The sequence below is a fragment of the Oncorhynchus clarkii genome, chromosome 5, assembly GCF_045791955.1.
Source record: "Oncorhynchus clarkii lewisi isolate Uvic-CL-2024 chromosome 5, UVic_Ocla_1.0, whole genome shotgun sequence".
Lineage (NCBI taxonomy): Eukaryota > Metazoa > Chordata > Actinopteri > Salmoniformes > Salmonidae > Oncorhynchus > Oncorhynchus clarkii.
In genome coordinates, this window is record NC_092151.1 from 80117778 (window position 1) to 80182394 (window position 64617).

General features: G+C 40.5%; 1 protein-coding gene across 1 annotated transcript; it reads left to right on the forward strand.

Moving 5' to 3' along the window:
* The first annotated feature begins 33400 nt into the window (after window positions 1-33400).
* LOC139409428 (insulin-like growth factor binding protein 1a) lies at window positions 33401-37653 on the forward strand. Its single transcript, XM_071154572.1, has 4 exons — window positions 33401-34852; window positions 35095-35267; window positions 35761-35889; window positions 36384-37653. Exons 1-4 carry the CDS (start codon window positions 34474-34476, stop codon window positions 36507-36509), a joined length of 807 nt encoding a protein of 268 aa, XP_071010673.1. The 5' UTR covers window positions 33401-34473; the 3' UTR covers window positions 36510-37653.
* Window positions 37654-64617: the final 26964 nt, after the last annotated feature.

The following is a 64617-nucleotide window of genomic DNA, read 5'->3' on the forward strand; positions in this document are numbered from 1 at the left end:
ACCTATGCACTAACAAGGATTTTCAGCATAAGCAGCTTGACTACTGCTAGAGACCTGTAGCTTTATTGATCTACTGTAACTCAGCAACAGATGTAACCACATTGGATGGGTTGATTTAGGATTCTAACCTTCTCTCAAACAACCTAATACATACTCTTAGAGTAGGTTCACCCCATTAATGTACTTGGTAATGTAAATGTGTTTTTTTCAAGAAAGACACCATCCCATTCCACACATTGAAACATTATGGGGAGGTTTTCCCAGACACAGATTAAGTCTAGTCCTGGACTAAAAAGCAAGATGAATGGAAAATCTCCAGCTAAAGTTGTTTCTAGTCCAGGACTACTGCTCCTTAACCCTACATTTGAGCTAGCCTAATACATAAGCCTACTCAGATGGGGAATGGACAAGGTAGTTGACAGCTTTTGAACATATTTTGAAGCTTTTCATGTTTTATGTTCCTCTTCTAAACAATGGAGTAACATAACCTTATATTTTGAGTTATGATAGGGTAAGACAGTTGTGCTATGCTCTTGAGATATATTATAGTATTTAAAGGGTCATTATTTTATTGCTTCAGCATTAGTGACGTTGGGCACTAATGTTGGGCGATTAGGCCTGGCTCTCAGTCAGCATTCCAATTCATCCCAAAGGTGTTCGATGGGGTTAGGGTCAGGGCTCTCTGCAGGCCAGTCAAGTTCTTCCACACCGATCTCAACAAACCACTTCTGTATAGACCTCGCTTTATGCACGGAGGCATTGTCATGCTGAAACAGGAAAGGGCATTGCCCAAACACTTGCCACAAAGTTGGAAGCACAGAATCGTAGAATGTCATTGTATACTGTAACAGTAAGATTTTCCTTCACTGAAACTAAGGGGCCTATCCCGAACCATGTAAAACAGTCACAGACCATTATTCCTAATCCACCAAACTTTACAGTTAGCACTATGCATTGGGGCAGGTATTGTTTTTCTGGCATCCACCAAACCTAGATATGTCTGTCGGACTGCCAGATGGTGAAGCGTGATTCATCACTCCAGAGAGCGCGTTTCCACTGCTCCAGAGTCAAATGGCGGCGAGCTTTACACCCCTCTAGCAGACACTTGGCATTGTGCATGGTGATCTTAGGCTTCTGTGCGGCTGCTCGGCCATGGAAATCCATTTCATGAAGCTCCTGACGAACAGTTATTGTGCTGACGTTGCTTCCAGAGGCAGTTTGGAACTTGGCAGTCAGTGTTGGAACTGAGGACAGACGATTTTTACGTGCTATACACTTCAGCACTCAGTGGTCCTGTTCTGTGAGCTTGTGTGGCCTACCACTTCGCTTCTGAGCCGTTGTAGCTCTTAGCCGTTTCCACTTCACAATAACAGCACTTAAAGTTAGCTTGCTATCTAATGTTAATTAAAACCGACGAAAGAGGTTAGTTAGCTAATAGAGCTTGGTTAAAAGTTTCCTTGTGCGCCTTTTTCAGCAGATCATTCTATGCATTGTTATGTTTGTGTCTAGCTAACAACATTAGACATTGGACATACAGTGCCTTCAAGAAGTATTCATACCACTTGACTTATTCCACATTTTGTTGTGTTATATTGTATCCTGAATTCAAAATCATCATGACAAAGTGAAAACATGTTTTAAGAAATGTTTGCAAATGTATTAAAAATGAAATCAGAAATATCTCCATTTCAAGAAGTAACCTTTGGCAGCGATTAGCTGTGAGTCTTTTTGGGTAAGTCTCTAAGAGCTTTGCACACCTGGATTCTTGTAACGTGTACGCTGGGAGCCGGGAAGCAAGTTCAGGGAGTGAATCATTTAATAAATGAATGAAACATAATACAAAACAAGAAACACGAACAACGCACAGACATGAAACAGAAACAATAACGCCTGGGGAAGGAACCAATGGGAGTGACATAAATATGGCAGGTAATCAAGGAGGTGATGGAGTCCAGGTGAGTGTCTTGAGGTGCTGCTGCGCGTGACGATGGTGACAGGTGTGTGCAATAATCAGCAGCCTAGTGACCAAGAGGCCAGTGAGGGAGCACAGGTGACAATTCTAGTATTTTCACATTATTATTTTTAACATTCTTCAAACTCTGTCAAGTTGGTTGTTGATCATTGCTAGACAGCCATTTTCAAGTCTTGCCATATATTTTCAAGCAGATTTAAGTTAAAAGCTCTATTCTGTTTGGTTTAATCCTAAAAAAAACTCCCTAGTCCGTGCAGATGACAAGCATACCCATATCATGATACAGCCACCACCTTGGTTGAAAATCTGAAGAGCGGTTGTGTTGGATTTGCCCCAAACATAACACTTTGCATTCAGGACATAACATTTTCCACATTTTTTGCAGTTTTATTTTAGTGCCTTACTGCAAACAGGATGCACGTTTTGACCTATTTGTATTCTGTACAGGCTTCCTTCTTTTCACTCTGTCATTTAAGTTAGTATTGTGGAGTAACTAGAATTCTGTTGATCCATCCTGGGTTTTCTTCTATTGCATGTCTCCTAGCCGTTAAACTGTGACTGTTCTAAAGTCACCACTGGCCTCATGGTGAAATCAATGAGCGGTTTCCTTCCTCTCCGGCAACTGAGTTAGGAAGGTCTATCCAAATTGTCATTAATAACTTCACCATGCTCAAAGGGATATTCAATAGGTGCCCGTCTTTGTGAGGCATTGGAAAACCTCCCTGGTCTTTGTGGTTGAAGCTTTGTTTTAAATTCATGGCTCAAATGGGGGACCTTACAGATAATTGTATGCGTGGGGGACATAGATTAGGTAGTTATTCAAAAATAATGTTAAACACTATTATTGCACACAGACTGAGTCCATGCAACTCATTATGTGACTTGGTAGCCTTTATCCAGCAGTAAAACGACCTAGTGGCCTCATGGGTGGAATGTCATTAATATTTGTAATAATTTCATAATTAATAAAGATACAAATAAAAATAAACTGACAATCCAGTGTTTCTATGTCAAACAGTTTTGCTATATTTGAGTCTTCTGTGATGTATATGAAGTATAATATTGGTATGCAAACTCAAAATGTAATACATTTCAACTGTTACATATATATCATATATGTAACAGTAATATATATATATTATAATATATATTACATAATATATATTACATATACATTGCATATCTGACATGGTACAAGTGTCTTCCTTTTTGTAACCCAGTAACCATATGTGTGAGGTGTAAACTTTTACTTCAAAGTAGATTTGTTTAAGACTACCAAGAAACACTGCAGTAGAAGGTTAAGCACATTTCTGTACTTATTTTGCCATAACGAAGTGGTTGAATGCTTACTGACGCAAGACATTTCAGCTTTTCATTTTGTATTCACTTTTAAGCATTTCTAAAAGCAGAATTCCACTTTGACATTATGGAGTGTTGTGTGTAAATTCAAGGTGTAACACAACAAAATGTGGAAAAAGTCAAGAGGTGTGAATACTTTCTGAAGACACTGATCAGGCATCTTGCAATTGGTTCACAAACTATCTAACGGACAGGACACAATCAATCAAATGTATTTATGAAGCCCTTTTTACATTTGCCGATGTAACAAAATGTTATACAGAAACACAGCCTGAAACCACAAACAGCAAGCAATGCAGATGTAGAAGCATGGTGGCTAGGAAAAACTCCCTAGAAAGGCAGGAACCTAGGAAGAAACCTAGAGAGGAACCAGGCTCTGAGGGGTGGCCAGTTCTCTTTTGGATGAGATTATATCAGTACATGGCCAAGATGTTCAAACGTTCATAGAATACCAGCAGGGTCAAATAATAATAATCACGGTGGTTGTAGAGGGTGCAACAGGTCAGCACCTCAGGAGTAAATGTCAGTTGACTTTTCATAGCCGATCATTCAGAGTTAGAGACAGCAGGTGCGGTAGCGAGAGAGTCGAAAACAGCAGGCCCGGGACTAGGTAGCACGTCCGGTGAACAGGTCAGGGTTCCATAACCGCAGGCAGAACAGTTGAAACTGGAGCAGCAGCACAACTAGGTGGACTGGGGACAGCAAGGAGTCTTCAGGCCAGGTTTTCCTGAGGCATGGCCCTAGGGCTCAGGTTCTCAGAGAGAAGAGAGAAAGAGAGAGAGAGAAAGAGATAGAGGGAGCACACTTAAATTCACACAGGACACCGGATAAGACAGGAGTAACACTCCAAATATAATAGACTGACCCTAGCCCCCCGACACATAAACTATTGCAGCATAATCACTGGAGGCTGAGACAGGAGGGGTCGGGAGACACTGTGGCCCTGTCCAATGATACCCCCGGACAGGGCCAAACAGGCAGGATATAACCCTACCCACTTTTCCAAAGCACAGCCCCCACACCACTATAGGGATATCTTCAAACCACCAACTTACTACCCTGAGACAAGGCCGAATATGGCCCACAAAGATTTCCCCCACGGCATGAACCCGAGCTGGGGCGCAAACCCGGACAGGAAGATCACATCGGTGACTCAACCCACTCAAGTGACGCACTCCTCCTAGGGATGGCATGCAAGAGCACCAGTATGCCAGTGACTCAGCCTCCGAAATAGGGTTAGAGGGAGAGAAACTCAGTGGAGAGAGGGGAACCGGCCAGGCAGAGACAGCAAGGGCGGTTTGTCTGGCCAGTGCCTTTCCGTTCACCTTCACACCCCTGGGCTAGACTACACTCAATCATACTACCTACTGAAGAGATGAGTTTTCAATGAAGACTTAAAGGTCGAGACTGAGTCTGCGTCTCTCACATGGATAGGCAGACCATTCCATAAAAATTTAGTTCTATAGGAGAAAGCCCTGCCTCCAGCATTTTGCTTAGAAATTTTATGGAAAATAAGGAGGCCTGCATCTTGTGAACGTAGCGTATGTGTATGTATGGCAGGACCAAATCGCAAAGATACGCAAGGCCATGTCATGCTTTGTAGGTTAGCAGTCAAACCTTGAAATCAGCCCTAGCCTTAGTTGGAAGCCAGTGTAGAGAGGCTAGCACTGGAGTAATATGATCACAATGTTTGGTTCTAGTTAAGTAGCTGTGTTTAGCACTAACTGAAGTTTATTTAGTTCTTTATCCGGGTAGCCGGAAAGTAGAGCATTGCAGTGGTCTAGAAGTAACATAGAAGTGACAAAAGCATGGATACATTTTTCTGCATCATTTTTGGACAGAAAGCATCTGATTTTTGCAATGTTACGTAGATGGAAAAAAGCTGTCCTTGAAACAGTCTTGATATGTTCGTCAAAAGAGAGATCAGGGCCCAGAGTAACGCCGTGGTCCTTCACAGTTTTATTTGAGACAACTGTACAACCATCAAGATTAATTGTCAGATTCAACAGAAGATCTCTTTGTTTCATGGGACCTAGAACTAGCATCTCTCTTTTGTCCGAGTTTAAAAGTAAAACATTTGCCGGCATCCACTTCCTTATGTCTGAAACACAGGCTTCCAGGGAGGGCAATTTTGGGTCTTCACCATGTTTCATCGAAATGTATGGTTGTGTATCGTCCGCATAGCAGTGGAAGTTAATGTTATGTTTCCCGAATGACATCACCAAGAGGTAAAATATATAGTGAAAACAATAGTGGTCCTAAAACGGAACCTTGAGGAACACCAACATTTCCAGGTGATTTGTCAGGACAAACTGATATCTTTCCAACAGATAAGATCCAAAACAGGCCAGAAGTTTTTCGTGTAGACCATTTTCGATTTCCAATCTCTCCAAAAGAATGTGGTTATTGATGGTATCAAAAGTAGTACTAAGGTCTAGGAGCATGAGGACAGATGCAGACTCTTGGTGTGACACCATTAAAAGGTTATTTACCACCTTCACGAGTGCAGTCTCAATGCAATGTTTGCTTACTGACCGTATCAAATCTAGTTTCCTCAATATTAAAAACTGTGCTCCACAGGGGTCTATTTTGGGCTCTTTTCTTTTCACTATTTTTGATAAATAATATTGGTCTATCAGTTAAAACCTGAAGCATTTATCTCTACGTGGATGATACAGTTATTTACTCCTGTGCCCCCTCAGTACAGCAGGCCATTCTTGACCTTCAGCATGATTTTGACTTAATTCCCCAAAATGCTTACTGCGTATTTTCACATTGAAGACAGCCCAAATTGAGCAAGTTCCCCGTTATAAGTCCTTGGGTATTTGGATTGATGATAAACTCTCTTTTAAAACATACACTGAAAAACTGACATAAAAGCTGAGAATTAAGATTGGTTTTTAATATTGAAATAAATCCTGCCTCACGTTGGAAAGTAGAAGGAAGATTGTTCAAGCAATGCTTCTCTCTGTACATGATTATGGTCATTTAATCTACATGCGTGTGACAGCCTCTGTTTTAAAACCTTTAGATCACTCAGCACTGCGCTATATCACTGGGGACAATTTTCATGCACATTACTGCATTTTGGTATAGTTCTGTTGGTTGGGAGTCTCTGGCTACCAGAAGGGCCCAGCATTGGCTACTTTGTGTATATGAAGTGGTTCTTCAGAGACTCCCCCACTACCTCAGCTCACGTATTAATTGGAGATCCATTTTCAGCCCGCTCTCTGGACTGGCTGGTTCTGGAATTTGTGCAGGTCTCCACTGAGCTGTAGGGGAAACTATTTTCGTTTTTATGCCCCCAGCTCAGGGAATCGACTTCAGGCCACCTCGAAATTAGACTCGCCGGTCTCCATTGGACAGTTTAGATCGAGTTTAAGGGAGGTGATATGTGAGAGTTGTGTTTGTTTTGATTAATCTTGTTGTTTTTATTGTATTGTATTTATATTATTTTCTGACATTATGTGTATTCAAATGTGTATGCTCATGCCCCCTTGTAAATGAGACCCTGGTTTTCCCTGTATAAAAAAAAAGGAAGACAACTGATTTAAATATTTTATTAATCAAATGTTTTCTTTTGGTCGGTAAAGATATTGTAACGGTTTTCTTGACTTGAAGGAGAGGCGGACCAAAATGCAGCGTGGTTTCTTTTCATGGTTCTTTAATAAAGATAACTATACATGAACAGACTAACAAAACAAGAAACGTGAAAACCTAAAACAGCCCTATCTGGTGCAAACACAGAGACAGGAACAATCACCCACAAACACACAGTGAAACCCAGGCTACCTAAGTATGATTCTCAATCAGAGACAACTAATGACACCTGCCTCTGATTGAGAACCATACTAGGCCGAAACATAGAAATACCCAAATCATAGAAAAACAAACATAGACTGCCCACCACAACTCACGCCCTGACCATACAAAATAATGACAAAACAAAGGAAATAAAGGTCAGAACGTGACAGATATTAAGTAATACCTCTCACATTACACATTTTAATAAGGACAGAATTTGCTTTCCAAACTGAACGTTTTTTGCACAATTGTATTTTGAAATTTGCGAAAGGAAAACTGATAGCCGCTACAAACCACAGACATATAATCCATAAATGGCAACTCTCATTCGAGGACAGACTGGCAGCCATTGCTAGTGTACCTATGAGTTTAACAGTCAAATTACCAGGGTTAGAGGTTCCAAAACCGCTAACCCTGGTTATATGTCCCCAATTATATGTCTATGGCCACAAGGCAGCAAGCTGTACCTCAGATAGAAGGAGAGACAGGAGTGATGAGCACACCAAAGACTGCATTAACTATAAATAATAAGATAAAGATTGCATTTTTAAAAGCCTATTTCAACTTTTCTTTCATTTAGATTTCGTCACAAATGAGCATGTGGCACTGGCACGCCCATGGTTGGATGTGTTAGCATTGTCTCAATGAAGAGTTTTCAGTTTTACTAGCCATGTGCGACATACAAACTCAGTTACAAGCCTGCTGCAGTTAGCGGTAGGCGTGCAAGCAATATCCACCGTCATAGTACGGATAAAGCCTTCATTAAAGCTTCAGTTGGTCTAGCTTGTTTCATAGTATACCACTCTGGCGACAGACTCAGTGAGACACACACTATGACACACACACTAACCACCATTCCCTTGTATATCTGTCTGTTAGCCAAATGGCTTGGATGCTAGTGAGATGTTCAACTAGGAGACGTACGGAATCAACTCCTACTTTGGCTTCCACTCCATGAACATGTGAGTATCCTCCCCTTTGCTCCTCAAATAAATTCCCATTCTGGCCCTCAAACCGTCATGGCCACCTAATCATCCCCAGTTTACAATTGGCTCATTCATACCCCTCCTCTCCCCTGTAACTATTCCCCAGGTCATTGCTGAAAAGGAGAATGTGTTCTCAGTCAACTTACCTGGTAAAATAACGGTAAAATAAATAAATAAAATAAATGTCTCAGTGGATCCTCACTGTCTTTTTAGAAGGTTTAGTAATGCATTATTTGCCTCGACAATCACCCAATTTCCAACCAGAATACCGGTATTTATACTGGCATACCTTACTGATAAGACCATGTACATTTTCTCTCCTTCCCATTTATCCCTCTCTCCCCCTTCAGTGTTCCTCTGGAGAGGTTTGCTTAGGATGACCGAGACCAAGGGCAACACCCCTTTACCCCCACCTCGTCTCACTAAAGAACGATGAAGGCAAAAGCACCCATTTGTCATACTTGAGTAAAAGTAAAGATACCTAAATAGAAAATGACTCAGTAAAAGTGAATGTCACCCAGTAAAATACTACTTGAGTAAAAGTCTAAATGCTTTTGGTTTTAAATATACTTAAATATCAAAAGAAAGTGTAATTGCTCAAATATACTTAAGTATCGAAAGTAAAAGTATAAATCATTTCACCTTATTTTAAGCAAACCAGAAGGCACTATTTTCTTGTTTATTTGTGTTTAGTGATTCCGCCAGATCAGAGGCAATAGGGATGAATTGGATCATTTTCTGTCCTGCTAAGCATTTGAAAAATACTTTTGGGTGTCAAGGAAAATGTATGGGACTAAAAAGTACATATTTTCTTCAGGAATGTAGAGGAGTAAAAGTGAAAGTTGTCCAAAATATAAATAGTAAAGTAAAGTACAGATACTCCAAAAATCTACTTAAGTAATACTTTAAAGTATTTTTACTTAAGTACTTCATACCACTGCAAGTACAGTACCATGGTCTAAGAGAGAGAAGAGACATGAATGAGTAGTGCAGAGGGCAGGTGGATCTTGAGGAGAGGAATCACATACATACAATAATACATGATCACATACAAGTGTGTAGAAGAGTTAAGAACGTACTGTCAGCTCACTCCACAGCCAGCTTGAAATGTTGTGGATGGAGGCATCCAATTGACACCTTTTGGGTGGCTCAAACCGTTGGCACATTGTCAAGGAGGACAGTCACGTGTGCTTTGTGAGCAGTTGATCACTGTTTTTTTAGCCCAGTGTGGTACAGGGACAGTGGAGGAAGATTATGACTACAGTCCAAGCATGTTATTTGTATCCCCTCAGCCCTTGCGCTAGCCACTTTCCCTCTGGGGAATCCCCGTCGATAATTACATCAAGAACACCATTCTTGGATATTCATACAGAAGGCAATTCTGATATGTAATCTCTCTCTGTTATTTGAGTGCCACTGTTGACAATTTAGCGGGAATTTATTAAATGCCTTCCAAAAAAAATCCCTATGGGAGAATGCAACATGTCTATCCATCCTTCCAGCAAGAAAACTAGCAAGGGCATCAAGTCACCATCTGCTGACAATTTAGGGAATTTTGTTGTGAACCGGTGTGCCAAACCTGGTTCTGTAATATGGAGTATTGAAGGAGAAATGATGAGGAGAATAATTCACTTTAACATGCATTGCTGGCTCAAAATCCAATATAGACGTGACTATCGTCCCATCTATTGATAGACCGACCCTACCTCGATTATTACTGTGCGTGTGTGTGTGTGTGTGTGTGTGTGTGTGTGTGTGTGTGTGTGTGTGTGTGTGTGTGTGTGTGTGTGTGTGTGTGTGTGTGTGTGTGTGTGCGTATGTGTGTGTGTGTGTGTGTGTGTGTGTTTACCACCTGCCGAGCTGATAAGATCAAAAGGCCCTGCTCGGAATCCCGAGATAAACACTCCCAGCTTGGAAAGCTAAAACAAACATTAGGAACGTTGAGATTAAAAACAAGAAGCTTGCCCTTCAGAATCACAGCCCATGAATACATCCCAAATGGACCCTATTTCCTATATAGTGCACTACTTTTAGCCAGGTCCTATATGCACTATATAGGGAATAGAGTGCCGTTTGGGACATAGACCATGTTTATTACAGTATATAGACCATAGGAGCAATCTGTTATTAACAGACACAGTGGGAGTCAGACTATAGCCGTTGGGTATAATAAAGCACAAAACCGGCAGCGGATCAGATCAGGAGATAGAGTAGGTACGTAGTCAGGGTTAATGATCCTTTACTGCTGCTTACCCAATGACCCTGTGTGTGTGACGTGACATCCCCTACTGTAAACGCTGCAGGAATCTGGACATTGGGAGCGTAGGAGGGATAGAGGGAGGGAGGGAGGGGAGAAAACAACAAGTCTATTGCCCAAGAGTGTGTGTACGTGTTCGTGTTGATGACCTTGTTCCCATGTTCGTGTGTGTGTCCAACGTGGCTGTGGGTGTGTGTTATAGAGAGAGAGATAGAGAGACAGAGAGGATTAAACTTTACTGTGGTGTAACGAGAGAGAGAGATGCAGCTTAAGAAACCACCCTCTTCAAAATATACAGTCGGAAGTTTACAAACACCTTAACTTTTTTCACAATTCCTGACATTTAATCCTAGTAAAAAATCCCTATTTTAGGTCACTTAGGATCACCACTTTATTTTAAGAATGGGAAATGTCAGAGAAATAGTACAGAGAATTATTTCTTTCGGCTTTTATTTCTTTCATCACATTCCCAGTGGGTCAGAAGTTTACATACACTCAATTAGTATTCGGTAGCATTGCCTTTAAACTGTTTAACTTAGGACGAACGTTTTGGGTAGCCTTCCACAAGCTTCACACAATAAGTTGGGTGAATTTTGGCCAATTCCTCCTGACAGAGCTGGTGTAACTGAGTCAGGTTTGTAGGCCTCCTTGCTCGCACATGCTTTTTCAGTTCTGCCCACAAATTTTCTATAGAATTGAGGTCAGGGCTTTGTGATGGCCACTCCAATACCTTGACTGTGTAGTCCTTAAGCCATTTTGCCACAACTTTGGAAGTCCATTTGGAAGTATGCTTGCGGTCATTTGCAAACAAGCTTTAATTTCCTGACTGATGTCTTGAGATGTTGCTTCAATATATCCACTTCATTTTCCATCCTCATGTTGCCATCTATTTTGTGAAGTGCACCAGACCCTCCTGCAGAAAAGCACACCCACAAAATGATGCTGCCACCCCCGTTCTTCATGGTCAGGATGGTGTTCTTCGGCTTGGAAGCCTCCCCCCTTTTCCTCCTAACATAACGATGATCATTATGGCCAAACAGTTCTATTTTTGTTTCATCAGACCAGAGGACATTTCTCCAAAAAGTACGATCTTTGTCCCAATGTGCAGTTTCAAACCGAAGTCGGGCTATTTTATGGCGGTTTTGGAGCAGTGGCTTCTTCCTTGCTGAGCGGCCTTTCAGGATACGTCAATATAGGACTCGTTTTACTGTGGATATAGATACTTTTGTACCTGTTTCCTCCAGCATCTTCACACGGTCCTTTGCTGTTGTTCTGGGATGGATTTGCACTTTTCGCACCAAAATACGCTCATCTCTAGGGGACAGAACGCGTCTCCTTCCTGAGTGGTATGACGGCTGTTTGGTCCCATGGTGTTTATACTTGCATACTATTTTTTGTACAGATGAATGTGGTACCTTCAGGTGTCTGGAAATTGCTCCCAAGGATGAACCAGACTTGTGGAGGTCTACATTTTATTTCTGAGGTCTTGGCTGATTTCTTTTGATTTTCCTATGATGTCAAGCAAAGATTCACTAAGTTTGAAGGTAGGCCTTGAAATACATCCACAGGTACACCTCCAATTGACTCAAATTATGTCAAATAGCCTATAAGAAGCTTCTAAAGCCATGACATAATTTTGGGAATTTCCCAAGCTGTTTAAAGGTACAGTCAATTTAGTGTATGTAAACTTCTGTGGAACTGTGATACAGTGAATTATAAGTGAAATAATCTGTCTGTAAACAATTGTTGGAAAAATGACTTGTATCGTGCACAAAGTAGATGTCCTAACTGACTTGCCAAAACTATAGTTTGATAACAAGAGATTTGTGGAGTGGTTGAAAAATTAGTTTTAATGACTCCAACCTAAGCCTATGTAAACTTCCGACTTCAACTGTGTATCAACAAATTAGCGAGGGCACTATAATAGTCTGCAGCACCCGGTATCACCCTTCTAGAATCTGAAGTCGAATGCCTACTGTTTGCTGATGATCTGGTGCTTTTTTAAATTTGTATTGTTTATTTCACTTTTGTTTATTATTTACTTGCACTTGCTTTGGCGATGTAAACATATGTTTCACATGTCAATTCAGCCCTTCAATTTAATTTAATTAAATTCTCAGTGAGAGACAGAAACAGAGAGAGAGAGAGCGACAGAGAGAGAGAGTGACAGTGACAGAGAGAGAGAGAGCGACAGAGAGAGAGAGCGACAGAGACAGAGAGAGAGAGAGACACACAGAGAGAGAGAGCGACAGAGAGCGACAGAGACAGAGAGAGAGAGAGACACACACAGAGAGAGCGACAGAGACAGAGAGAGCGACAGAGACAGAGAGCGAGAGCGAAAGACAGAGAGAGAGACACACACACAGAGAGAGAGAGAGCGACAGAGAGAGAGAGAGAGAGAGAGAGAGAGAGAGACACACACAGAGAGAGAGAGAGAGCGACAGAGAGAGAGAGAGAGACACAGAGAGAGAGAGAGAGCGACAGAGACAGAGAGAGAGCGACATAGACAGAGAGCGAGAGCGACAGAGACAGAGAGAGAGAGAGAGACACACACAGAGAGAGAGTGACAGAGAGAGAGAGAGAGAGACACAGAGAGAGAGAGAGAGAGCGACAGAGGGAGAGAGCGACAGAGACAGAGAGCGACAGAGACAGAGAGAGAGAGCGACAGAGACAGAGAGCGAGAGCGACAGAGACAGAGAGAGAGCGAGACATACACAGAGAGAGAGAGAGCGACAGAGAGAGAGAGAGCGACAGAGAGAGAGAGAGAGAGAGACACACACACAGAGAGAGAGAGCGACAGAGAGAGAGAGAGACACAGAGAGACACAGAGAGAGAGAGAGGGAGACACACACAGAGAGAGAGAGAGAGCGACAGAGAGAGAGACACACAGAGAGAGAAAGAGAGAGAGCGACAGAGACAGAGAGAGTGCGGCAGAGAGAGCGAGAAAAAGAAAGATACAGAAAAAGAGAGAGAGAGAGAGAGACTAACACACTCACACCGACAAGGTCCAGCTAAACAAATTGGTTTGTGTTGTACCTGAATATTTATTGCACCCATCTGGTGTCTCAGGTCTAAATCAGTCCCTGATTATAGGGTCAGAATGAAAATAAAGCTGTGGAGCTGGCTTTCAGGTCCAGATTTGAATTTGAGGGGCAATCTTTCTTGTCGCCAACCCAACCTTGAGAATTGCATGTGCAATTTGTGCAACTTGACAACCAATAAGTATTTTTTGAGAAACGTTTGGCCCTACTTGCCATATCCAACTGTGTCAATTTCTCCAAGTGTATTTTTGAACAGGAAGAAACAAGTCTGAATCATCGAGACCGAGGCCATTGACCTGTAGAGCAGATTGATTGAATGAGAGGACAATGACGTCCCATGCTAACTCTTTAACCATAGCCTTGGTTGTTTCCCAAATGGCACAATATTATATTCCTTTAATAGTGGACTACTTTTGACAGGATCCCTAAAGGCCCTGCACTATATAGGGAATAGGGTACCATTTGGGACAGAACCTCTCCTATTGATCCTCTTTATTGCATTGTTTATACCTGAATCATTGGTCCTGATCTTGTCCACATTCTGATTGTGCCCACATTTTCAGACGTGACTTATGATACTATATGTGTCTCTATTCCGTCCACTTTGTCTTCATTGTGACAGGATTTCTTGTTCAATACCTGTATGTAAATTATTTTATGGATATTCTTTCAATATAGCATACATTTCTTTATTTTAACCAATGAGAGTCTTAGCCCTGTCTAAGCAGGGTTCTACTAAGCTATATGGAATTGTTTTAAGAAGGTCATACCAAGGATAATTTCGCTCTTTGATTTTGAAATCTCAGACCCTTTGAAGTATCCCAAAAAATATATATTTTTAATTGTTTGATGATAAATCATTTTTGACCTTACTGCCCATACAAATGCATTGAATAACATATTCACGACATGGAACAACAGACAGTCCCACCTAAAAAATCAAAATTAAGTTTGTTCTGATATTTCTGTTCTATATCTGAGGGATAAGAATGATTGGGAAACTTTTTTTAAAAGCCCCCTTTTTTTCCCCAATTTTCACCTAAAATGACATACCCAAATCTAACTGCCTGTAGCTCAGGCCCTGAAGCTAGGATATGCATATTCTTGGTACCATTTGAAAGGAAACACTTTGAAATTTATGAAAATGTGAAAGGAATGTAGTAGAATATAACACAATAGATCTGGCAAAAGATAATACAAAGAAAAAAACAACCGTTCTTTTGTATTTTTTTAACCATCTTTGAAATGCAAGAGAAAGGCCATAATGTATTATTCCAGCCCAGGTGCAATTTAGATTTTTGGCCACTAGATGGCATCAGTGTACGTGCAAAGTTTTAGACTGATCCAATGAACCATTGCATTTCTGTTAAAAATGTTTGTATCAAGACTGCCCAAATGTGCCTAATTTGTTTATTAATAACTTTTCATGTTCAAAATTGTGCACTCTCCTCAAACAATAGCATGGTATTATTTCACTGTAATAGCTACTGTAAATTGGACAGTGCAGTTAGGCTAACAAGAAATTAAGCTTTCTGCCAATATCAGATATGTCTAAGTCCTGGGAAATGTTATTGTTACTTACAACCTCATGCTAATCACATTAGCCTATGTTAGCTCAACCATCCCGTGGAAGGGACACCGATCCCGAAGAAGGTGTACCGACTTCAGACGAGTCCCAAGACATTTGTGGGGGTTATAGAGCAAAACGGAGAACACCATCAGAAATGGAGAAAACCATTTTCATGAGAGTCTCATCTTTCCAAGTGAGTTTGTAGACCAAACTGTTCAGATGCTAATAATTTTTGTATTCTGCTAATTAGATTTCTGTGGGGGTGCAGACATTGACCTTAGGAGGTTCAATACACATATTGATGTCATAAGTCAATGGTGCCACATATGAAGGATTTTGATAGGCAGGATAATCATGATTTAACTTGTTTTACTTTTCAGATCCATCTACGTTTTTGAGATATCCAGACACAATGTGTTCCTGACTATATCCTGATGTGGTCAGGAAGATCTGATCACAATCAGATCACAATGTCTTCTGATCGTCTTCATCTGTCAACAAATGTCAGCACAATCAGAATGTGTACACAATAAAAAGAGTTAGCACCAGGTATGAACAAGCTTGAGTTGATGTCATGATGAGGAGTCCTGTTCTGTTTGCTTATTGGTGGAATCCCTGCCTGATGAAATAGGATGGAATGTTATGTACCTCACTTATAGAACATGTTTGTTGTTGTTGTTGTTGTTGTTGTTGTTGTAGTAGGCTATTTCCATGACAACAGCCCAGACCCACAGCATAGTGACCTGAGCAAAGTGACCTGGTAGACTGTCAAAGTTCAAAGAGTGAACAGTTGTATGATACAGACTGAGTAGATTTGCCAGTATAAAAATAGACTACATAGAACATACTGTTCATGAAATTCAGTAATTTCGCTAGCTTTTGACATTCAAGAAAAATACAAAGTTGGACAATATGATGCAGATTAAAAAAGCTCTAACTTTTCCATCTTGCAGAACCATAGAATTAGAGCATTCTATTTCTACAGGAGACAGAAGAGCGGGCATGTCCCCATCCTCATCGACCAGCCTGGTTTCATAGAGTAGATTTAACATACTCAAGTGAGTATGACATGGTTAGATAAGGTAGATTGTTACTTAAGGCAAAAATGACACAAAAACGTGGCAATATATACGGGGTACCAGTACCTAGTCGATGTGCAGGCGTATGAAGTAATTGAGGTAGATATGTAGATATAACTAGGACTAAAGTGACTAAGTATCAGGATAGATAATAAATAGTAGCAGCAGTGAATGTGATGAGTCAAAGTTAGTGTAAAAAGGAACAATGCAGATAGTCTGGGTAGCTATTTGGTTACTATTTAACTAACTACTACACTGAACAAAAATATAAACACAACATGCAACAATTTGAAAGATTTTACTGAGTTACAGTTCATATAAGGAAATCAGTCAATTGAAATGAATTAATTAGGCCCTAATCTATGGATTTCACATGACTGGGATTACAGAAATTGATCTGTTGGTCACGGATACCATAAAAAAAGGTAGGGGCATGGATAAAAAACAACAGTCAGTATCTGGTGAGACCACTATTTGCCTCATGCAGCGCAACACATCTCCTTTGCATTGAGTTGATCAGGCTGTTGATTGTGGCCTGTGGAATGTTGTCCCACTTCTCTTCAATGGCTGTGCGAAGTTACTGGATATTGGCAGGAACGGGAACACGCTGTCATACAAGTCGATCCAGAGAATCCTTAACATGCTCAATGGGTGACATGTCTGGCAAGTATACTGGCCATAGAAGAACTGGGACAGTTTCATCTTCCAGGAATTGTGTACAGATCGTTGCGACATGGGCTGTGCATTATCGTGCTGAAACATGAGGTGATGGCTGCGGATGAATGACAAGACAATGGGCCTCAGGATCTCCTCACGGTATCTCTGTGCATTCAAATTGATGTAGATAAAATGTAATTTTGTTCGTTGTCCGTAGTTTATGCCTTCCCATACCATAACCCCACCACCACTATGGGCACTCTGCCATCTGCCCGGATTCGTCTGTGAAGAGCACACTTCTCCAGCGTGCCAGTGGTCATCGAATGTAAGCATTTGCCCATGGAAGCCGGTTACGACGCCAAACTGCAGTCAGGTCAAGACACTGGTGAGGACAAACAAGCACGCAGATGAGCTTTCCTGAAATGGTTTCTGACAGTTTCTGCAGAAATTCTTCAGTTGTGCAAACCCCCAGTTTCATCTGCTGTCCGGGTGGCTGATCCTGGGCTGGGATGGTTACTCATGGTCTGTGGTTGTGAGGCTGTTTGGACGTACTACCAAATTATTTTAAATTATTTTGGAGGCGGCTTATGGTAGAGAAATTAACATTAAATTATATAGCAACAGCTCTGGTGGACATTCCTGCAGTCAGCATGCCAATTGCACACTACCTCAAATCTTCAGATATCTGTTGCATTGTGTTGTGGGACAAAACTGTACATTTTAGAGTGGTCTTTTATTGTCCCCAGCTCACTAACAGGATGTAAACAAATTTGCACACAAAATTTGAGAGAAAAAAGGTTTTTGTTCATATAGAACTTTTTGGGGGTCTTATGAAACATGGGACCAACACTTTACATGTTGCATTTATATTTTTGGTCAGTATATTTAGCGGTTTTATGGCTTGGGGGTAGAAGCTGTTCAGGGTACTGTTGGTTCCGATCTTTGTTCATTGGTACCTGCCTCCCCTGATCTACGACCGGGGGCTGGCCTCCCCGACTGCCATCCATGGCAAAACCCTCATACGAAACTCTACCAACTACTACCCCTTCCGACGTGTTTTCAGATCTAAGTAACTTAATAAATATCCCCATCAAAATACGTCAGTTTAAGCTGGAGATACAGTGCCTTGCGAAAGTATTCGGCCCCCTTGAACTTTGCGACCTTTTGCCACATTTCAGGCTTCAAACATAAAGATATAAAACTGTATTTTTTTGTGAAGAATCAACAACAAGTGGGACACAATCATGAAGTGGAACGACATTTATTGGATATTTCAAACTTTTTTAACAAATCAAAAAATGAAAAATTGGGCGTGCAAAATTATTCAGCCCCCTTAAGTTAATACTTTGTAGCGCCACCTTTTGCTGCGATTACAGCTGTAAGTCGCTTGGGGTATGTCTCTATCAGTTTTGCACATCGAGAGACTGACATTTTTTTCCCATTCCTCCTTGCAAAACAGCTCGAGCTCAGTGAGGTTGGATGGAGAGCATTTGTGAACAGCAGTTTTCAGTTCTTTCCACAGATTCTCGATTGGATTCAGGTCTGGACTTTGACTTGGCCATTCTAACACCTGGATATGTTTATATTTAAAACCATTCCATTGTAGATTTTGCTTGTTTTGGATCATTGTCTTGTTGGAAGACAAATCTCTGTCCCAGTCTCAGGTCTTTTGCAGACTCCATCAGGTTTTCTTCCAGAATGGTCCTGTATTTGGCTCCATCCATCTTCCCATCAATTTTAACCATCTTCCCTGTCCCTGCTGAAGAAAAGCAGGCCCAAACCATGATGCTGCCACCACCATGTTTGACAGTGGGGATGGTGTGTTCAGCTGTGTTGCTTTTACGCCAAACATAACGTTTTGCATTGTTGCCAAAAAGTTCAATTTTGGTTTCATCTGACCAGAGCACCTTCTTCCACATGTTTGGTGTGTCTCCCAGGTGGCTTGTGGCAAACTTTAAACGACACTTTTTATGGATATCTTTAAGAAATGGCTTTCTTCTTGCCACTCTTCCATAAAGGCCAGATTTGTGCAATATACGACTGATTGTTGTCCTATGGACAGAGTCTCCCACCTCAGCTGTAGATCTCTGCAGTTCATCCAGAGTGATCATGGGCCTCTTGGCTGCATCTCTGATCAGTCTTCTCCTTGTATGAGCTGAAAGTTTAGAGGGACGGCCAGGTCTTGGTAGATTTGCAGTGGTCTGATACTCCTTCCATTTCAATATTATCGCTTGCACAGTGCTCATTGGGATGTTTAAAGCTTGGGAAATCTTTTTGTATCCAAATCCGGCTTTAAACTTCTTCACAACAGTATCTCGGACCTGCCTGGTGTGTTCATTGTTCTTCATGATGCTCTCTGCGCTTTTAACGGACCTCTGAGACTATCACAGTGCAGGTGCATTTATACGGAGACTTGATTACACACAGGTGGATTGTATTTATCATCATTAGTCATTTAGGTCAACATTGGATCATTCAGAGATCCTCACTGAACTTCTGGAGAGAGTTTGCTGCACTGAAAGTAAAGGGGCTGAATAATTTTGCACGCCCAATTTTTCAGTTTTTGATTTGTTAAAAAAGTTTGAAATATCCAATAAATGTCGTTCCACTTCATGATTGTGTCCCACTTGTTGTTGATTCTTCACAAAAAAATACAGTTTTATATCTTTATGTTTGAAGCCTGAAATGTGGCAAAAGGTTGCAAAGTTCAAGGGGGCCGAATACTTTCGCAAGGCACTGTATATGTTTTTCTGCATGGCCTGCGTCTTAATTCACCCCATCCGCATATGTCGGCCTACTGCATCTGCAGTGGAAGGTGGCTGAGCTAAAGCTGTGCTTGTCAGACCGTGAGACATCCCGAAAGTGTCATGGGACTCCAGTGAAGGTAACCTGATTCTGGTTTAAAACATGAATGGAAGTATGGATGTAGTTCCGTGCTCCCCAAAAAAGGGGGTTAAATAAATAATGTGTCAAAAAAAATATATATTTCCTGAGCTTTCCTATATCTTCTAGATATAGGACAAATACTTTAATATCTTATTCCTTATTATTTATTTTTTGACTGTCTATTTTTCCATTTATGAATGTGTTATTCAATGCGTTTATATGGGCTATCGGTGTAAAGGCCAAATTCAATATTTTATCAAATAAAAAACAAAAATATAAAAATTATGCCTACGGAGGTCCTAAAATTCCAAATCAAATAGCTAAAAGATCCATGGTATGACCATTTTATAACAATCACATAATATGGAAATAGTGGCAATTGGATTACTTGTTCAGTAGTCTTATGGCTTGGAGTAGAAGCTCTTTTAACTTAAGAAGCCTTTTGGAACTAGACTTGGTGCTCCTGTACCGCTTGCCGTGCGGTAGTAGGGAGAACAGTCTATGACTTTGGTGACTGGATTCTTTGACAATTTTTGGGGCCTTCCTCTGACACGCCTAGTACATAGGTCCTGGATGGCAGGAAGCTTGGCCCCAGTGATGTACTGGGCCGTACGCACTACCCTCTGTAGCGCCTTATGGTTGGATGCCGAGCAGTTGCCATACCAAAGTGGTGATGCAACCGGTCTGGATGCTCTCGATGGTGAAGCTGTAGAACTATTTGAGGATCTGAGGACCAATGCCAAATCAATTTTCAGCCTCCTGAGGGAGAAAATGTGTTGTCGTGCCCTCTTCACGACTGTCTGAAGTGTTTGGACTATGATAGTTTGTTGGTGATGTGGACACCAAGGAACTTGAAACTCTCGACCCGCTCCACTACAGCCCCATTGATGTTAATGGGGGCCTGTTCGGCCCACCTTTTCCTGTAGTCCACGATCAGCTCCTTTTTCTTTCTCACATTGAAGGAGAGGTTGTTGTCCTGGCACCACACGGCCAGGTCTCTGACTTCCTCCCTATAGGCTGTCTCATCGTTGTTGGTGATCAGGCCTACCACTGTTGCATTGTCAGCAAGTCGCGGGTGAACAGGGAGTACAGGAGGTGACTAAGCACGCACCACTGACGGGCCTGAGTGTTGAGGATCAGCGTGACAGATGAGTTGTTGCCTACCGTTGATTTCTATGTGCAGAACTAAGTGTTTACACAAAGCATAAGTATGCTGGTAAGAATAAATGTTGTTTAGACAGACAGACAGACAGACAGACAGACAGACAGACAGACAGACAGACAGACTAAGTGTGTTAACAAAGCATAAGAAGTATGCTACTAACGTTAAAACTATACTAATGCCGTCAAGTCACTGTATCAACTCCGTAATTTAAAATGGATTTCAGATAGAATCCCTTTATGAAATAAACCCTACTTCTTCAGATAGGTTACGCATCTCGTCACGCTCATAGTGAACCACCCTGAAAACCATGTTGACGGAGGTCTGACAGTAAACTCTCTTTGTTTATTCTAGTCTCTGTGAAGTGTGTCATAGTTGCATAAGGTAAATCTGGAAATAAAATCTACCAAGCCAGTTAATTTCCCCCTTGTGTATTATGTATGTACTAATGAACTTTGGCAAATCTAACATAGTTCCCCTGATTCATTCATGGGATTTGTGTCTAATCAAGTTGGCCAAGATGAGCCTCTAGCCTGGCTTCCTCCTCCTTCCCCTCTCTCTCTCTCTCTCTCTCTCTCTCTCTCTCTCTCTCTCTCTCTCTCTCTCTCTCTCTCTCTCTCTCTCTCTCTCTCTCTCTCTCTCTCTCTCTCTCCCTCTCTATCTCTCTCTCTTATTAAATCAGCTGCAGCGAAAGGGGGAGCGAGGGAGAGAGAGTGAGAGAGAGGGGGGGGGGGGGAGCACAGCAGCTACACAGAAAGAGGAGGAAATCAAACACAATGGATGCTGGTGCATGGGAGCCTGGATTTCCTTAGTTTCCCACACACAAGTGTACAATCACACACACAAACACAGTTTTGTACAGCTAACCTTGTGGGGGGACACAATTCAGTCTTATTCAAAATCCTATTTTCCCTAACCCCTAACCCTAAACCTAACCCTAACCAGTATTCTTACCCTAACCCTAACCCTAACCTTAACCCTAACCCTAACCCTGACCTTAACCAAAAAACCAAACCTTAATCCTAACCATAAACCTTACCCTAGCTCCTAACCCTAACCCTAAAACTAACCCTTGCTCCTAACATAATTTAACCCTAACAATCATTCTAACTTAACCCTAAACCCCCTACAAATAGCATTTGACCTTGTGGGGACTAACAAAATGTCTCCAGTTGGTCAAATCTGAGTTTGTTTACTATTCTTATGGGGACTTCTGGTCTACACACACACACACACATACACACACACACATCCTTGTCACATTTACACATTCAAGTGCGTTATCCAACATACATCAAAACAGAGGAGATTAAAGATTAACAATTGTTACAGTAGAGATTAACAAGCGTTACAGTAGATATTAACATGATTTACAGTAGAGATTAACAAGAGTTACATTTCTGACTAACAAGAGTTACAGTAGAGATTAACATGATTTACAGTAGAGATTAACAAGAGTTATAGTTCTATCTAACAAGAGTTACAGTAGAGATTAACAAGAGTTACAGTTCTAACTAACAAGAGTTACAGTAGAGATTAACAAGAGTTACAGTTCTAACTAACAAGAGTTACAGTAGAGATTAACAAGAGTTACAGTAGAAATTAACAAGAGTTACAGTAGAGATTAACAAGATTTACAGTTCTAACTAACAAGAGTTACAGTAGAGATTAACAAGAGTTACAATAGAGATTAACAAGAGTTACAGTAGAGATTAACAAGAGTTACAGTAGAGATTAACAAGAGTTACAGTTCTAACTAACACGAGTTACAGTAGAGATTAACAAGAGTTACAGTAGAGATTAACAAGAGTTACAGTTCTAACTAACACGAGTTACAGTAGAGATTAACAAGAGTTACAGTTCTAACTAACACGAGTTACAGTAGAGATTAACAATAGTTACAGTAGAGATTAACAAGAGTTACAGTTCTAACTAACACGAGTTACAGTAGAGATTAACAATAGTTACAGTAGAGATTAATCATCATTTCATCATTTGTCTGAACTATCCCTTTAAGAAAAACACTTCCAATAATACCCTAGGCCATGTTTTCCGATAGCATGGAATTTAGGCCTACAAACATTTTAATGATGCGTCTTTTCTACAAAGGCCAAAGATGTAATGTGTTTGCCAAAACAACATGCAGACAGAACAGTCACAAAGTGCTTATTTTAGGCATGTCGATACTGAGGATCAAAAGAAAGACAGTGCTGCTCAATGATCAGCATTCTCTATTCAAATCTAACTTTAATGTTAGAATTTTTCCACAATACTGATTATGGATCAGCTCCTGGAGAGGTATTATCACGTCTTTTAATGAAATCATCTCGTTTTTCATTTGGTTGTTGGTAACAATTGCAAAGCCATTGGCAACTTTGTATATCTGGTCAACTTCATTGTGAAGTTATCAGAGATGATTCTATATTTAGTGGAGGTCTTCTGTGTATGAAGTGCTGCGGTAGGGGAAATAACTGTTCTACGAGTGGTCTGAGGCATTCGGAAAAGAACAAGCGTTTTAGGTGCAACTTTAGTAAGGATGGTTTTGGGAAACAGCTCAGAGATTTAACGATGCTCCTACAAAGGTTATAACAAGGAATTCAGCCTTAACCTGCTTTTGGGAAACCGGGCCCAGGTTCGTTCTGGACCCAAAACAACACTCTACCAGCAGTAACCTCCTTCACCGGCCCAACCGCATGTGACTCTATATCTATTTCAATGTTTCTCTCCCACTGCTCAACGTGCTGTGACCTGCATGTGTGTGTATGTGTGTGTGTGTGTGTGTGTGACCTGTGCAGCCAGGCTGGTTAATAGGATGGGGATTAACTGATAAAAGGAATCTTGAGAGGGGAGGAGGAGAGAGAAAATAAGGGGCTTAGAGTCATTGAGACCACTCACATCACATTCTTTCTTATGAGCTGATTCCCATAGGAGGAGGTTGATGGTTCCATCTCAAATGGCAGCCTATTCCCTATGTGGTGCACCACTGTTGACCAGGGCTCATAGGTATCTATTCTAGTATTTGGACGCAGATTCGGATCATAGCCTGATCCCAGATCTGTTTGTACAGTCGTGTGTTTATGTGTTAGATCACCTCTGTTTTCTCTTTCTGGTTGTCCTCAGTTACCCTTGCTACTACGTCACACACAAGGCAAAGTTTAGCTTACCATAAATGGACACATCCTTTACTTACAGGTGTGTATTTGTGTGTGTGGTTGTGTATGTGTGTGACATCGGTCCTCTTCTCTGTAGTAAACACAATCCAGTTGGGTAATGTTCAATGCCACCTTAAACTTTGATTGGGATTATGTGACTACAGAGAGAAAGACCCTCAAATACCCTCTTTACAGGGAAGCTACACGAGGGCTTTAGCAAAACAGTAGGATTTCTGTTGACTTTTTTTAGGTGTGACTTCTTGCCAGCGTGAGCAGAGCACGAGCCATTTCATCAAGTGTTCTCAGTCATGCGTCAGCCACATGTCAGCCACACATTCAATTCTTGAAAAAATAACCAGAGCGTAATTTTATGCCCAGGTTTCATACAAATGAGTGGGTGCGTCCCACGCTCTGCAAAAGTTACGTAGCAGGCCTGTTACCCCAAAACACAAACTGAAGAGGTTGTTCTTCTCTTCTGATCTGACAGCAGAGGTAAGATCTTTCCACAGCCTGTGCTCCAAATGGCACCATATTTCCTATACAGTGCACTACCTTCGTAGGGAATATGGTGCCATTTGGGACGCAGATAAGGCCTGTCATGGAGGGGCAGTGGAGTGTGTTGTTCACATGCTGTGCTTACTGTATATTAATCCCATAGTTTTGTCTCCTTCTCTCTCCATCATCCGGACCTTTCCCTCTACTGATTTCAGGTTTCATCCCAAGTAGCAGCCTAATCCCTTTATAGTGGACTACTTTTGATTAGTCCTATGAATACTGGTCAAAAGTGGTGCACTTTATAAGGAATAGGGGGTCATTTGGTACAAGTCCACGTAAGTCAGCGAGGATGTTCTGAGGGGGGCAACACGCGGTTCGAAGGGTGCTAGTTGTAATTTGGCGATGACAGGGGTTTCAGGACCTTAGCCGGGGTATTACACTTTGGAGCTATGGTGTGTCCCCCAATTGGCACACTATTCTATTTATGTTGCCGTCCCAAGGCTCTGGTCAAATAGGTTTTCCAATGCCTCACAAAGAAGGGCATTTATTGGTCGATGGATTTTAAAAAAGCAGACGTTGAAAATCCTTTCGCTCATGATGAATTTATTAATTACACTTTGGATGGTGTATCAACACACCCAGTCACTACAAAGTTACAGGCGTCCTTCCTAACTCAGGTGCCGGAGAGAAAGGAAACCGCTCAGGGATTTCACCATGAGGCCAATGGTGACTTTAAAACAGTTACAGAGTTGAATGGCTGTGACAGGAGAAAACTGAGGATGGATCAACAACATTGTAGTTACTCCACAATAGTAACATAATTGACAAAGTGAAAATACGGAATATACAGAATGTACAGAATATAAATATTCCCAAACATGCATCCTGTTTGCAACAAGGCACTAAAGTAAAATTGCAAACAAAATGGGTCCAATCTAATACACCACATTACTGAGTACCACTTTCCATATTTTCAAGCTTAAGTAAAGTGATGGCTGCATCATGTTATGGTTATGCTTGCAATCGTTAAGGACTGGAGAGTTTTTCAAGATTAAAAAAATTAGGGAAAAAATTAGGGAATGCACAGGCAAAATCCATGTTTTCATTATGTCATTATGGGTTATTGTGTTTACAGTGCCTTGCGAAAGTATTCGGCCCCCTTGAACTTTGCGACCTTTTGCCACATTTCAGGCTTCAAACATAAAGATATAAAACTGTATTTTTTTGTGAAGAATCAACAACAAGTGGGACACAATCATGAAGTGGAACGACATTTATTGGATATTTCAAACTTTTTTAACAAATCAAAAACGGAAAAATTGGGCGTGCAAAATTATTCAGCCCCCTTAAGTTAATACTTTGTAGCGCCACCTTTTGCTGCGATTACAGCTGTAAGTCGCTTGGGGTACATCTCTATCAGTTTTGCACATCGAGAGACTGACATTTTTTCACATTCCTCCTTGCAAAACAGCTCGAGCTCAGTGAGGTTGGATGGAGAGCATTTGTGAACAGCAGTTTTCAGTTCTTTCCACAGATTCTCGATTGGATTCAGGTCTGGACTTTGACTTGGCCATTCTAACACCTGGATATGTTTATTTTTGAACCATTCCATTGTAGATTTTGCTTTAGGTTTTGGATCATTGTCTTGTTGGAAGACAAATCTCTGTCCCAGTCTCAGGTCTTTTGCAGACTCCATCAGGTTTTCTTCCAGAATGGTCCTGTATTTGGCTCCATCCATCTTCCCATCAATTTTAACCATCTTCCCTGTCCCTGCTGAAGAAAAGCAGGCCCAAACCATGATGCTGCCACCACCATGTTTGACAGTGGGGATGGTGTGTTCAGCTGTGTTGCTTTTACGCCAAACATAACGTTTTGCATTGTTGCCAAAAAGTTCAATTTTGGTTTCATCTGACCAGAGCACCTTCTTCCACATGTTTGGTGTGTCTCCCAGGTGGCTTGTGGCAAACTTTAAACTACACTTTTTATGGATATCTTTAAGAAATGGCTTTCTTCTTGCCACTCTTCCATAAAGGCCAGATTTGTGCAATATACGACTGATTGTTGTCCTATGGACAGAGTCTCCCACCTCAGCTGTAGATCTCTGCAGTTCATCCAGAGTGATCATGGGCCTCTTGGCTGCATCTCTGATCAGTCTTCTCCTTGTATGAGCTGAAAGTTTAGAGGGACGGCCAGGTCTTGGTAGATTTGCAGTGGTCTGATACTCCTTCCATTTCAATATTATCGCTTGCACAGTGCTCCTTGGGATGTTTAAAGCTTGGGAAATCTTTTTGTATCCAAATCCGGCTTTACACTTCTTCACAACAGTATCTCGGACCTGCCTGGTGTGTTCCTTGTTCTTCATGATGCTCTCTGCGCTTTTGACGGACCTCTGAGACTATCACAGTGCAGGTGCATTTATACGGAGACTTGATTACACACAGGTGGATTGTATTTATCATCATTAGTCATTTAGGTCAACATTGGATCATTCAGAGATCCTCACTGAACTTCTGGAGAGAGTTTGCTGCACTGAAAGTAAAGGGGCTGAATAATTTTGCACGCCCAATTTTTCAGTTTTTGATTTGTTAAAAAAGTTTGAAATATCCAATAAATGTCGTTCCACTTCATGATTGTGTCCCACTTGTTGTTGATTCTTCACAAAAAAATACAGTTTTATATCTTTATGTTTGAAGCCTGAAATGTGACAAAAGGTTGCAAAGTTCAAGGGGGCCGAATACTTTCGCAAGGCATTGTAGATGGATGATAATTACATTTTCCATTAATTTTGAATTCAGGCTGTAGCACAACAAAATGTTGAATAAGTCAAGGAGTACGAATACTTCCTGATGGCACTGTAGGGAATAAGGTACCATTTGGGCCACAGATGGTCTCTGGTGACAAATGATGACATATTGGCCAGGAAGGTGCCAAGACGGAACTAATGGACGTATAGTTTATATGTGAAAATTCCAATAGCTCCTAATTTCAATCTCTTGAAAAACTCAAATCAACTACAAATTGTAGAAAATCATATACACATATAGAAAGCATTTAATTAGAAAATTAAAAGTTGTCCCACGTGAAAATATTGTCTCATTTACATTGTGCAATTTATTGACGGTCCCTAACTATCCCCGGAGATAGGCTATCTAAAGTCAAACCAACTTTGCCACGGTCGCACACCAGCCGGCTGAAGCTAATTGGTCAAATAATTTTGAGTAACTCTTCCCAACAGTAAACACACACAAGGGTGTCACATCAAACCACAACCCGAAACCAACTCACGTCGGAATTCAGTCATGGCCATGAGCATTTCTTAATAAACCAAATCTTAAACTAGGCCCAATCAGGAAGTGCAGTCACCCATTAAACCAAGTTTGATACAATTCTAAACATTTTGTCATAGGGTGGAGAGAAGATTTTGCAGTTTCATAACTCATTTCATGCAATTCTCTCATTTTGCAATGCGGCGGAGAGAAAATATTTCACTTTTACAGTTAATTTCCTGCAATTCTACACATTTTGCCAAAGTGTCCAGAGAAATATATGCAGTTTTTAAGCAAATTTAATTCAGTTCTACACATTTTGCCCCGAGTGGCGCAAGGTCTAAGGCACTGCATCTCAGTGCTAGAGGCGTCATTACAGACACCCTGGTTCGAATCCAGGCTGTATCACAACCGTCCGTGATTGGTAGTCCCATAGGGCAGCGCACAATTGGTCCAACGTTGTCCGGGTTTGGCCGGTGTAGGCCGTCATTGTAAATAAGAATTTGATCTTAACTGACTAGTTAAATTAAGATAAAACTAATACAAATGTTAATATGATATCTGAGTGAGAGTGACTTACAAAATCAAATGGGGCCTCCAGGTCCGTAATCTGACCATTACTGCAAAAAATGTAAATACTAGCTGGCTAGACTAACTTACAAATCTAAAAAATGTTAGCTGACATGGTATCACGTCCTGACCTTAATTCCTTTTTTATGTCTCTATTTTAGTTTGGTCAGGGCGTGAGTTGGGGTGGGTATTCTATGTTTTGTGTTCTATGTTTTCTATTTCTGTGTTTGGCCTGGTATGGTTCCCAATCAGAGGCAGCTGGCAATCGTTGTCTCTGATTGAGAACCATACTTAGGTAGCCTGTTCCCACCTGGTGTTTGTGGGTAGTTGTTTTCTGCGGCTGTGTTTTACCATACAGAACTGTTTCGGTTTTCATTTATTTATCTTGTTCTTTTGTAATCAGTGTTCGGTTATTTCATTAAAATATGGACACTTACCACGCTGCGCATTGGTCTGATCTTTCCTACTCCTCCTCAGAAGAGGAGGAAAACCGTTACAGAACTACCCAACAACAAAGGACCAAGCAGCGGGGTAACCAGGAGCAGAGGGTTCTGGACTCCTGGATCTGGGAGGAGATACTGGAAGGCAAGGGACCCTGGGCACAGGCTGGGGAATATTGCTGCCCCAAGGAAGATCTGGAGGCAGCGAGAGCTGGGCGGCGGAGATATGAGGTAAGGCAGCGCAACAGGCACCAGAGGCAGCGAGAGCTGAGCGGCGGCGATATGAGGTAAGGCAGCGCAACAGGCACCAGCGGGCAGTGAGAGCTGAGAGGCGGCGATATGAGGTAAGGCAGCGCAACAGGCACCAGAGGCAGTGAGAGCTGAGCGGCGGCGATATGAGGTAAGGCAGCGCAACAGGCACCATAGGCAGCACCCACATTTTTGGGGGGGTGGCACACGGGGAGATTGGTGGAGTCAGGCGATAGACCTGAGCCAACTCCCCTGTGCTTATCGGAAGAAGCGTAGTACTGGTCAGGCACTGTGTTATGCGGTCAAGCGCACGGTGTCGCGAGTACGCGCTCATAGCCCGGTGCGCTATAGGCCAGTCCCCCCGCAAGTGCCATGCGAGAGTAGGCATTCAGCCAGGGCGTATTGTGCCGGCACAGTGTGTTTAGTCTCCGGTACGCCGTTTCAGCCCAGGGTATCCTGCGCCGACTCTGTGTGCTGTGTCTCCGGGGCGCTGGGAGGGTGCAGTGCATCCTATGCCTGCGCTCCGCCCGTGCCGGAAGAATGTGGGTATTGAGCCTAAGGGAGAGGTGCGAGTGGTATGCACCAGATCTCCAGTGCTCACCCACAGCCCGGTTAAACCTGTGCCTGCACTCTGGAGGGTCCGTGCTAATGTGGTCATCCAGCCTGGAGGAGTGGTGCCAAGGCTGTGCACCAGAGCTCCAGTGCTCCCCCACAGCCCGGTCCATCCGGTGCCTCCTCCACGCACCAGGCCTCCTGTCGGTCTCCCCAGCCTGGTGGGTCCGGTGGCAGCCCCACGCACCAGGCTATCTCTCCGTCTCCTCCCGCCAGGTTCTCCCGTCTGTCCAGAGCTGCCAGAGCCACCCGTCTGTCAGGAGCCACCCGTCTGCCAGGAGCTGCCAGAGCCGCCCGTCTGTCACGAGCTGCCAGAGCCGCCCGTCAGTCAGGAGCTGCCAGAGCCACCCGTCAGTCAGGAGCTGCCAGAGCCGCCGTGCAGTCAGGAGCTGCCAGAGCCGCCGTGCAGTCAGGCAGGTGCTGCCAGAGCCGCCCGTCAGTCAGGAACCGCCGGAGTCTCCCGTCTATTCGGGGCCCGCTGCAAGGGTCCTCAGTCCGAGGTCGGCGGCGAGGGTCGCCGCTCCAAAGGCGCCACTTAAGTGGGCCAAGGCTATGGTGGGGTCCACGTCCCGCGCCAGATCCGCCACTGCAGACAGATGCCCACCCAGACCCTCCCCTACGGGTTTAGGTTTTGCGGCCGGAGTCCACAGCTTTGGGTGGGGGGGGTGCTGTCACGTCCTGACCTTAGTTCCTTTTTTATGTCTCTATTTTAGTTTGGTCAGGGCGTGAGTTGGGGTGGGCATTCTATGTTTTGTGTTCTATGTTTTCTATTTCTATGTGTTTGGCCTGGTATGGTTCCCAATCAGAGGCAGCTGGCAATCGTTGTCTCTGATTGAGAACCATACTTAGGTAGCCTGTTCCCACCTGGTGATTGTGGGTAGTTGTTTTCTGCGTCTGTGTTTTACCATACAGAACTGTTTCGGTTTAAATGTATTTATCTTGTTCTTTTGTAATCAGTGTTCGGTTATGTCATGAAAATATGGACACTTACCACGCTGCGCATTGGTCCGTTCTTTCCTACTCCTCCTCAGAAGAGGAGAAAAACCGTTACACATGGGCCAATTGATTGATTACCAGTGACTGACATAACAAGAGAAAAACTGCTGATGTACAAACAAATTTAGAATTTGCAACTTGGGTATTTACTCAACAGTAAGTAGAGATCCCGACTGAGTTCCTAAAAATTGTTATTGTTATCTACAAAAGGGGGCTGCCAGTTGCCCATTCCTGCTCTAGAACATTGGGTCACCTCTTGGCAACCTGGGCAACCTTGCCAATCTGTTTGTATCCCCAATGGCCCCCTATTCCCTATATAGTGCACTACTTTTGAGCAGAGCACATAGGCAGTAGTGTGCCATTTGGGACAATAGGCTCCAAGGACCATTCCTTTGGCCATTCCACATCAATGTCAGCACTTAAGCACACCTAATCTGAGTTTCAGAACCCAGAACCAAATCTCACGTGCTGTCATGAGAGACTATAGCAGCACAAGCAACGCTGATTTAAACTGATAATAAAGCCCTCAACTACAATAGTTGAATAAGGTGGGATAGACGTTAGAGCATGACTGGTGGAATAGAACATGTGTGTTAAATGGTTCAGGGAACCCTAGGTCACTATGGCTGTGTTGACAAGGGCAGCCCCAAACTTATATTTTTTCACTAATTGGTCTTTTGACCAATCAGATCAGCTCTGAAAGAGAGCTGATGTGAAAGATCTAATGTGATTAGTCAAAAGTAAAAATATCAGAATTAGGCTGCCTGTATAAACACAGCCTTTGGTCCACATTCTCCAGTGCATTACAGGGCAGTTTACCTATTGACTGCCAGCCAGCCCATACCATAAAGGGGCAATCTGGGATTCAAACAACAACAAAGCGGTCACACCGCCACTGTTTTTTTGGTACTAAGCTAATGACCAGAGATCAATGAACAGAGGTGCAAAGTAACTAATTACAGCAACTCTTTACTGTATTTTTCAAAGTTAGTAATTTTACATCTAAAATGTAATTAAAGTAATAGTACTTCTACTTGAGTAGGATATATCAGTTATCTTTCTACCCTTGATCAGTGAACGAGAGGGAGTTTGTGAGTGAGTGAGTGAGTAAGAGCTGGAAAGGGGAGTGAGTGAGTGAGTGAGTGAGTGAGTGAGTGAAGGAGGGAGGGACTGAGGGAGGGACTGAGGGAGAGAAAGAGGGAGTCAGGTCAATGTTTTTATTTTAAATATAACTCAATGACTTTTACTCTGAGTATATTTTAAAGTAGATACTTTTTACTTTTACCTGAGTAGCTTTTTACATCAGTAATTTTACTTCTTCTTGAGTAAAATGTCATTACATTAGCACTGCTTCTACATGAGTAGGATATTTCAGTACTCTTTCCACCCCTGGTAATGGCTCTATTTAATTCATTTTAAAGTAAAATAATGCATGTACCAATCCCAGATTGCCCTTTTAATTAATGGAGTAAAAGGAAATATAATGGGGAGATAGAATGTCAATGTTTAGACACAAAGAGGCTCTTCGGTTTTGAAATTAACATGAACTAGTCAACTCACTGCATAGTTTGACATATCAATCAGACCCTAAATTAATTTTCATTATCACATTTTCTTTTACCAACATAAAAAGGAATGCAAAGTCTATTTCTTTTTCACCCTCTGCATTTGCATCAATGGGCTTCTAGATGTGCTGTAGCTATAGATCAATGGTTCCCAAACTCTGGGTCTGCACGTGGGGCGGAACTCAGTCCGTCTTTAAACTTACTCTTGAATGTTGTAATAATACAATGCACAATGTGTCATTTCAGAATTGGGTAGTGTCATGGACAGTTCTTGTGCCCATATAAATAGACATGGCGTGTGTGTGTGCGGGGGTACATGGGATGTTCCCCAATGCTGGAAGGGGGGGCCCTGAGTGAAAAAGAATGTGGAACCCCCGCTGTAGAGCATGCTTTCCTTCAATAAGACTTGAGTTGCCCCCCACTGGGCATACACTGGTTGAATCAATGTTGTTCCCACGTCATTTCAATGAAATTACGTTGAACTAATGTGGAATAAATGTTGAAAAGACATCTGTGCCCAGTGGGCTATTACTAGTATTGCATCATTCCAGAAGATCGTTGACTAGATCACCTTAGACTTCAACTGGTTTCAGATGTTAAAAGTCTCATTATATACAGTATTTATTCAGCTTGGGGCTATAGAAGGAGTACAAACAGTAAATCAGTCGGTTACATGAGAAGTGGGTCTAATCTTAACCACTTTGTAGGCAGATGATGCAATCTTACAAGTCATTGCATTGCATGATGACATATTGCTTAGTGGTGACACAAGGAGAGCCCTGGTCAAAACTAGAGCTAGTGCACTGTAAGGCTAATAGGAACTCATTTGGGATACAGACCTTGTTTAAAAGTAGTGCGCTATAAAGGGAATAGGGTGCCATTTGGGACCACCTTCGTCCACCATTACAGTCATGGTTGGTATCCTCAGTTCACCCCCTCTATGCATTGCTCACCATCTCTGGCCCCTGGCGGTCACCCCTGAGAACATTCCCTAGCGTGACCAATTCCTTGTTGTAATATTGGCCTCTCCACTTTCAGCCTCCTAAATGAACAATACAGTCATCCACCAATGCCAGGTCTGTTGCCCTGTGACATAGGGTGTGAGTGTAACATGGTTATCTATTTGTGACCTTACTCTCTCGCACTGTCCCCAGTACCCCTGTGGTGTGCCAAGAGCAGTCTCTCTCTCTGTCTCTCTCTCTCTTACTCACTCACTCACTCACACGTGCGCGCGCGGGACCCGGGACGTGTCTCTGGCCATGTCAGTGCAGCCTCGTTCCGCACCGTCTATTATTAACACCGGAAAGGAAACGGGTAACTACAATGGTACTCCTCCGGTCAGCTCCGGCGCCGTGGAGACCAAAATGGGGCTTCCGGGAGTGGAGGTCGCATTCCACGGTCGGCGACACGCTGCTGTGCATCCCACTGGTTGAATCAACGGAATGACGTTGAATAACGTGGAATGGAGGTTGGATTGAAGTCTGTGTTTATTGGGGTGACTCAGAAAAAAAGTACTGTACACCGTGACCCCCATTTGCGCCGGATTATCTGCGCGGTGCATGTCTTCTCATGTTCAATTAGTGCTGGACATGTACAGTAGCCTACTAGGTGAAGCCCCGGCAGGCTAACCGGCGTAATCAGCAGTCATTATTCGTTTTTGCTGGAAGTTGTGTAAGAAGTTTGAAAGGATATTAAAAAAACAAAAAAAACAATTAACTCATGAATAGCAGGCATTGTACCACACTGGCGGTGAAATAGGTCTTCACTTCTTTGCGGGGCTAAACTGCTTCCGTTCAGCATCAGACTACTAAATACAACGATATAGCATGTATTTTTCTACTACAAAATCTATGTAGTTTTAATCCTACTATAATGGTGAAACTTCAAATAGACGGTGATCAATTCCTGATGGGCTATATAGACTGACAGGGATGACAGAATGTTGAAACTCGGTTATTCCTTTTCCTCACTTGCAATACCAAACAGTGATGTCGTCACACTGTCACTGGTTGATGTTGTGCATACAGAGAGCGCGACGTGCGAGCACAGTCTGTTCCAAAATAAATACGATATTGTGTTTTGCGTGTTGTATTCAAATGAGGTCTCTGACTGGACATATGAGGGCCAATCAGAAGCCGTCGGATCATTACACCTTCTTTTTAGAAGTCATTCATAATGCAGATGCGTCAAACGTTTTACAATGACCAGGGTATAAATAAGGCTGCGCGCAACGAGTAGTCATTTTTCCAAAATCAAAGGAAAGAAACTAAGGAACAGGAACGAATCGTTTTTTTTCTAACTCTCCTTACCTTTGATAAACTACTATTCTTCCTTATTCCAGTCTCTCCTTATACCATGAGTGGATTATTTCACAGACATTTATTGGTGGCAGCAGCGGTATGCTGCTCTGTGCTGGTCCGGTCTGTCCTGGGGTCCCCGGTGTTAGCGCAAGAGCCGATCCGATGCGCCCCTTGCTCACCGGAGAAGCTGAGCGAGTGTCCTGCGGTGGCGCCCGGCTGTGCGGAGGTTCTGCGGGAGCCTGGTTGTGGATGCTGCCTTGCTTGCGCCCTGAAGACGGGGGATCTGTGCGGAATCTACACGGCGCCATGCGGGTCCGGACTGAGGTGCACCCCGAGACCCGGCGACCTCCGGCCGCTGCACTCCCTCACTCGCGGCCAGGCTGTGTGCACTGAGATCTCCGAGCCCGAGAGCAGCTCTGTGTCCCAAAATCCCGGTATGTAACCCCTAATTGCTAAATGTTTTGGCTATAGCTAGATTATAAATAGCATATATGCAATATATATATAATGTCTATAGTTGACATACGCTAATAATAACATATATTTTAAAAAGCCTATTAGCCTAATAATATGGATAATTATATCATTTGCAAATGTACTTATGCATAAGTGCAATCAAGATTGTGATTTCTACTGGCTTTTCCCCTTCTTGACACTCATTCCCTTTTTCCTCCAGAACAAGGAGCGGCGGACAATGCCGAGACAGAGAACACTGCCATGGTATCAGACTCCGGCTCCAGCCTCTATCTCCACGGCCACAGCAAGCCCTTCGATCCCCGGGCCGCCGCGGACGCGCTGGAGAGCATGAAAGCCAAAGTTAACGCAATCCGAAAGAAATTGGTGGAGCAGGTGAGCGCTCACGGAAAATGTACTAACCGTTTTGCAATTATAATTTAACGTTCTTAAAACTTTTGGAGAGTCAATTGACGGTTGGGTTGTGGGTAGTTAGCATCATACTGCAAGGGGGCGCTCGAGTGACTTTGAAGTGTGTGTGTGTGCACGTGCGTGTGGGTAGGTGCGGGTGTGCATTAGCCTACCTTATGACCTATCATGGAACAATTTTACAAAATACCAGTGTTTTTCCACAACAGGCCTTGACTGTGTGGGTTGATTGGATAGAACCACAACCTTTGATGACTAGTGAGAAGGCAGTGATCTACTCTATCTAGCAGCACTACTTTGATAGCATGCCCTTAGACAGGTAGGGTCAGGTCTCCCATGTAGCCCCTTCAGAGACAGATTTAGAAGCAAGTGAAGATGAATAAAACACTTAAAATATGTCTACACAGTACAGAGAAATACACTTAAAACTCATTATCTCTCTCTTTCCCTCTCCTCCCAGGGTCCCTGTCATGTGGAGTTACAGAGAGCTCTGGAGAAGATCGCTAAGTCACAACAGAAGCTAGGAGACAAACTCATCAGGTTCTATCTGCCAAACTGTGACAAACACGGACTCTACAAAGCCAAACAGGTAGACACACTGTGTGTGTGTGTGTGTGTGTGTGTGTGTGTGTGTGTGTGTGTGTGTGTGTGTGTGTGTGTGTGAGCATGTGCACTTGGGTTATGTGCCCGATTCATGACTCCTGTCAGTGTGAAGGAATCTCACCTGGTTGTGTGTGTCCAACCAAGATTGTGCCAACCACAGCTCCAGAAAGAATAATGTGTGTTCAGGCAGAGATTTGTACAGCACTGCTTACACCTTGGAGCACATTCAGCTAGTTTCACTCTAGTGTCATCCCCTTGGCGCGGCATGACTATACACGCATGTGTGCCTTTCCGTGTGTGTGCCTGTACACACGTTTGTCTTGGAATGGGTGTATGTTTGCCCCATGAGGTGCGGCTGCACACAGATGAAGGTCATAGCATATCTGAACAGGTGTGTTAGGTGGAGGTGTGTTACGGTGTGTAAAAAAAAAACAGGCATTCTAATTTCTCTTTATCTCTCTTTCTCCTTCTCTCTCGCAGTGTGAGTCATCTCTTGATGGACAGAAAGGCAGGTGTTGGTGTGTGTCCTTCTGGAACGGAAAGAAGATTCTGGGATCCACTGATCTGGAGGGAGATGCTGAGTGCGCTTATGAGATCAACCACTGATGCAGAACACGCACGCATGCACGTGCACACACACACAGACACACACAAACACACACACACACACACAGTAAACCACTGATTTTTATTTCTATACCTGTTATTTATTAATTGTAAATGGTGGTGTTTGATATTCAGGTACACACTGTCATTATTAATATTTTCATGCATTTACTTAAACTCTACAGCCTTATTTATTTCACACTATGTATCTCTTCATTTTGTTATTTTTATGTTAAGAATATTTATATCATTTTGCCTTATTGTTATTAGTATTGTTATCATTATTATTATATGCGTATTTTTATCAGTGTATGATGTGCACATATGTATCTATGCCCTGAGTTACTCCATATTGCCGAGTTGATCTCGCTCTGGTCTTTAGGAGTTTGTCTGCTGGTTTACTTTTTAAAACGAACCAAACAAGAACAAAAGCACTGTGTGACCAAATTGTCTTTTAGAAGGATTTCTAATTGTTATTATGTTACTTTTCATTGTTTTTCATGTTCATTGCCATGGTTTATTTGTTGTTGTTTTTTCTGATATGATTCATAGATGATGACACTCAACTACATAAGTGAATGCAGAAAACGACTAATTTGGGCATACTTACCTTCTAAGAAACTCAATATCCTATGGTCCTGTGGGGTTTGCAGAATTGCATGATGGGTAATGCTCCTGTATTGCCCCTGTTCTGACGGGTATCTACCTTGACCTACCTCCTGGTGCTTGTTTGTCTCTGCTGACTGTCTGTCTTCATTATTTTGATACATCCTCCTGTCAAAGAGGACTTTTATTTGACTTAACTGACTGGCATCACTGTTCTTTATCTGACCATGAACGCATTATGACCACAAAGAACAAATTGTTGTCGTTTGACTGTGTGGTTTGACCGTGTTTCATTTGTGATGTGCGTGCTCTGTCTACATGCTGCTGTTGGAGAGAGAGAGAGAAGGAAAGAGAGAGAGGAAGAACGAGAGCAAGAAGGAAAAGAGAGAGAGAGAAAGTGTGTGTGAGAGAGAGAGAAAGATGTTCTTTTTAATCCAAAGTGACCGACTGCTCACTCATGTGTATGGACACTTTTGTAATTGAGTTGTATTGTAAAAAAAAAAAAAAAAAAAATTGAATAAAAACATTTAACCTCAAATATGTTAACTTGTTCATCTTGGACATAAGCCTTTGGGCTGTATTGCATTTTTTTAATCAATAATTTCTTATGTACATTTGAAGTCGGAAGTCGACATACACTTAGGTTGGAGTCATTAATTAAAACTCATTTTTCAACCACTCCACAAATATCTTGTTTACAAACTATAGTTTTGGCAAGTCGGTTAGGACATCTACTTTGTGCATGACACAAGTAATTTTTCCAACAATTGTTTACAATTGTTTACAAAACAATTGTTTGGAGAAATGTCCTCTGGTCTGATGAAACAAAAATGGAACTGTTCGGCCATAATGACCATCGTTATGTTTGCAGGAAAAAGGGGGAGGTTGCAAGCCAAAGAACACCATCCCAACTGTGAAAATTGGGAGTGGCAGCATCATGTTGTGGGGGTGCTTTGCTGCAGGAGGGACTGATGCACTTCACAAGATAGATGGTATCATGAGGTAGGAAAATGATGTGGATATATTGAAGCAACATCTCAAGACATCAGTCAGGAGTTAAAGCTTGGTCGCAAATCGGTCTTCCAAGTGGACAATGACCCCAAGTATTCTTCCAAAGTTGTGGCAAAATGGCTGAAGGACAACAAAGTCAAGGTATTGGAGTGGCCATCACAAAGCCCTGACCTCAATTCCATAGAAAATTCATGGGCAGAACTGAAAAAGCGTTTGCGAGAAAGGAGGCCTACAAACCTGACTCAGTTACACCATCTTTGTCAAGAGGAATGGGCAAAAATTCACCCAACTTACTGTGGGAAGCTTGTGGAAGGCTACCCGAAACATTTGACCCGACATAAACAATTTAAAGGCAATGCTACCAAATACTAATTGAGTGTATGTAAACTTCTGATCCACTGGGAATGTGATGAAAGAAATAAAAGCTGAAATAAATCATTCTCTCTACTATTATTCTGACATTTCACATTCTTAAAATAAAGTGGTGATCCTAACTGACCTAAGACAGGGAATTTTTACTTGGATTAAATGTCAGGAATTGTGAAAAACTGAGTTTAAATGTAGTTGGCTAAGGTGTATGTAAACTTCCGACTTCAACTGTATGTAATCCGGCTGGAGCATCCTACTAATGATCAAATAATTATTGCAGAAAAGATAAATCTTGATGCCCTTGGCAGTGTGTGTGACTGTGTAGTCATGTGGTGAATGTTTCAGTCATATAGGAGTATGTGCATAAACAGCCCTAGCGACTGCATCTGAAATGGCACCCTATTCCCTATATAAAGCAGTACTATTGATCAAAGACCTATGGGGATTAGGGTGTCATTTCAGACACAGCCATTATCTGTAACACAGAAGAATGTGTTGCTAATAAAACTGTTTCCTCAATATATTGTGAAACTCCAACCAAAAAACCAACCCAACCATATAAACACACATACACCTTGCTCAAACTTCATGTTGTTCTGTCTTGTTGCGCTGTAGCAGTGCCCGAGGCTCCAGGTTGTGTGTCTACAGTGTGCTGTGCTCTCTCTCTCTCTCTCTCTCTCTCTCTCTCTCTCTCTCTCTCTCTCTCTCTCTCTCTCTCTCTCTCTCTCTCTCTCTCTCTCTATGATGAGAAAAACAGTACCTCTGAACCTTTTCATCAACTATCAAAATAGATTCCTCTGGTAATCTTTTTGGTTGCCAACTGCCTCCCTGTCTGCTAGAACATTTGATGTAAACACTTTATTGAATGTAGGCCTACTTACTATAACTCTGAAGTAGGACAGTATTGAGTACTGAATGTAGGCCTACTTACTATAACTCTGAAGTAGGACAGTATTGAGTACTGAATGTAGGCCCACTTACTATAACTCTGAAGTAGGACAGTATTGAGTACTGAATGTAGGCCTACTTACTATAACTCTGAACTAGGACAGTATTAAGTACTGAATGTAGGCCTACTTACTATGACTCTGAAGAAGAATAATATTGAGTACTGAATGTAGGCCTACTTACTATAACTCTGAACTAGGAAAGTATTGAGCACTGAATGTAGGCCTACTTACTATAACTCTGAACTATACAGTATTGAGTATTGAATGTAGGCCTACTTACTATAACTCTGAAGTAGGATATAGTATTGAGTACTGAATATAGGCCTACTTACTATAACTCTGAACTAGACAGTATTGAGTACTGAATATAGGCCTACTACTGTAACTCTGAAGTAGAACAGTATTGAGCACTGAATGTAGTCCTACTTACTATAACTCTGAACTAGACAGTATTGAGTACTGAATGTAGGCCTACTTACTACAACTCTGAACTAGGACAGTATTGAGCACTGAATGTAGGCCCACTTACTATAACTCTGATGAAGAATAATATTGAGTACTGAATGTAGGCCTATTTACTATAACTCTGAAGTAGGACAGTATTGAGTACTGAATGTAGGCCTACTTACTATAACTCTGAACTAGGACAGTATTGAGCACTGAATGTAGGCCTACTTACTATAACTCTGAACTATACAGTATTGAGTATTGAATGTAGGCCTACTTACTATAACTCTGAAGTAGGATAGTATTGAGTACTGAATATAGGCCTACTTACTATAACCCTGAACTAGGACAGTATTAAGTACTGAATGTAGGCCTACTTACTATGACTCTGAAGAAGAATAATATTGAGTACTGAATGTAGGCCTATTTACTATAACTCTGAAGTAGGACAGTATTGAGTACTGAATGTAGGCCTACTTACTATAACTCTGAACTAGGACAGTATCGAGTACTGAATATAGGTCTACTTACTATAACTCTGAAGTAGGACAGTATTGAGTACTGAATGTAGGCCTACTTATTATAACTCTGAACTAGGACAGTATTGAGTACTGAATGTAGGCCTACTTACTATGACTCTGAAGAAGAATAATATTGAGTACTGAATGTAGGCCTACTTACTATAACTCTGAACTAGGAAAGTATTGAGCACTGAATGTAGGCCTACTTACTATAACTCTGAACTATACAGTATTGAGTATTGAATGTAGGCCTACTTACTATAACTCTGAAGTAGGATATAGTATTGAGTACTGAATATAGGCCTACTTACTATAACTCTGAACTAGACAGTATTGAGTACTGAATATAGGCCTACTACTGTAACTCTGAAGTAGAACAGTATTGAGCACTGAATGTAGTCCTACTTACTATAACTCTGAACTAGACAGTATTGAGTACTGAATGTAGGCCTACTTACTACAACTCTGAACTAGGACAGTATTGAGCACTGAATGTAGGCCCACTTACTATAACTCTGATGAAGAATAATATTGAGTACTGAATGTAGGCCTATTTACTATAACTCTGAAGTAGGACAGTATTGAGTACTGAATGTAGGCCTACTTACTATAACTCTGAACTAGGACAGTATTGAGCACTGAATGTAGGCCTACTTACTATAACTCTGAACTATACAGTATTGAGTATTGAATGTAGGCCTACTTACTATAACTCTGAAGTAGGATAGTATTGAGTACTGAATATAGGCCTACTTACTATAACCCTGAACTAGGACAGTATTAAGTACTGAATGTAGGCCTACTTACTATGACTCTGAAGAAGAATAATATTGAGTACTGAATGTAGGCCTATTTACTATAACTCTGAAGTAGGACAGTATTGAGTACTGAATGTAGGCCTACTTACTATAACTCTGAACTAGGACAGTATCGAGTACTGAATATAGGTCTACTTACTATAACTCTGAAGTAGGACAGTATTGAGTACTGAATGTAGGCCTACTTATTATAACTCTGAACTAGGACAGTATTGAGTACTGAATGTAGGCCTACTTACTATGACTCTGAAGAAGAAGAATATTGAGTACTGAATGTAGGCCTACTTACTATAACTCTGAACTAGACCGTATTGAATACTGAATGTAGGCCTACTTACTATGACTCTGAAGAAGAATAATATTGAGTACTGAATGTAGGCCTACTTACTATAACTCTGAACTAGGACAGTATTGAGCACTGAATGTAGGCCTACTTACTATAACTCTGAACTATACAGTATTGAGTATTGAATGTAGGCCTACTTACTATACCTCTGAAGTAGGATAGTATTGAGTACTGAATATAGGACTACTTACTATAACTCTGAACTAGACAGTATTGAGTACTGAATGTAGGCCTACATACTATAACTCTGAAGTAGAACAGTATTGAGTACTGAATGTAGGCCTACTTACTATAACTCTGAACTAGACAGTATTGAGTACTGAATGTAGGCCTACTTACTATAACTCTGAACTAGACAGTATTGAGTACTGAATGTAGGCCTACTTACTATAACTCTGAACAAGACAGTATTGAGTACTGAATGTAGGCCTACTTAATATAACTCTGAAGTTGGACAGTATTGAGTGCCGAATATAGGCCTACTAATGTAACTCTGAAGTAGAACAGTATTGAGTACTGAATGTAGGCCTACTTACTATAACTCTGAACTAGGACAGTATCGAGTACTGAATATAGGTCTACTTACTATAACTCTGAACTAGACACTTTTGAGTACTGAATGTAGGCCTACTTACTATAACTCTGAACTAGACAGTATTGAGTACTGAATGTAGGCCTACTTACTATACCTCTGAACTAGACAGCATTGAGTGCTGAATATAGGCCTACTACTGTAACTCTGAAGTAGGACAGTATTGAGTACTGAATGTAGGCCTACTTACTATAACTCTGAACTAGGACAGTATTGAGCACTGAATGTAGGCCCACTTACTATAACTCTGAAGAAGAATAATATTGAGTACTGAATGTAGGCCTATTTACTATAACTCTGAAGTAGGACAGTATTGAGTACTGAATGTAGGCCTACTTACTATAACTCTGAACTAGGACAGTATTGAGTACTGAATGTAGGCCTACTTACTATGACTCTGAAGAAGAAGAATATTGAGTACTGAATGTAGGCCTACTTATTATAACTCTGAACTAGACCATATTGAGTACTGAATGTAGGCCTACTTACTATAACTCTGAACTAGACACTTTTGAGTACTGAATGTAGGCCTACTTACTATAACTCTGAACTAGACTGTATTGAGTACTGAATGTAGGCCTACTTACTATACCTCTGAACTAGACAGTATTGAGTGCTGAATATAGGCCTACTACTGTAACTCTGAAGTAGAACAGTATTGAGTACTGAATGTAGGCCTACTTACTACAACTCTGAACTAGGACAGTATTGAGCACTGAATGTAGGCCCACTTACTATAACTCTGAAGAAGAAGAATATTGAGTACTGAATGTAGGCCTATTTACTATAACTCTGAAGTAGGACAGTATTGAGTACTGAATGTAGGCCTACTTACTATAACTCTGAACTAGACCGTATTGAATACTGAATGTAGGCCTACTTACTATGACTCTGAAGAAGAATAATATTGAGTACTGAATGTAGGCCTACTTACTATAACTCTGAACTAGGACAGTATTGAGCACTGAATGTAGGCCTACTTACTATAACTCTGAACTATACAGTATTGAGTATTGAATGTAGGCCTACTTACTATAACTCTGAAGTAGGATAGTATTGAGTACTGAATATAGGCCTACTTACTATAACCCTGAACTAGGACAGTATTAAGTACTGAATGTAGGCCTACTTACTATGACTCTGAAGAAGAAGAATATTGAGTACTGAATGTAGGCCTATTTACTATAACTCTGAAGTAGGACAGTATTGAGTACTGAATGTAGGCCTACTTACTATAACTCTGATATAGGACAGTATTGAGAACTGAATGTAGGCCTACTTACTATGACTCTGAAGAAGAAGAATATTGAGCACTGAATGCAGTCCTACTTACTATAACTCTGAACTAGGACAGTATTGAGCACTGAATGTAGGACTACTTACTATAACTCTGAACTATACAGTATTGAGTATTGAATGTAGGCCTACTTACTATAACTCTGAAGTAGGATAGTATTGAGCACTGAATGCAGTCCTACTTACTATAACTCTGAACTAGACAGTATTGAGTACTGAATGTAGGCCTACTTACTATAACTCTGAAGTAGGACAGTATTGAGTACTGAATGTAGGCCTACTTACTATACCTCTGAAGTAGAACAGTATTGAGTACTGAATGTAGGTCTACTCACTATAACTCTGAACTAGACCGTATTGAATACTGAATGTACGCATACTTACTCTGAAGTAGGACAGTATTGAGTACTGAATGTTGACCTACTTACTCTAACTCTGAACTAGACAGTATTGAGTACTGAATGTAGGCCTACTTACTATAACTCTGAAGTAGGATAGTATTGAGTACTGAATATAGGCCTACTTACTATAACTCTGAACTAGACAGTATTGAGTACTGAATGTAGGCCTACTTACTATAACTCTGAAGAATAACAGTATTGAGTACATACATAAGGGAACATTTCGGCATTTCGTGTATGATCAGTGAGAAAGTCCATATTGCAAATGTACGGTCCCTTACTAGACGTCCGAAATCGTTTGTAAAATTCGCGGTCGGCGTCGGGCCGTGCGGTAGGGCCAGACCTACCGGGAAGTCATCAAATTAACTTTGTCGGACATTCGGTTTCCGTTTTATAAAATAAACAAGTTTTTGACCGTTTTTCCGCTATCCCGGAATTTCCCACAAGAGGGCATACGGAATCATATGGCAATTTGGCAAAACATCACGAATCACGACGGGGCCTTATCTCGAAAACGGAAAATATTTCGAAGCCGAAACTCGGTGAGCGTAGGTTTGGCATAATGGGCAGTTGGCCCCGAACAAGATGGCGTCTAGGCCTCGACGGTTTTTGAGTTATGGCCGTTTTTCTGGGATTAAAGGTCCTAAATGGAAATAGAGAAATTATTTTTCCACTTCAGGTCAAAGTCAAGGAGCCTCCGGTGTCAATAAAAAAAGAACCAGCCATTTATCTATCGTCATTTAAGAGAAACGGAACAATGACAACTTGGCAATGGTCACAAATAGGCGTTTTTTTTTTTCAACGGTTACAGATCCAGTTGCAGGGTGTTCATACGAATCTTTTTAAAGTGTGCTGCGGAGCTCTGCGAGATTTCTGTGATTTTCTATGATTTTCTGAAATAACACACACATACTAAACCCTCCGTAAATAACTCAGTTGTTAACGTAAAGACTTAAAACTCAGGATTCTGTAACAGCATACCCCAATGAGGATATGTGGTGATTTATAGCTTCCTGTGCCAACCGGAAGTGCCATAATTGGTGTCTCAGGGGCTGTTTCAAAGGGTTAAAAAAGTCTGATCTGTCCAAAACTTCATATATGTGATTAGGCAACCCCCATGAACTGTAAATCAGTCATTTTTCCCCAAAAAATTCAAAGGAAAAAAAAATCACACTAAAACACAACTTGAATGGAGGGACGTATTGGGGTGCGTAGAGACAGAGAGTGGCTGCAATAGTTAGCTTTGTTCGAGCTAAAAAAGAACCGTCAGACCTAGAGTTCCGAAACTTTAGAAACCCGTTCTAGACCTCCGGTCGATGGTGCGTGGTGAGTTACGTGGCTCTAGACGGTTCTCGGACCGAGAAACAGCCTCGTACATTTGCAATACCTTCAATTCATTTTGACCATTACGAAAATGACGACGTTTAGAAAAGTCTCAGAGACGCAAGGCTAGGTGCATTGAAACCGGCTCGGCCCATAGAGACAGACCCCAACGTTTCTGTCCGATAGCTCGTTCAAGGACCCCGTAGCAAGGCATGGAAAAAAGTGGATTTTCAGCACCAATTAGGGTTTTTCTCGGACACCAAATGACCTATCGAGCCGAAACTCGGGATTCGGGGTCGCCTCACATAGGACTTCACATAATGTCCGAACTGGACCCGCAGCTAGAACGTAACTATGTGTTTTACCTTTTTATTATGTTTTAAACTAAAGGCGCTGTGAATTATGGGACTGCTCTGACATATGTGATAGTTGGCTTCTAAATGAGTAGTAAAAAGTGGGTTTGGTGTCATAATGACATCTAATTGAGTGATGGACACTGACTTGCTACTTGACTTTTGTGCATTTGCAATATGTTTAAACGGAGAGGGACCATCACCAAAATGGCATTCTGAAATCAACACAAAAAATGGCATCACCATAGTCTCCAGACTGTGCTGAGTTCAACGAGCTATCCCGCTTGACCGTAGCTCGCTCGGTCTAAGCGCAACGACCATTAGAAAAGTAGGCCCAAAATGAAGCCTGCCCCACAATGTCATTTGCTTTTGAGTGACAGTGAGAGAACCGTTAGGGTGAGAAGAAAAATTCCACCACATGAATGTTCCTAAGGTCCTCCCGATCTGTACAAGCCTAACCTTGACCGTGTGGCATTAACCCTTAAGAGTAAAACAGTGTTTTTTGATCTCACAGATTACAGTGTCATCTCTCCCCATAGGAATACATTGCCTGCACCCCTAATTTCAACCTGAAGTCTATATGGGTTATGAATGCCGTATGAACCTGTCTTCGGTACCAGTCCATCAGGCCACTATGAGGTCTACCTGTGTTGATTCTGAGCTTCCTGGACCAACCGGAAGTGGTTAAAATGCCCCTAAAAGTGTTTACCCATACCCTGCCTGCAGTTTGACAGACATAGTGCATTCAACCCTGTGTAAATCAGTCAGTTCTTAACGTAAGGACTTAAAACTCAGGATTCTGTAACAGCATACCCCAATGGGGATATGTGTTGATTTATAGCTTCCTGTGCCAACCGGAAGTGCCATAACTGGTGTCTCAGGGGCTGTTTCGAGGGGTTAAAAAAGTCTGATCTTTCCAAAACTTCATATGTGTGATTAGGCAACCCCCATGAACTGTAAATCAGTCATTTTTCCCAAAAAAAATCAAAGGAAAAAAAAATCACACTAAAACACACCTTGGATGGAGGGACGTATTGGGGTGCGTAGAGACAGACAGTGGCTGCAATAGTTAGCTTTGTTCGAGCTAAAAAAGAACCGTCAGACCTAAAGTTCCGAAACTTTAGAAACCTGTTCTAGACCTCCGGTTGATGGTGCGTGGTGAGTTACGTGGCTCTAGACGGTTCTCGGACCGAGAAACAGCCTCGTACATTTGCAATACCTTCAATTCATTTTGACCATTACGAAAATGACGACGTTTAGAAAAGTCTCAGAGACGCAAGGCTAGGTGCATTGAAACCGGCTCGGCCCATAGAGACGGACTCCGACGTGTCTGTCCGATAGCTCGTTCAAGGACCCCGTAGCAAGGCATGGAAAAAAGTGGATTTTCAGCACCAATTAGGGTTTTTCTCGGACACCAAATGACCTATCGAGCCGAAACTCGGGATTCGGGGTCGCCTCACATAGGCCTTCACATAATGTCCGAACTGGACCCGCAGCTAGAACGTAACTATGTGTTTTACCTTTTTATTATGTTTTAAACCGAAGGCGCTGTGAATTATGGGACTGCTCTGACATATGTGATAGTTGGCTACTAAATGAGTAGGAAAAAGTGGGTTTGGTGTCAATTGATATCCATTTGGTGTCATAATGACATCTAATTGACTGATGGACACTGACTTGCTAGTTGACTTTTGTACATTTGCAATATGTTTAAACGGAGAGGGACCATCACCAAAATGGCATTCTGAAATCAACACAAAAAATGGCATCACCATAGTCTCCAGACTGTGCCGAGTTCAAGGAGACGCCCCGCTTGACCGTAGCTCGTTCTGAGTGCAGCAAACTTGAAAAAAAGAAGGCCCAAAATGAAGCCTGCACCACAATGTCATTTGATTTTGGGTGGCAGTGAGAGAACCGTTAGGGTGAGAAGCACAATTCCACCACATGAATGTTCCTAAGGTCCTCCCGATCTGAACAAGCCTAACCTTGACCGTGTGGCATTAACCCTTCACAGTAAAACAGGGTTTTTTGATCTCACAGATTACAGTGACATCTCTCCCCATAGGAATACATAGCCTGCACCACAAAATTCAACCTGAAGCCTATATGGGTTATGAATGCCGTATGAACCTGTCTTCGGTACCAGTCCATCAGGCCACTATGAGATCTACCTGTGTCGAATCTAAGCTTCCTGGAGCAACCGGAAGTGGTTAAAATGCCCCTAAAAGTGTTTACCCATACACTGCCTGCAGTTTGATAGACATAGTGCATTCAACCCTGTGTAGATCAGTCAATTCTTAACGTAAAGACTTAAAACTCGGGATTCTGTAAGTGGCTATGTAAATCAAGACATGTGTTTACTTATAGCTTCCTGTGCCAACCGGAAGTGCCTTTAATTGGGTCACACTCTCTGTTTCGAAGGGTTAAAAAAGTCACATCTCTCCAAAACTTCATATGTGTGACTAGGTAACCCTTCTGAACTGTAAATCAGTCATTAATCCCAACAGATGTCAAAGAAAAGCTCCCTCACACACACACAGGAAGGATGGAGTGATAAAGTGCGGTGCTTAAAGACACAGAGAGCAGGAAATGGCATTACCATAATCCCTAGGCCGTACCGAGTTTAGCGAGATATCCCGCTTGACCGTAGCTCGCTCGGTCTAGGCGCAGCGAGCATTAGAATAGTAGGCCCAAAATGAAGCCTGCACCACAATGTCATTTGCTTTTGGGTGACAGTGAGAGAACCGTTAGAGTGAGAAGAAAAATTGCACCACATGAATGTTCCTAAGGTCCTCCCGATCTGAACAAGCCTAACCTTGACCGTGTGGCATTAACCCTTAAGAGTAAAACAGTGTTTTTTGATCTCACAGATTACAGTGTCATCTCTCCCCATAGGAATACATTGCCTGCACCCCTAATTTCAACCTGAGGCCTATGTGGGTTATGAATGCCGTATGAACCTGTCTTCGGTACCAGTCCATCAGGCCACTATGAGGTCTACCTGTGTTGATTCTAAGCTTCCTGGACCAACCGGAAGTGGTTAAAATGCCCCTAAAAGTGTTTACCCATACACTGCATGCAGTTTGATAGACATAGTGCATTCAACCCTGTGTAGATCAGTCAATTCTTAACGTAAGGACTTAAAACTCAGGATTCTGTAACAGCATACCCCAATGAGGATATGTGTTGATTTATAACTTCCTGTGCCAACCGGAAGTGCCATAATTGGTGTCTCAGGGGCTGTTTCGAAGGGTTAAAAAAGTCTGATCTTTCCAAAACTTCATATGTGTGATTAGGCAACCCCCATGAACTGTAAATCAGTCATTTTTCCCAAAAAAATTCAAAGGAAAAAAAAATCACACTAAAACACAACTTGGAAGGAGGGACGTATTGGGGTGCGTAGAGACAGACAGTGGCTCCAATAGTTAGCTTTGTTGGAGCTAAAAAAGAACCGTCGGACCTAGAGTTCCGAAACTTTAGAAACCTGTTCTAGACCTCCCGTAGATGGTGCGTGGTGAGTTACGTGGCTCTAGACGGTTCTCGGACCGAGAAACAGCCTCGTACATTTGAAATAACTTCAATTCATTTTTGCATCACGAAAATGACGACATTTAGAAATGTCCCAGAGTCGCAAGACTAGGTGCATTGCAAACGTCTCGGCCCATATAGACAGACCCCAACGTTTCTGTCCAATAGCTCATTCAAGGACCCCGTAGCAAGTCATGGAAAATAGTGGATTTTCAGCACCAATTAGGGTTTTTCTCGGACACCAAATGACCTATCGAGCCGAAACTTGGGATTCGGGGTCGCCTCAGCTAGGCCAACACATAACATAAGAAATTGACCCGCAGCTAGAACGTAACTACGTGTTTTATGGTTTTTTTATGGTTTGAACCGAAGGGGTTGTGAATTTTGGGCCAGCTCTGAAGTATGTAATAGTTGGCTACTAAACGAGTTGGAAAAAGTGGGTTTGGTGTCAGTTTGTATCAGTTTGGTGGTCAGAATGATATCTAATTGACTGATGGACTCTTGTCCACTTGACTCTTGTACATTTGCAATATGATCCTATAGTGAAAAAACATCACCAAAAGCGACATTCTGAAATCAACCCAAACGAGCGATTGAGATGACCCAGAATCACTGCAAAGCCATCCCGAGTTCATCGGGCCAGTCAATTTCACATTCCTGCAAGATTTTTATAGCATGACAAATTCGTGATGGTACCTGCCCTTTAAAACATATTGCAAATGCACAGTGACTTTGAAAAAGTAAGGAAAAATAAACAAAAAAAATCTAAATTTTTTTGGGGGGGATGACCAGTTGCACGTGCATTTGCAATATGATTCTATAGTGAAAAAACATATTGCAAATGCACAGTGACTTTGAAAAAGTAAGGAAACATAAACAAAAAAAATCTAAATTTTTTTGGGGGGGATGACCAGTTGCATGTGCATTTGCAATATGATTCTATAGTGAAAAAACATATTGCAAATGCACAGTGACTTTGAAAAAGTAAGGAAACATAAAAAAAATCTAAATTTTTTTGGGGGGGATGACCAGTTGCATGTGCATTTGCAATATGATTCTATAGTGAAAAAACATATTGCAAATGCACAGTGACTTTGAAAAAGTAAGGAAACATAAAAAAAATCTAAATTTTTTTTTGGGGGATGACCAGTTGCATGTGCATTTGCAATATGATTCTATAGTGAAAAAACATATTGCAAATGCACAGTGACTTTGAAAAAGTAAGGAAAAATAAACAAAAAAAATCTAAATTTTTTTTTGGGGGATGACCAGTTGCACGTGCATTTGCAATATGATTCTATAGTGAAAAAACATATTGCAAATGCACAGTGACTTTGAAAAAGTAAGGAAACATAAACAAAAAAAATCTAAAAATGTTTTGGGGGGATGACCAGTTGCATGTGCATTTGCAATATGATTCTATAGTGAAAAAACATATTGCAAATGCACAGTGACTTTGAAAAAGTAAGGAAACATAAACAAAAAAAATCCAAATTTTTTATTTTTGGGTGACCAGTTGCACGTGCATTTGCAATATGATTCTATAGTGAAAAAACATATTGCAAATGCACAGTGACTTTGAAAAAGTAAGGAAAAATAAACAAAAAAAATCTAAATTTTTTTGGGGGGGATGACTAGTTGCACGTGCATTTGCAATATGATTCTATAGTGAAAAAACATATTGCAAATGCACAGTGACTTTGAAAAAGTAAGGAAACATAAAAAAAATCTAAATTTTTTTGGGGGGGATGACCAGTTGCATGTGCATTTGCAATATGATTCTATAGTGAAAAAACATATTGCAAATGCACAGTGACTTTGAAAAAGTAAGGAAACATAAAAAAAATCTAAATTTTTTTGGGGGGGATGACCAGTTGCATGTGCATTTGCAATATGATTCTATAGTGAAAAAACATATTGCAAATGCACAGTGACTTTGAAAAAGTAAGGAAAAATAAACAAAAAAAATCTAAAATTTTTTTGGGGGATGACCAGTTGCACGTGCATTTGCAATATGATTCTATAGTGAAAAAACATATTGCAAATGCACAGTGACTTTGAAAAAGTAAGGAAACATAAACAAAAAAAATCTAAAAATGTTTTGGGGGGATGACCAGTTGCATGTGCATTTGCAATATGATTCTATAGTGAAAAAACATATTGCAAATGCACAGTGACTTTGAAAAAGTAAGGAAACATAAACAAAAAAAATCCAATTTTTTTATTTTTGGGTGACCAGTTGCACGTGCATTTGCAATATGATTCTATAGTGAAAAAACATATTGCAAATGCACAGTGACTTTGAAAAAGTAAGGAAAAATAAACAAAAAAAATCTAAATTTTTTTGGGGGGGATGACCAGTTGCACGTGCATTTGCAATATGATTCTATAGTGAAAAAACATATTGCAAATGCACAGTGACTTTGAAAAAGTAAGGAAACATAAACAAAAAAAATCTAAAATTTTTTTGGGGGGATGACCAGTTGCATGTGCATTTGCAATATGATTCTATAGTGAAAAAACATATTGCAAATGCACAGTGACTTTGAAAAAGTAAGGAAACATAAAAAAAATCTAAATTTTTTTGGGGGGGATGACCAGTTGCATGTGCATTTGCAATATGATTCTATAGTGAAAAAACATATTGCAAATGCACAGTGACTTTGAAAAAGTAAGGAAAAATAAACAAAAAAAATCTAATTTTTTTTTTGGGGGATGACCAGTTGCACGTGCATTTGCAATATGATTCTATAGTGAAAAAACATATTGCAAATGCACAGTGACTTTGAAAAAGTAAGGAAACATAAACAAAAAAAATCTAAATTTTTTTTTGGGGGATGACCAGTTGCATGTGCATTTGCAATATGATTCTATAGTGAAAAAACATATTGCAAATGCACAGTGACTTTGAAAAAGTAAGGAAACATAAACAAAAAAAATCTAAACATTTTTTTTTTGGGTGAGCAGTTGCACGTGCATTTGCAATATGATTCTATAGTGAAAAAACATCACCAAAAGCGACATTCTGAAATCAACCCAAACGAGCGATTGAGATGACCCAGAATCACTGCAAAGCCATCCCGAGTTCATCGGGCCAGTCAATTTCACATTCCTGCAGGATTTTTATAGCATGACAAATTCGTGATGGTACCTGCCCATTAAAACATATTGCAAATGCACAGTGACTTGAAAAAGTAAGGAAACATAGAATCAAATTATTTTTTTTTGGGTTACCAGTTGCACATTTCAGATCACCAGTTGCACATTTCAGATCACCAGTTGCACATTTCAGATCACCAGTTGCACGGAGGAAAATCGTTACTTTTGACTTTGACTTTTGACTTCCTATGAAATCATATTCCAAATGGAGAAAACATATGCCTTATGCACTAGTAAAAAAAAAAAAAAATGATAATAAAGTATGACTAAAGTATGTTGATAAAGTTCTTATACATGTGTAATTGACATAAAAATTGAAAGAATTTTGAAAAACGGTCCAGAAAGCACTTTTTTAAGGATGTGTGAAGTTTTTTACCAAATTTTGACATTTTTGACTTTTGACTTTTGACTTCCTATGAAATCATATTGCAAATGGACAAAACATATGCCTTATGCGCATGTAATAAAAAAAAAAAAAAAATTGATATCAAAATTGGACAAAAGTATATTCATACAGTTCTTACACATGTGTAATTGACAAAAAAAGCGAAAGAAATTCGAAAAAAGGCCCAGAAAGCACTTTTTTAAGGGGTAAAAAGTTTTTGAAAAAAATATCATTTTTTCAAAATTTTTCTTTTGGATGTTGACTTGGGTTGCATTTCCAATATGAAAAACCCAGGTGGAGCGCACTCGCCCCCTGTTGGATTTTTGAGGTGTTACAATTGGCAATTGCCATATGGCATTTGCCATATACTTTGCACGAATCAACGCCGCTTTGGGTGGTATTGGACATCGTGTACATGGTTTGTCCAATGCCAATATTTTGACATTCATTTTTGTACAAATCAGGGGGGTATTCCCTTACTGAATGTAGGCCTACTTACTATAACTCTGAACTAGACAGTATTGAGTACTGAATGTAGGCCTACTTACTATAACTCTGAAGTAGGACAGTATCGAGTACTGAATATAGGCCTACTTACTATAACTCTGAACTAGACACTTTTAAGTACTGAATGTAGGCCTACTTACTATAACTCGGAAGTAGGACGATATTGCGTACTGCATGTAGGCGTACTTACTATAACTCTGAAGTTGGACAGTATTGAGTACTGAATGTTGGCCTACTTACTCTAACTCTGAACTAGACAGTATTGAGTACTTAATGTAGGACAACTTACTATAACTCTGAACTAGACAGTATTGAGTACTGAATGTATGCCTACTTACCATAACTCTGACCTAGACAGTATTGAGTCCTGAATGTAGGCCTACTTACTATAACTCTGAAGGAGGACATTATTGCGTACTGAATGTAGCCCTACTTACTATAACTCTGAAGTAGGACCATATTAAGTACTGATTGTAGGCCTATTTACTATAACTCTGAACTAGACAGTATTGAGTACTGAATGTAGTCCTACTTACTATAACTCTGAACAAGACAATACTGAATCCTGAATGTAGGCCTACTTACTATACCTCTGAAGTAGGACAGTATTGTGTATTGAATGTAGGTCTACTTACTATAACTCTGAACTAGGACAGTATTGAGTACTGAATGTAGACCTACTTACTATAACTCTGAACTAGGACAGTATTGAGCACTGAATGTAGTCCTACTTACTATAACTCTGAACTAGACAGTATTGAGTACTGAATGTAGGCCTACTTACTATAACTCTGAACTAGACAGTATTGAGTACTGAATGTAGGCCTACTTACTATAACTCTGAAGTAGGACAGAATTGAGTGCTGAATATAGGCCTACTACTGTAACTCTGAAGTAGAACAGTATTGAGTACTGAATGTAGGCCTACTTACTATAACTCTGAACAAGACAGTATTGAGTACTGAATGTAGGCCTACTTACTATAACTCTGAAGTTGGACAGTATTGAGTGCCGAATATAGGCCTACTAATGTAACTCTGAAGTAGAACAGTATTGAGTACTGAATGTAGGCCTACTTACTATAACTCTGAACTAGGACAGTATCGAGTACTGAATATAGGTCTACTTACTATAACTCTGAACTAGACACTTTTGAGTACTGAATGTAGGCCTACTTACTATAACTCTGAACTAGACAGTATTGAGTACTGAATGTAGGCCTACTTACTATACCTCTGAACTAGACAGCATTGAGTGCTGAATATAGGCCTACTACTGTAACTCTGAAGTAGGACAGTATTGAGTACTGAATGTAGGCCTACTTACTATAACTCTGAACTAGGACAGTATTGAGCACTGAATGTAGGCCCACTTACTATAACTCTGAAGAAGAATAATATTGAGTACTGAATGTAGGCCTACTTACTATAACTCTGAACAAGACAGTATTGAGTACTGAATGTAGGCCTACTTACTATAACTCTGAAGTAGGACAGTATTGAGTGCCGAATATAGGCCTACTAATGTAACTCTGAAGTAGAACAGTATTGAGTACTGAATGTAGGCCTACTTACTATAACTCTGAACTAGGACAGTATCGAGTACTGAATATAGGTCTACTTACTATAACTCTGAACTAGACACTTTTGAGTACTGAATGTAGGCCTACTTACTATAACTCTGAACTAGACAGTATTGAGTACTGAATGTAGGCCTACTTACTATACCTCTGAACTAGACAGCATTGAGTGCTGAATATAGGCCTACTACTGTAACTCTGAAGTAGGACAGTATTGAGTACTGAATGTAGGCCTACTTACTATAACTCTGAACTAGGACAGTATTGAGCACTGAATGTAGGCCCACTTACTATAACTCTGAAGAAGAATAATATTGAGTACTGAATGTAGGCCTATTTACTATAACTCTGAAGTAGGACAGTATTGAGTACTGAATGTAGGCCTACTTACTATAACTCTGAACTAGGACAGTATTGAGTACTGAATGTAGGCCTACTTACTATGACTCTGAAGAAGAAGAATATTGAGTACTGAATGTAGGCCTACTTACTATAACTCTGAACTAGACCATATTGAATACTGAATGTAGGCCTACTTACTATGACTCTGAAGAAGAATAATATTGAGTACTGAATGTAGGCCTACTTACTATAACTCTGAACTAGACACTTTTGAGTACTGAATGTAGGCCTACTTACTATAACTCTGAACTAGACAGTATTGAGTACTGAATGTAGGCCTACTTACTATACCTCTGAACTAGACAGTATTGAGTGCTGAATATAGGCCTACTACTGTAACTCTGAAGTAGAACAGTATTGAGTACTGAATGTAGGCCTACTTACTACAACTCTGAACTTGGACAGTATTGAGCACTGAATGTAGGCCCACTTACTATAACTCTGAAGAAGAATAATATTGAGTACTGAATGTAGGCCTATTTACTATAACTCTGAAGTAGAACAGTATTGAGTACTGAATGTAGGCCTACTTACTACAACTCTGAACTTGGACAGTATTGAGCACTGAATGTAGGCCCACTTACTATAACTCTGAAGAAGAATAATATTGAGTACTGAATGTAGGCCTATTTACTATAACTCTGAAGTAGGACAGTATTGAGCACTGAATGTAGGCCTACTTACTATAACTCTGAACTATACAGTATTGAGTACTGAATGTAGGCCTACTTACTATAACTCTGAAGTAGGATAGTATTGAGTACTGAATATAGGCCTACTTACTATAACCCTGAACTAGGACAGTATTAAGTACTGAATGTAGGCCTACTTACTATGACTCTGAAGAAGAATAATATTGAGTACTGAATGTAGGCCTATTTACTATAACTCTGAAGTAGGACAGTATTGAGTACTGAATGTAGGCCTACTTACTATAACTCTGATATAGGACAGTATTGAGAACTGAATGTAGGCCTACTTACTATGACTCTGAAGAAGAAGAATATTGAGCACTGAATGCAGTCCTACTTACTATAACTCTGAACTAGGACAGTATTGAGCACTGAATGTAGGCCTACTTACTATAACTCTGAACTATACAGTATTGAGTATTGAATGTAGGCCTACTTACTATAACTCTGAAGTAGGATAGTATTGAGTACTGAATATAGGCCTACTTACTATAACTCTGAACTAGACAGTATTGAGTACTGAATGTAGGCCTACTTACTATAACTCTGAAGTAGGACAGTATTGAGTACTGAATGTAGGCCTACTTACTATACCTCTGAAGTAGAACAGTATTGAGTACTGAATGTAGGTCTACTCACTATAACTCTGAACTAGACCGTATTGAATACTGAATGTACGCATACTTACTCTGAAGTAGGACAGTATTGAGTACTGAATGTTGACCTACTTACTCTAACTCTGAACTAGACAGTATTGAGTACTGAATGTAGGCCTACTTACTATAACTCTGAAGTAGGATAGTATTGAGTACTGAATAAAGGCCTACTTACTATAACTCTGAACTAGACAGTATTGAGTACTGAATGTAGGCCTACTTACTATAACTCTGAAGAATAACAGTATTGAGTACTGAATGTAGGCCTACTTACTATAACTCTGAACTAGACAGTATTGAGTACTGAATGTAGGCCTACTTACTATAACTCTGAAGTAGGACAGTATCGAGTACTGAATATAGGCCTACTTACTATAACTCTGAACTAGACACTTTTAAGTACTGAATGTAGGCCTACTTACTATAACTCGGAAGTAGGACGATATTGCGTACTGCATGTAGGCGTACTTACTATAACTCTGAAGTTGGACAGTATTGAGTACTGAATGTTGGCCTACTTACTCTAACTCTGAACTAGACAGTATTGAGTACTTAATGTAGGACAACTTACTATAACTCTGAACTAGACAGTATTGAGTACTGCATGTATGCCTACTTACCATAACTCTGAACTAGACAGTATTGAGTCCTGAATGTAGGCCTACTTACTATAACTCTGAAGGAGGACATTATTGCGTACTGAATGTAGCCCTACTTACTATAACTCTGAAGTAGGTCCATATTAAGTACTGATTGTAGGCCTATTTCCTATAACTCTGAACTAGACAGTATTGAGTACTGAATGTAGTCCTACTTACTATAACTCTGAACAAGACAATACTGAATCCTGAATGTAGGCCTACTTACTATAACTCTGAAGTAGGACAGTATTGTGTATTGAATGTAGGTCTACTTACTATTACTCTGAATTTGGACAATATTGAGTACTGAATGTAGGCCTACTTACTATAACTCTGAACTAGGACAGTATTGAGTACTGAATGTAGACCTACTTACTATAACTCTGAACTAGGACAGTATTGAGTACTGAATGTAGGCCTACTTACTATAACTCTGAAGTAGGACCGTATTGAGTACTAGTTTAGGCCTACTTACTATATCTCTGAACTATACAGAATTGAGTATTGAATGTAGGCCTACTTACTATACCTCTGAAGTAGGATAGTATTGAGTACTGAATACAGGCCTACTTACTATAACTCTGAACTAGACAGTATTGAGTACTGAATGTAGGCCTACTTTCTATAACTCTGAACTAGACAGTATTGAGTACTGAATGTAGGCCTACTTAGTATAACTCTGAACTAGACAGTATTGAGTACTGAATGTAGGCCTACTTACTATAACTCTGATGTGGGACAGTATTGAGTGCTGAATATAGGCCTACTAATGTAACTCTGAAGTAGAACAGTATTGAATACTGAATGTAGGCCTACTTACTATAACTCTGAACTAGGACAGTATCGAGTACTGAATATAGGCCTACTTACTATAACTCTGAACTAGACACTTTTGAGTACTGAATGTAGGCCTACTTACTATAACTCTGAACTACACAGTATTGAGTACTGAATGTAGGCCTACTTACTATAACTCTGAAGTAGGACAATATTGCGTACTGAATGTAGGCGTACTTTCTATAACTCTGAAGTAGGACAGTATTGAGTACTGAATGTAGGCCTACTTACTATAACTCTGAAGTAGAACAGTATTGAGTACTGAATGAAGTTCTATTTACTATAACTCTGAACTAGGACATTATTGAGCACTGAGTGTAGTCCTACTTACTATAACTCTGAACTAGACAGTATCGAGTATTGAATGTAGGTCTACTTACTATAACTCTGAAGTAGGACAATATTGAGTACTGAATGTAGGCCTACTTACTATACCTCTGAACTAGACAGTATTGAGTACTGAATGTAGGTCTACTTACTATAACTCTGAACCAGACCGTATTGAATACTGAATGTATGCATACTTACTCTGAAGTAGGACAGTATTGAGTACTGAATGTTGGCCTACTTACTCTAACTCTGAACTAAACAGTATTGAGTACTGAATGTAGGCCTACTTACTATAACTCTGAACTAGACAGTATTGAGTACTGAATCTAGGCCTACTTACTATAATTCTGAACTAGACAGTATTGAGTACTGAATGTAGGCCTACTTACTATAACTCTGAACTAGACAGTATTGAGTACTGAATGTAGGCCTACTTACTATAACTCTGCAGTAGGATAGTATTGAGTACTGAATATAGGCCTACTTACTATAACTATGAAGTAGAACAGTATTGAGTACTGAATGTAGGCCTACTTACCATAACTCTGAACTAGACAGTATTGAGTCCTGAATGAAGGCCTACTTACTATAACTCTGAAGGAGGACAGTATTGCGTACTGAATGTAGGCCTACTTACTATAACTCTGAAGTAGGACCATATTAAGTACTGAATGTAGGCCTATTTACTATAACTCTGAACTAGACAGTATTGAGTACTGAATGTAGTCCTACTTACTATAACTCTGAACAAGACAATATTGAGTACTGAATGTAGGCCTACTTACTATAACTCTGAAGTAGGACAGTATTGTGTATTGAATGTAGGTCTACTTACTACTACTCTGAATTTGGACAGTATTGAGTACTGAATGTAGGCCAACTTACTATAACTCTGAGCTAGGACAGTATTGAGTACTGAATGTAGGCCTACTTACTATAACTCTGAAGTAGGACCGTATTGAGTACTGAGTGTAGGCCTACTTACTATAACTCTGAAGTAGGACATTATTGAGTACTGAATGTAGGCCTACTTACTATAACTCTGAAGTAGGGCAGTATTGAGTACTGAATTTAGGCCTACTTACTATAACTCTGAAGTAGGGCAGTATTGAGTACTGAATGTAGGCGTACTTACTATAACTCTGAAGTAGGATTGTATTGAGTACTGAATGTAGACCTACTTACTATAACTCTGAACTAGACAGTATTGAGTACTTAATGTAGGACAACTTACTATAACTCTGAACTAGACAGTATTGAGTACTGAATGTATGCCTACTTACCATAACTCTGAACTAGACAGTATTGAGTCCTGAATGTAGGCCTACTTACTATAACTCTGAAGGAGGACAGTATTGCGTACTGAATGTAGGCCTACTTACTATAACTCTGAAGTAGGACCATATTAAGTACTGAATGTAGGCCTACTTAGTATAACTCTGAACTAGACAGTATTGAGTACTGAATGTAGGCCTACTTACTATAACTCTGAAGTGGGACAGTATTGAGTGCTGAATATAGGCCTACTAATGTAACTCTGAAGTAGAACAGTATTGAATACTGAATGTAGGCCTACTTACTATAACTCTGAACTAGGACAGTATCGAGTACTGAATGTAGGCCTACTTACTATAACTCTGAACTACACAGTATTGAGTACTGAATGTAGGCCTACTTACTATAACTCTGAAGTAGAACAGTATTGAGTACTGAATGAAGTTCTATTTACTATAACTCTGAAGTAGGACAGTATTGAGTACTGAATGTAGGCCTACTTACTATAACTCTGAACTAGGACAGTTTTGAGTACTGAATGTAGGTCTACTTACTATGACTCTGAAGAAGAATAATATTGAGTACTGAATGTAGACCTACTTACTATAACTCTGAACTAGGACAGTATTGAGCACTGAGTGTAGGCCTACTTACTATAACTCTGAACTATACAGTATTGAGTATTGAATGTAGGCCTACTTACTATAACTCTGAAATAGGATAGTATTGAGTACTGAATATAGGCCTACTTACTATAACTCTGAAGTAGGACCGTGTTGAGTACTGAGTGTAGGCCTACTTACTATAACTCTGAAGTAGGACATTATTGAGTACTGAATGTAGGCCTACTTACTATAACTCTGAAGTAGGGCAGTATTGAGTACTGAATTTAGGCCTACTTACTATAACTCTGAAGTAGGGCAGTATTGAGTACTGAATGTAGGCGTACTTACTATAACTCTGAAGTAGGATTGTATTGAGTACTGAATATAGGCCTACTTACTATAACTCTGAACTAGACAGTATTGAGTACTGAATGTAGGCCTACTTACTATAACTCTGATGAATAACAGTATTGAGTACTGAATGTAGGCCTACTTACTATAACTCTGAACTAGACAGTATTGAGTACTTAATGTAGGACAACTTACTATAACTCTGAACTAGACAGTATTGAGTACTGAATGTATGCCTACTTACCATAACTCTGAACTAGACAGTATTGAGTCCTGAATGTAGGCCTACTTACTATAACTCTGAAGGAGGACAGTATTGTGTACTGAATGTAGGCCTACTTACTATAACTCTGAAGTAGGACCATATTAAGTACTGATTGTAGGCCTATTTACTATAACTCTGAACTAGACAGTATTGAGTACTGAATGTAGTCCTACTTACTATAACTCTGAACTAGACAGTATTGAGTACTGAATGTAGGCCTACTTAGTATAACTCTGAACTAGACAGTATTGAGTACTGAATGTAGGCCTACTTACTATAACTCTGAAGTGGGACAGTATTGAGTGCTGAATATAGGCCTACTAATGTAACTCTGAAGTAGAACAGTATTGAATACTGAATGTAGGCCTACTTACTATAACTATGAACTAGGACAGTATCGAGTACTGAATGTAGGCCTACTTACTATAACTCTGAACTACACAGTATTGAGTACTGAATGTAGGCCTACTTACTATAACTCTGAAGTAGGACAATATTGCGTACTGAATGTAGGCGTACTTACTATAACTCTGAAGTAGGACAGTATTGAGTACTGAATGTAGGCCTACTTACTATAACTCTGAAGTAGAACAGTATTGAGTACTGAATGAAGTTCTATTTACTATAACTCTGAAGTAGGACAGTATTGAGTACTGAATGTAGGCCTACTTACTATAACTCTGAACTAGGACAGTTTTGAGTACTGAATGTAGGCCTACTTACTATGACTCTGAAGAAGAATAATATTGAGTACTGAATGTAGACCTACTTACTATAACTCTGAACTAGGACAGTATTGAGCACTGAGTGTAGGCCTACTTACTATAACTCTGAACTATACAGTATTGAGTATTGAATGTAGGCCTACTTACTATAACTCTGAAGTAGGATAGTATTGAGTACTGAATATAGGCCTACTTACTATAACTCTGAACTAGACAGTATTGAGTATTGAATGTAGGTCTACTTACTATAACTCTGAAGTAGGACAGTATTGAGTACTGAATGTAGGTCTACTTACTATACCTCTGAACTAGACAGTATTGAGTACTGAATGTAGGTCTACTTACTATAACTCTGAACTAGACCGTATTGAATACTGAATGTACGCATACTTACTCTGAAGTAGGACAGTATTGAGTACTGAATCTAGGCCTCCTTACTATAATTCTGAACTAGACAGTATTGAGTACTGAATGTAGGCCTACTTACTATAACTGTGAACTAGACAGTATTGAGTACTGAATGTAGGCCTACTTACTATAACTCTGAAGTAGGATAGTATTGAGTACTGAATATAGGCCTACTTACTATAACTATGAACTAGACAGTATTGAGTACTGAATGTAGGCCTATTTACTATAACTCTGAAGTAGAACAGTATTGAGTACTGAATGTAGGCCTACTTACCATAACTCTGAACTAGACAGTATTGAGTCCTGAATGAAGACCTACTTACTATAACTCTGAAGGAGGACAGTATTGCGTACCGAATGTAGGCCTACTTACTATAACTCTGAAGTAGGACCATATTAAGTACTGAATGTAGGCCTATTTACTATAACTCTGAACTAGACAGTATTGAGTACTGAATGTAGTCCTACTTACTATAACTCTGAACTAGACAATACTGAATCCTGAATGTAGGCCTACTTACTATAACTCTGAAGTAGGACAGTATTGTGTATTGAATGTAGGTCTACTTACTATTACTCTGAATTTGGACAATATTGAGTACTGAATCTAGGCCTACTTACTATAACTCTGAACTAGGACAGTATTGAGTACTGAATGTAGACCTACTTACTATAACTCTGAACTAGGACAGTATTGAGTACTGAATGTAGGCCTACTTACTATAACTCTGAAGTAGGACAGTATTGCATACTGAATGTACTCCTACTTACTATAACTCCACAGTAGGACCGTATTGAGTACTGAATGTAGATCTACTTACTATAACTCTGAACTATACAGAATTGAGTATTGAGTGTAGGCCTACTTACTATACCTCTGAAGTAGGATAGTATTGAGTACTGAATATTGGCCTACTTACTATAACTCTGAACTAGACAGTATTGAGTACTGAATGTAGGCCTACTTACTATAACTCTGAAGTAGAACAGTATTGAGTACTGAATGTAGACCTATTTACTATAACTCTGAACTAGACATTATTGAGTACTGAATGTAGGCCTACTTACTATAACTCTGAACTAGACAGTATTGAGTACTGAATGTAGGCCTACTTACTATAACTCTGAACTAGACAGTATTGAGTACTGAATGTAGGCCTACTTACTATAACTCTGAAGTAGGACAGTATTGAGTGCTGAATATAGGCCTACTAATGTAACTCTGAAGTAGAACAGTATTGAATACTGAATGTAGGCCTACTTACTATAACTCTGAACTAGGACAGTATCGAGTACTGAATATAGGCCTACTTACTATAACTCTGAACTAGACACTTTTGAGTACTGAATGTAGGCCTACTTACTATAACTCTGGACTAGGACAGTATTGAGTACTGAATGTAGGCCTACTTACTATGACTCTGAAGAAGAATAATATTGAGTACTGAATGTAGACCTATTTACTATAACTCTGAAGTAGAACAGTATTGAGTACTGAATGTAGGCCTACTTACTATAACTCTGAACTAGGACAGTATCGAGTACTGAATATAGGTCTACTTACTATAACTCTGAACTAGACACTTTTGAGTACTGAATGTAGGCCTACTTACTATAACTCTGAACTAGACAGTATTGAGTACTGAATGTAGGCCTACTTACTATAACTCTGAACAAGACAGTATTGAGTACTGAATGTAGGCCTACTTACTATACCTCTGAACTAGACAGCATTGAGTGCTGAATATAGGCCTACTACTGTAACTCTGAAGTAGGACAGTATTGAGTACTGAATGTAGGCCTACTTACTATAACTCTGAACTAGGACAGTATTGAGCACTGAATGTAGGCCCACTTACTATAACTCTGAAGAAGAATAATATTGAATACTGAATGTAGGCCTATTTACTATAACGCTGAAGTAGGACAGTATTGAGTACTGAATGTAGGCCTACTTACTATAACTCTGAACTAGGACAGTATTGAGTACTGAATGTAGGCCTACTTACTATGACTCTGAAGAAGAAGAATATTGAGTACTGAATGTAGGCCTACTTACTATAACTCTGAACTAGACCATATTGAATACTGAATGTAGGCCTACTTACTATGACTCTGAAGAAGAATAATATTGAGTACTGAATGTAGGCCTACTTACTATAACTCTGAACTAGACACTTTTGAGTACTGAATGTAGGCCTACTTACTATAACTCTGAACTAGACAGTATTGAGTACTGAATGTAGGCCTACTTACTATACCTCTGAACCAGACAGTATTGAGTGCTGAATATAGGCCTACTACTGTAACTCTGAAGTAGAACAGTATTGAGTACTGAATGTAGGCCTACTTACTACAACTCTGAACTAGGACAGTATTGAGCACTGAATGTAGGCCCACTTACTATAACTCTGAAGAAGAATAATATTGAGTACTGAATGTAGGCCTATTTACTATAACTCTGAAGTAGGACAGTATTGAGTACTGAATGTAGGCCTACTTACTATAACTCTGAGCTAGACCGTATTGAATACTGAATGTAGGCCTACTTACTATGACTCTGAAGAAGAATAATACTGAGTACTGAATGTAGGCCTACTTACTATAACTCTGAACTAGGACAGTATTGAGCACTGAATGTACGCCTACTTACTATAACTCTGAACTATACAGTATTGAGTATTGAATGTAGGCCTACTTACTATAACTCTGAAGAAGAAGAATATT

Bases quoted from the DNA above. Each gene is read 5' to 3' on its own strand.
- LOC139409428 (XM_071154572.1), top strand. From the start codon at position 34,474: ATGAGTGGATTATTTCACAGACATTTATTGGTGGCAGCAGCGGTATGC. The intron at 35,268-35,760 runs GTGAGCGCTCAC...CTCTCCTCCCAG, and splicing joins GAAAGAAATTGGTGGAGCAG to GGTCCCTGTCATGTGGAGTT. The intron at 35,890-36,383 runs GTAGACACACTG...TCTCTCTCGCAG, and splicing joins GACTCTACAAAGCCAAACAG to TGTGAGTCATCTCTTGATGG.